The sequence below is a fragment of the Podarcis melisellensis genome (genome assembly GCF_964234715.1).
Source record: "Podarcis melisellensis genome assembly, chromosome: 9".
Taxonomy (NCBI): Eukaryota; Metazoa; Chordata; class Lepidosauria; order Squamata; family Lacertidae; genus Podarcis; species Podarcis melisellensis.
The window spans coordinates 53,693,272-53,765,360 of record NC_138541.1 but is presented as its reverse complement, the minus strand read 5'-3'; the positions used below and the strand labels follow the sequence as shown (position 1 = coordinate 53,765,360).

The 72,089-nt window shown below is 43.3% G+C and overlaps 1 protein-coding gene across 1 annotated transcript; it reads left to right on the top strand.

The window, feature by feature from the left end:
* The first annotated feature begins 18,381 nt into the window (after nt 1–18,381).
* KDR (kinase insert domain receptor) lies at nt 18,382–68,024 on the top strand. The gene is made up of 30 exons (XM_081926503.1): nt 18,382–18,723; nt 25,906–25,996; nt 26,533–26,729; nt 27,997–28,139; nt 28,571–28,739; nt 30,419–30,573; nt 31,603–31,777; nt 32,958–33,069; nt 33,745–33,908; nt 36,629–36,785; nt 40,584–40,707; nt 42,364–42,472; nt 44,097–44,441; nt 44,787–44,933; nt 46,273–46,404; nt 49,150–49,256; nt 49,694–49,829; nt 52,017–52,121; nt 54,057–54,170; nt 55,299–55,387; nt 56,726–56,870; nt 57,283–57,383; nt 58,653–58,775; nt 58,894–59,005; nt 60,277–60,376; nt 61,238–61,343; nt 61,466–61,617; nt 65,450–65,549; nt 65,631–65,719; nt 66,517–68,024. Exons 1-30 carry the CDS (start codon nt 18,651–18,653, stop codon nt 66,728–66,730), a joined length of 4,086 nt encoding a protein of 1,361 aa, XP_081782629.1. The 5' UTR covers nt 18,382–18,650; the 3' UTR covers nt 66,731–68,024.
* Nucleotides 68,025–72,089: the final 4,065 nt, after the last annotated feature.

Here is a 72,089-nt window from a genome sequence, read left to right as displayed (position 1 = left end):
CAGTACTAGGCATGATTGGGTGGAATAATACCAGTTTTTCATTTCCTTTAAAAGTGTTCTTTTCATATCATTATTTCAGGCTTCATATTTCTGCCAGACCTTGTAGTGTTGGTAAATGGTTTCCATGTATCATGTTACTATAAATTAGACATGCCACACTAAAAATTAACTTATAAAATGAAATTGTGATACTTATAATATTTATAGCTTTCTCTGAGGATAGCATACATGATTACCCCCCATTTGATCCTTATAGCAACCCTGTGAGGTACATTAGGCTGAGAAACTGGCTAGGTCACTCATGAACTTCATGGCTAAATGGAAATTCTAACCCTGGTCTCCCAGGTCCCCCATCCAACCCAAAATCCATCAGGCCACACTGACTTTCATACTCTTGCCAGAGTGGTGCATGTTCTGGTTATCTTAGACTACTGCAATGCACTCTACGTGGGGCTACCTTTGAAGGTGACCCGGAAACTACAATTAATCCAGAATGCGGCAGCAAGACTGGTGATTGGGAGCGGCCGCCAGGACCATATAACACCGATTATGAAAGACGTACATGGGTTCCCGGTACATTTCCGAGCACAATTCAATTCAAAGTGTTGGTGCTGACCTTTAAAGCCCTAAATGGCCTTGGCCCAGTATACCTGAAGGAGTGCCTCCACCCGTATTATTCAGCTTTGACACTGAGGTCCAGCTCCAAGGGCCTTCTGGCGGTTCCCTCACTGCGAGAAGTGAGGTTACAGGGAACCAGGCAGAGGGCCTTCTTGGTAGTGGCGCCCGCCCTGTGGAACACCCTCCCAGCAGATGTGAAGGAAATAACTACCTGACTTTTAGAAGACATCTGAAGGCAGCCCTGTTTAGGGAAGTTTTTAATGTTTGATGTTTTATCGTGCTTTTCATAATCTGCTGGAAGCTGTCCAGAGTGGTTTGGGAAACCCAGCCAGATGGGCAGGGTATAAATAAAAAAAATATTACTGTTTCAATCCCTGGCATCTCCAGGCAGGGCTGGTAGAGATCCCAGCATGAAACCCGGGAGAGCCAATGCCACGGAGGCTGCATCTACACAGCTATTTAAAAAATGCTATAAAAATGCTTTGGAAAAAACCGTTGTAAAGCTCACAATGGAAAATTTCAGAGTTCTGATTTCAGCTCTACACCGCCTTCTGGTGTCACAGTGTTATATCGCATTTATAACATTTTATTTTTAATAATGTAGCTGAGTCCTGAGTGTAGATTGAGCTAGACAGTCAATGGCCAATAAGGCAAGATCCTATGTTCCTATGATACAAACCATCTTGTACCAACCTGCTGGTTTTGAACTTTTACCACGGACACAGCCTTCTTGTAACATCAAAGAAGGATCTGTCAACTAGAGGCAAGTCTGCATGTGATCTGTGGCCATTTGAATCCACTATTAAAGGCTTCAAAACTCCGAGTAGAATCGTACGGTTATTGATGCTGAAAGCAAAACTCCCTCTGACCTCATTAAATCATGGCTTTGCCCTTTTTGGTGTAAATCACACTCCCACTTTTTAGTCTTGGATCTGAAAAAGATCCTCCTTTTTTCCAAGATAGAAACAAAAATATCTTATTAGACCTTCAGTGCTGAACCTTTTTTCCCCTGGTCCCATTATAAAAGAAGGAGGTCAAAGGTCAGTTGTAAGCAACAGCTTCTTTAAAGTATGTTTTCTTTTTGGAAAGTGGAGTTTTGACTTGATCTCTAAGTTTCGTTTTGTTCATTGGCCCCTGAAGTGGCTTTAGTTTCAGGGTCAAAGGAGGTCTCCCTTGGAGAGGGCCATCAAAATAAGATAGGAAAATGATCAACAGTGCAGCATGTTTTGAAAGCCAGATGACAAAAGGAAACCAGATGACAATGGCCATTACAGGATCCACCCTCAATTCATGTAAAAGTGTGACTGAGGTAAAATATTTTAACTACAACAACAACAACAGCAAGGACAGAAACTACTTTCATTGGAAAGATTGAAGGACTTCACCTGTAATACTATCTTCTTCTCCCTCTGTTTGTGTAACTAACCATGTCCATATGAGCAAACATCCTGAGTGGTTCTCCCCTTTTAGGGTATCCCTCATTAAGATTTTTCTCTTCTGTTGAATTACACAGGTTTAATGCTAATTGATTCCACCTTAGTTTTCACCAGGGCTTTTTTTTTCAGCTGCAACTCGCTGGAACTGAGTTCTCCGGTGTGCGCCATTGCCTTTGCAAGAGAATAAGAGAGGCGTTCGTGGTGAGTTCTGGCATCGTTTTTTCTAGAAAAATAGCACTGGCTTCTGTCGTCTTTTCTGAATCGTGTCCTTTCTGCTGGAAAAAGGCAGATAAATATTTTGGTACTGTCTGTCCTTGGGCCTACCATTTAATGTTCTGTTCTGTCTGGATGTTCAAAATCCTTGCGCATGCATAGAGGCACTGTTGTTCATGAATACTTCACATATTCCAGGGCCCAGCCTGGTATTGAAAACAGATCCAAGGGCTAAATTCTGGGGAAACCCGGCACAGATCACACCCTCAGTCTTCCTTGCAATGTCCTTTCCCCTGCATGCGCTCTCTCTCTCTCTCTCTCTCTCTCTCTCTCTCTCTCTCTCTCTCTCTCTCTCTCTCTCAATGTTTCTACAATAAACTACCTTAAAATTAGTACTTTCCCTCTAGGCAGGTCACAGTATCTTCAAATGGTGTGGGCTGCTGGGCTGCACAGCTGGATGAAATTCTGCCCCAAGCATTGCACATTATTCTTGGGGATGTCTTAAAAATAGCATCCCAAAATGCTGCCATCTGGTGGCTCAGGAAAGCTGGGGGAAGTTTAGCTAGCCTGAGTCTCAATGCACAGGAAGACACACTTGTTCATTGGGGACAAACATCTAAACAAGAACCATTCATTCTTTGCATGAACAGAACTTCCATATAACTGATTTGATTGTTCAGTCCTACAGAAGAAGTTTCTGCAGAGTTTCTTGGCTGTTTAATCCAGGTGAGAAATACGGTATATCAGGGTCTGCTTTCTTTGCTTTTAAAAATAGTTATAAAAGCCAATCACAAACAAACAACCACACCCTAGGCCAACCCCAACCTCTCTCGCCACCAAAGGAACACAAGCAAAAACTAAAGAGAACCTGCACAAGCGACGCTGACACAACCCCCCCATCAAGTAGAATAGAAACATCGCCACCCGACCCCACCCCCACTCACCATGGCCCCCTCCACCTCTTTCCCCCTTTTCTTCGTAATGTAACACTAATGTCTCAACAAATGAAACTGATCTGTAGAAAATGTAACTTGAAAAAAGACATTGCACATACTTTTGTATACCGAGAAATCTTTAATAAAAAATATGATTTTTAAAAACAAACAAACTCATTAAAGCTTCAAATGCGAAAGAAGTAATAAATAAATGAAACAATTATAAACAACAAATCTGCAATGGGAAAAAAATGTGTCGGTCCATTTTGGGAAACTCAGGGAAGCGTCGTCATGAGCAGGAAGACATTTCGGAAGCAACATTCATATCTTTTGGCTCAGCTAGCATCCAGCTTTGTTTCTGACACGCAACACATAATCTCTCAAACAGAGCACTGTGTCTCTTGTCAATAAGCAGTGTCTTATCCTAAACTTATCCTAAACTGTTTACCTAAGAAATAGACATCACCATATACCAGCCAAAGTTAAAAGCTACCTTATACTCAGTCAGAATATGGGTCCAGTTAACCCAGCCTTGTGTACTCTGTGGTAGTCAACACGGTGCCCTCCATATGTTGCTCCTGAACCGCCAACAGCTCCAGCCATCATGGCCAGGGATGATTAGAGTTGGAGTCCAACGACAACATCACATTTGCTTTCCCTGATCTCCACTGACTGGTAGTGGCCTTGGGTGTGTGGATGTGTGTTTTATTGATTTATTGTGCTCAGGGCAAGAGTGTTTTATAACCTACTTTAATCACACAAAACCTAAATTCTCCACTATGCAGTTCACTCCCTCCTACAAAATTTTGACAGCCCGGAGGCAACTTAAAACTGACAACTTTTGCTATCTTACAAACCTGATCGAAATCTTGGTCTCCTTCCCCCCCATCTTGAAGAATGTGGCAATACAGTCAAATTAAATGATTAAATGAGGGGTGGGGGTGGGGAGAATCATGTGTGCCACCACCTTGAGCTCTTTGGAGAAAAATGTAGCATATGCCAAGTTTCGAATATATTGTGCCCTTACACCCGCTTACATCCTTTACTTGAATATTCTGTAAAACAAAAATAGGCCAATCGTGTGTGGGAGGGCTGCTGATGTAGAATCATAGCTGTCAACTTTTCCCTTTTCTTGCGAGGAATCCTATTCAGAATAAGGGAATTTCCCTTAAAAAAAGGGAAACGTTGACAGCTATGTGTAGAATGGCAGCCTGGGATCCCCACATGGTAAACAGCATGTGCAGGAAGGGAAACATGGTGGGAAATGAATCGTGACCTTTGTTTTTCATTTACTTTCTATTTTGAGATATGTAGATGCAGCCAAGATAACTGATCCAAAATAGCAGCTGCTTTTAATTTGGATTACATTTTTTTTTTTTTTACACCTAGCAATTCTTAAAGCGTTGAATAAATTGTGCCTGGAATGTATTAGAAAAGTTTGGGCTCATGACATCCTCAGGTGTTTAACTGGGAACAATAATTTTGAAAGGCCACTGAAGAGAGTTTATGGGAAAAGATCTATAAATATTTTGCCATTTGCCTCTATATATTATTTTCTCATACATATATAGTACATGTATAGTGCAATCCTATACTTGCCTACTCAAAAGTAAGCCCCACCAATGGGACTTACTCCCAGGTAAGTGTTCATAGGATTGCTGACCTTTTTAAACTGTTGAGTATCCTTAATTCTACCTGATGCCACTGAAAATTATAGGCACATTTTACTCTTGGTCATGAAACATTTGCATTTTACACCCAGATATACCTTGATACCACAAATTCAACAAATGTTGTGACTGGAGAGTTGGAGTTGAAAGCCTGTCCTTGACTCTGTTTCTTCCCTTTAATGTTCTGACTTTTGGTGGTGGTTTACTACAGGAAGTAATAGCCTAATCAGACTATAAAAGCAGCCAGAAGGAGACGGTGATTTCAGCCACAGACTGTAGCCGATAAAGTCCTTTGCCTCACTCGGCGTGAGAGATAAAAAAGGCGGCATTTTCTTCCTCATTATTCAACCACTCCTGAAAAGCGTTTGCCTCCACTTTCTTCTTCTCCTTTGCTCTCCTGAAGTTACATAAACAGTGTAAAGTGTCGTGACAAGATGGGGGGTGCTGTCAGGGACAACCTATAACTAGAACATTTCCACACCTCAGTCCTAAAAAGGGGAGGGTGGGTGTCTTTATGCAACTGATCTGTCTTTATAAATCAGAAGATCAAGTCAGTTTCACCTGTCATGAGGGCAGGACTGCAGGCACTAAAACAACCGAGGATGTGTTGATGTTTTCCATTGCTACAAAGATGCTCTGCTTCATGTCTAATGTTGTCTCTGGGGCAGCTCCACTAGGGCAAAGGAGGCACTGCCCCAGTTCCCCACCAATACCAGTCTGCACTTAACCAGCCACACCTCCTTACCTTTGAAGCAGTCCAGGTGGTGGCAGTGGCAGTCAGCTTCCTCTTCCGCAAGGTTGCCCCATTGTAGAACTTAGCAGGGAGGAAGATGGGGTCCAAACCAGAATGACATTGGCTCTGTGTGTGATTGGCTTTTGGATCAACCTGTTGCAGATTATTATTATTGCACAGTTTGAAGCAACTGGAAGCATATGAATGGACTCCTTTGGGAAGAAATCGTTGCCCAGGCCCATAAAAGTATTATTCAAACTTTTACAGGCCGAGCTCTTCAAAATGAAACAGAACACAGTAAACGATGCATACAATGTCTTGTACTGTTCAGCACAGGCTCGGCATCTTAGAAAAGATGTAATAACCCAAACAGACCTAGAAACCTAGACCTAGAAACAGAGACCTAGAAACAGAGATCTGTCTCTCCCCACAACCTGCTTTCCAGCCTCCGTTGTCCTTCGGTTGTTTACTCTCCCTTCTGGAGAGCTTCCTTTGCATCCTTACTCCATGGAGTTTGGGAGACAAAGACTCAAAGGCAACTCTTTTCAAAATGGAATTTTGCAACTCAATACCTTCATCACATGATCAAAGGTTCGCTCTCAGCACAGAGTAGAAAACAATTGACAGTTATTCATTAACCCATCAAGCAGCTTTGGATCCCTTAGAAAACTGGTTGGGGGTGGAGAAATCCACAATGTTAGCAATACACATTGAGCCATTTCTCCCCCTTTTAAACCTTCATTAATACACAGATTGATATATTGACTGTGCCAGTTAGATAAGAATGTGGACATTTACAAACTGCAGTAAACCCTAGTGTGGACAAGCCCCCAGTTTATTTGGATTTATCCCATCCATTGATTCATGACATCCACAGTCTCACCCACATCTGATGGAAAAGAGAGAGAGGAGGAGTAAAGGTAAAGGTAAAGGTAAAGGGTCCCCTGACCATTAGATCCAGTTGTGGACGACTCTGGGGTTGCAGCGCTCATCTCACTTTATTGGCTGAAGGAGCTGGCGTACGGCTTCTGGGTCATGTGGCCAGAATGACTAAGCCACTTCTGGCGAACCAGAGCAATGCACAAAAATGCTGTTTACCTTCCCGCTGGAGCAGTACCTATTTATCTACTTGCACTGCGTTGCTTTCGAACTGCTAGGAGGAGTACTAGGTGACAAAGGGAGAAGAGAAGCTGGCAAGAAGCAGCTGAAAAGAGACCTGAATAAGAAAATTAATTATTATAGCTGTTAATTAACTGATTGCATCAAGTGCCTTTATGGGTAATAAATCCTCCTACATATAACACAAAAGGGACTTGAGGCTTAAGGTCTTGTGAACTGCTGAAGAAATTGTTACAAATAGTTTACCATTGCTGCCATAATTTCCAATGGAAGACATTCCATTTTAGCCTTTGACATTTTCCGGTCCCCTGATCCAATGCTTCTGCATATAGAAATATGTCACCCAAATCTTACAGGATATGAAGTAAGAGCTTTGGATGTTTCTCACACAAGCTCTAACTTCCTATATTGTATCTCTAGGGCGGAAACTCACAAAGCAATAGTTGGTTCCTTCTCTAGTGCATTCATGTGACCAGGACAAGCAAATTTCTCAGCAAAAAAGAATCCACTATTTCATATTCCTCTTAAAAGTGGGAATAGCTTGTGCTGAAGTATGAATCTGGTCAAAAAACTGTGATTATAAAAAGAGTACCAGCCCTAATTTACTTTGAATGGGAAGTCTAAATCCACTTTCTGTAGGTGCATTTCAGAAAGACCAGATTTCAAATCGTATTTGTCTGTGCAACTCTGCCTTGAGAGGCACATTTTAGACATTTTTTAAAAAAAGAGATTGTCCTGAATTTTAACTGATTTTATATCTACTACTTTTTGATTTTTTTTAGGTTGCTATGATAATTGCTTTTGTTTCTGATGTTTCTGATCTGTTTTATATTTGGTTTTTTTTGGTTCTCTTTTGTAGACTGCCTTGAAAATCTAGATTAATAAAATTATGTTCCAAAAAACAAACAAAAAAACCCATTTCTCTAAATAGCCTCTGGCCAATCCACAGTTTGTCTCAAGACAAAAATGTCTCAAAATGATTGCTGTTCAATCTAACCTAACATAGGGGTTGAGCTACCTTAACTCACCTCCTTTCTGTTTTCCTTAACACACTGCTCTTTGCTGCAAGGCGGTAGGAAAAAGCTACTCTTGGTTGGATTTTAAAAATCCACAGTTTATGATCTTCTGAAAGTTTTCATTGATACTGAGGTCCACGCACACAGAAAGATACAGATATTTGGAAGCATTCCATGTTATAGCAAACATCCCCGAGTCAACAAAAATTAACCATGCTGCTTTTGAACAACTGATATTCCAACCTTCAAGCGTTCATTTGACGACAAAAGTTCTCTATGGGTTCTGAACATGCTAAAGTGGTTCTTTGATGTATTTTCATCCCTTAGTTCAGTGTTTCCCAACCTTGGGCCTCCAGCTGTTTTTGGACTGCAACTCCCATCATCCCTAGCTAGCAAGACCAGTGGTCAGGGATGATGGGAATTGTAGTTCAAAAACAGCTGGAGGCCCAAGGTTGGGAAACACTGCCTTAGTTCATCACTTCACCCATTGAAATCTATTTTTCTTCTCCTGGAAGTAAACATAAACTTGTTTCCCTGCACTTGGAAAGTCAAGTCTTGTTTTTCTGTGAAGGAATCCTTTTAGAATACTAAAAGAATCAGAGTCACTAAATTCAAATGATATAGGACCTCATTTATAAGTTTCTTTCAGATGAACAAACGTTTGCAATTTGGCAAATGATTTGTTGGTTGCAAACAGCTTTGGTGACCTTTCATTCACACAAAGCAAATACTTGTAGGCTACAGAGAACTACAAACAGAACATATATTATAAGTGGAAGAATGTGTTCTACCTTGTCACTTCAGGTTTGTTGTTGTTGTTGTTTAGCTGTAAAATTTTAGGCAGCTTTTTCCCCCTTTCTGTTTGCTGGCCTCTGCTCCGCTCCCGAAACGTGTGCCCCATTCCCACCTCCACCCTTTGATCTACTCCGGATCCCAGAATTTCTGGTTTCATGATCTGGCAGCCGTAGGATCCACCTGGAAACAACAGTTCCACATCGTTAGCACGACACCATGTTGTATTTGGGGTGGCGGGGGAGTTTCATAGCAAAGTTTCCAGATTTTGTTGTGTCTGCAGGGACCTTTCGAAGTTCTACTGCTATGTTCTACTCGCTGTTTTCAGCAACCTACCTGTTAAAGTTACCCTGACTCAGTCTGCTGGAGTTCAAAATGATTGTGGTCAAAGAGCACCACACAGCACAGGATGACACCTTTAGAGCCAGCTCTCCAGCTGCTGCCCTTGGAAAAAAAGGCCTCCATCAGCTCTTATAAACTTGCTGAGGTTACCGAATTTTCACTCAACAGGACAGGAAACACCCATACCATCCCCTCCTCTTCCTGTGTTCAAATATCTATTCAAAGGCTTTGCTGTGGTTTGGGCAGCACTGGCTATTCTCAGTTTCTCAGGTTTCTCAGCTCTCCACATCTCCACATCGGTTTGCTTTTTTTAAAAAAAAGTCCTCATGAATATTCCTCAATATTTTAGTGTGTTCTGATTTGGTGTGTAATTTGCTCTAATATACATGTTTGTCTAAACCAACATATCCTAATACAGTACAGTGGATTTTTGTATGCTGCTTCCTCTTATATATGCATTTCTACACAGAATTTACATGTATGCATTCTTGGAGAACTGCACTGCAAAATTCAGATAAGTGTGAATTTTGAAGGATGCTTGTGCTTCAGTTCTGATACTGTTTTGCAAAATGTAAAACAGGTGGATTTGCCTTTAAATGAGAACTAAATTCTGTCCCCTGCCCCGGTTTTGTATATTGTATTTCAAATTTCACAGGCAATTCAAGTACAAAAGTCATTCTGATTTTGTGAGTGTGAGAGAATGAGAGTAGCTTGCCAGGTTAAATCCTCATGTAACTTGTATTTGAGCTTTGTTGGGAAACAGAAATGTTCATTTGGGGGGGGGTTATTCTTAAATATTGATCTACATTTTCTGCTCGGATTTTTGGAACATACAGATATACTTGCTCTAGCCACAATGATACTGTAGATTGCTTCATAGAGGTGCCTTTTAATGCAGCAGCTTTTATCACATTTGAGGTGGTCCCAGGTAAATTTGGGATGCAGGTGGCACTGTAGGTTAAACCACAGACTTGCCGATCAGATGTTCGGTGGTTCGAATCCCCACGACAGGGTGAGCTCCCATTGCTCGGTCCCTGCTCCTGCCAACCTAGCAGTTAGAAATCACGTCAAAGTGCAAGTAGATAAATAGGTACTGCTCTGGCGGGAAGGTAAACGGCGTTTCTGTGTGATGCTCTGGTTCGCCAGAAGCAGCTTAGTCATGCTGGCCACATGACCCGGAAGCTGTACACTGGCTCCCTTGGTCAATAAAGCGAGATGAGTGCCGCAACCCCAGAGTTGGTCACAACTGGACCTAATGGTCAGGGGTCCCTTTACCTTTACCTTACAGGTAAATTTATCTTAACCTGGTGATACTCTAGAGCTGTTAATCTCTTTAGTAACAGAGCTGGATAGATTTCTACCTTTATCTCAGTATGGAGAAGTTAAATCAAATATTGTTTCTTTAAAAGATTGAAGACAGAATGCAGTACAAAGTCTGCAGTCAATATGTTTGCAATACTTCTCCCTGGGGTGAACAGTTAATAATGGTGTCCAGGAGAATGGGACTGGTTTTCTAATCAATGTTTTTGGTTTTGAAAAAGTACCCTTCCAACATTTCTTTCAATATTAGTTGTTTTCAGTAGCTTCTCGTTAAAGAGGAGGAGGAGAAGGGGAATCCAGGAAACAAAAGTGAAAGAGAAATATTTTCAGATAAGCAGAAGGGTTTAAGACTCCTTTGTCACAGGGTTTCTTTTATGCGTTGTGATATATTTATTAGACCTTGCCTGCTCACTGTGTGAAGGAGCCATTTGAATTGGCGCTCCCTTTAGGGAAATGAGAAGGAGGAGGGAAAGTCGTGTTTACAGAGAAAATGGTGCTTAATCTCTAGGAGTGACAGGGAAAGATTATGCAAGCTATAGATAACTCACCTTATCATAAAAAGTAAACATGCTGTACGTAATGTAAAATAAATACACATTTGTCATTTAAACACTTTCTGCATCAAAGTCCCTTGGAATCCCCAAAGACAGGCATACAATTTTAAATTGCATCCTAATTATTCTTGTCAAGGTGTGTGTGTGTGTGTGTCACTTACTCAATCAGATGAATTTGTGTTTTCCTGGATGTTTTCCTGGTATTTTCAGTGTGGTTAAAGCAGAACCTTAAAGATCTCAATCTTCAAAATACTTTTGTGGGTGTTTCTACAATGGAGTTGCGCACATGGGGCTGCCATGTGTAGTAAACTCTCATGCATTGGACAATGTTTGGATATGTTCTCCATATCCAGAGTTCAGCACATATAAGCTCGATCGTGGAACTGTTGACTATAGTACAGACCCATACTACCATATCTACGTGCATATATATATATGTGTGTGTGTGTGTGTGTGTGTTTTTAAACAAATACAAGAACCATGAAACACCTATTCACCAGCACATCTAACTGAGTTTGTCCTATTCATTGACATTAGACATAAATTTGCACATTCAACGTTCAAACATATTACTTAATGTAACCTCTCCACTGAGAATATTGAGTGGTTGGTGTAGCAAGGTCTTGATTTGTGTCCTTAACATGGTTCAAGTGCGCTGGCTTGCCCCTATGATTCAGGGGCTGGGAGGGGCTGGCACTGTGTGAAGTGTGTAGCCGTGCATGCACGATGTGCTGATGTCGCGTGATGAGAGCACAATGCATGGCGTGTGCAAATGATGCAAGCATGCTACGTAGTGCGCACAGCGGGTGCACATGGTCACCACAATTTTTTGGGGGGGCAGACCCCTCCTTGAATTTTTTGGGGGAGGCATGGCCCCCATCCCCCTAAATAGCGCCCCTGACGTAGTTCAAGTAAGAGGTCTATGTTTCTTGGGAATTGTCTCTATTTGTTACGGCTTTATTTGCCCTTCTGTGTCTGGTGAGAAGCTCAGACACCACTGTATCCCAGATACAATTTTCCCATATGTTCATTTCCACACAACCACCCACTTCTTATAAAGCGCCTACTGGTATTCCTTCCTGCAGACATTAGCACATGAGGAAAGAACACTAATGGTTGTTCCACCATTATGCAACTCTTCTCCTGGAGATTCATGGGTTCATAAAGGTAAAGGGACCCCTGACCATTAGGTCCAGTCATGACTGACTCTGGGTTCGTGGCGCTCATCTCACTTTATTGGCTGAGGAAGCCAGCGTACAGCTTCTGGGTCATGTGGCCAGCATGACTAAGCAACTTTTGGCAAACCAGAGCAGCGCATGGAGATGCCGTTTACCTTCCCGCCGGAGCGGAACCTATTTATCTACTTGCACTTTGACGTGCTTTTGAACTGCTAGGTTGGCAGGAGCTGGGACTGAGCAACGGGAGCTCACCCCATCGTGGGGATTTGAACCACCCACCTTCTGATTGGCAAGTCCTAGGCTTTGTGGTTTAACCCACAGCGCCACCCGCATCCCTCATGGGTTCATACATGACCATATATGCAGTAGCTGTCAGTGGGGCAGGGCAGGTGATACCTATATAAAATGGGAAGCTTTGAGCACTATGCACCTTGTGTTTAGGAGTTGTTGTTGTTGTTTTGAAGGAGGGGATTTGTAGTTCAACATAAGGCAAAAGAAAAAAGGGATGATTCTAAACATGTGCTAGATTTGCTGAGAGAAGATCATTTTATTTCCAGGCCACTGAAAACCCTAATTCAACTACTTTCAGTTTCTGGACCTCCCCCCCCCCCCGGCTGCTGACCTTCCTATTTTAATGTGTTTTTCCCCATTTCAACTATGAAGGCTAAATGTCTGCTGTTTCTGGGGGGGGGGGGGAGGGAAACTAAAACAAGGCACAAGATGCTGAAAAAGTCTACCAGATGCTGTGCTATAAAGTGCAAGCGTATGATTTGTGACGTGCCCATAGACCTAGACCTGCAGATTACAGCTAATCCACTATCTGGCTGTCTTATCTTAAACCTCTACTTTCTGCTACTGCTCTCCCTCTATGTAAACACAATTAGGGTTTTGCAGATTATATAGTTTAAAATAAATAAATAAATAAATAAATGGTTTTTTGGGTGTTTTTTTACTGCAGAGCTGGTGCGCGCTTGACGTAGAGGACATCCTTGGACCATGTCTGGCCAACCTAATGGGCTTCCACCTATCGAGCTGTGCACATTGTACTTGGAAAGCAATAAATCACTGTCAGTCTTCAAACAGTGGGTTTATTACAATTTCAGGGGATTTGTCATTTGCAGGCTAAGGAGTCGTGAGCATTAGGGTCTGCTGGGTGGCGGGAGACAGGCTTCTTCCACCAGATATGCATCCTCGCCACAGCTAGCAGGCTGTGTCCGAGCTTTGTCTGGGATCCAGTTCTCATATACAATTGCTTGCATGATAACAGGTTTCCTTCTGCGATACAGTGGACGCTGGCCCGCACATGCAAAAGTGTTTGTGTGCAAGAAAGCGCACAATTATAGCTCAGCCGTTGTGTGCCCAGATTGTACACTCATTGTAGGTTATGAGTATGAGCTTGCAGCTCAATTACGTGTGTGCACAGGCACAAAGATCCCGCACTCACAGAATGTAATGTTGAACGACCCGAGTGGCGCTTGGGAAAATAAGGCAATGGCTGGAGGAAGTTTCACACAGAGGCATAGCATGGAGTGGGGGCTGCTGGGGCAATGGCCCCGGGAGCATTTTTGGGGAGGGGAGGCGCTGCTCGTACTGCCAGCCCTGTGCAGCCCTGTGAAGCTGGCATCTGACTAGATCCCTCACAAAGTAGTTTGAGGAGGGTAGTGTAAGAAGGATGCCATGCGCCCTTTGACCCCAACCTTGTCCTCGATGGGCTGGGGTCAAAGGGCACATGGCTGTTGCGTGCTTCTCACGCCACCCTCCACAAGCTGCTTTGCAAGGCAGGGATCTGATCAGATCCCCGCCTTGCAAAGGGGCTCAGGGCTGGCGTCTCTCCGGTGGCAATGGCAGCACCGAAGTATGGGTTGTGTTTGCCCTCTGCACCCGGCACCTTGCGCCCCCTCTGGTGCCTCAGGCACTATGAAAACTCATTCCACTGCTGGTTTCACATCTTACACCGGGGTGGAGAACCTCAATCTGGGGTAGGGGGCTAATTCATCTCTATCTGGCTTTCAGAAGTCTTCCCCTCTCGGTCCCTGCTTCACAGCTCAAGTGTTTTTACCTAGCTGGAATGTGTCCTTGAACTCTGACCCTGACCCTTGCTTCCCTGGATGGAAGACAGAGAGGGGTGTGCAATTGTGTATAGATACTAAAATAGGGGCGTGGGTGGCACTGTGGTATGAACCACTCAGGCTCTTGGGCTTGCCGATCGGAGGGTTAGTGTTTCGAAACCCCACAATGGAGTGAGCTCCTGTTGCTCTGTCCTAGCTCCTGCCAGCCTAGCAGTTTGAAAGCACACCAGTGCAAGTAGATAAATAGGTACCGCTGCGGCGGGAAGGGAAACGGAATTTCCGTGGGCTCTGGTTTCCATCACAGTGTTGACTTGGAAAGCTGTCTGCAGAGCAACGCCGGCTCCCTCGGCCTGAAAGCGAGATGAGTGCTTAACCCTCCTTCACCTTTTTACCTAGAAATTATCCTACTGCAGAAAGGTAAAATGCCCATTTTTTTTGCTCCCCCCCCTCCTTTTTTCCTCTGGTCTCACCCACCACTTGGAAGGCTGTCAAGAAGGGAATGTGGTCTTCTGGGTGGAAAAGGTCTCCCACCTCTGTGCTAATCCATTTCCATGAGAAGTCGCTTCGCAGGAAAAGTCTGCCATGTGAGACTGCCTTCTTTACAGTTCAGGTGGCTGCCGCATCATTATTCACTTACGTGAACTTTATTGTCACTTGACCTGCCCAGCTTTCCCTAGCTATGGCACAGACTTCACCTTTTGCCTGAGCCATGTCCTATTGGTGCCAATGTTACTAGTCCATGTGCCAAAAATTATTATGCAAATCGAGCTCCAGAGCTCAATTTCACAGGGGCAATGAAAATTTGCACATATGAATGGAGACTGAAATAAAAATGTCCCTGGGTTGAAAAACAAGACCAGTCTGAAACTGCTGGATTCATTTTTTTATTCCTAAAATATGAAAGCAAACTCATTTTTTTGGCCTGGATATTTAGTTCGTTTGCATGGGAAAGGCACCACGAGCATCAAGCCCAAGGTGAAGGAACCAGAAATCCAATAAATGCCCGCCTGCTGAATAACTAGAGTGGTCCTGCGTGGTCATTTTTGTTGAAATAACAATTTCTGGACATGTGACAGGTACAGGACGTTGTCGTGTTGACAGATCTGAAGCGCAGGTGGCAAGCTTCCCTGCTGAAAAAGCCAACAGGTCAGGAAACATGTGGATCTAATGGGGAGGAAGTGAAAGGAGTGATTCCCAGCTCATTTTCCTGATGACAGGCCTGTTTAAAAAGAAGGCAAGGGGCACTGGAAAATGACTTTCACTGGTTCTGGACATTACACAGTCATGATGAAACTTTAGTGGTGGTCTAATCTCAATTTTCTTCTGTGGTTTATTTCTTTCCTCTCCTTTCCTCTAGAAATCCCGCAAGCCACTAATACATGTTAAATTTATAAAGCAAGGGAGTATACTCATGATCATTTAATTGTTAAAGCATAAGTAATCACTATTAAGTGATCCTATATAATCTTAAGAGTACATAAGTGGCAAGGCGCTTGGGGAAATGACTAAATTTACCTCATACAGTGTAATCCTATACATGTTTACTCAGATGTAAGTCTTACTGTATTGAAAGGGGCTTACATTCAGGTCTGTGCATATAGAATTGTAGCCCCAGTTGCCCCATAGCAAACAAACTGCTATCACATCCACAGGTTACTTGCTATTATGTGAAACTCACCAGCTATATTTCCATTTAATAAACCTGTTTATCCATAGCAGTGCAGAAATAACATTCCCGAAACCTTTTTTAGGGCCCATTCCCTTGGGTTCCATAGATTTGTTTTTATTTTTTGCACAGTCCTCCCAAGTCAAAATATTTTTGCTGGTTGGAACAGGGGAAAAATAATTACATTATCTCCCTTGAATATTATCGCTGCAGGTTGCAAATCAGCAGTGAAAATATGCATATCTATACTTTAACCTAAGAGCAGCACAGATGTAAATCCAAGTGGAAGATATGTCAGCAGCTGGATAGCGTATGAATCAAACATGTTTCATGTTCTTTTGCAACACCACTTCTCCCTATACAGTGGTACCTCGGGTTACATACGCTTCAGGTTACATACGCTTCAGGTTACAGACACTGCTAACCCAGAAATAGTACCTTGGGTTAAGAACAGGATGAGAACAGAAATCGTGCTCCAGCAGCGCGGCAGCAGCAGGAGGCCCCATTAGCTAAAGTGGTGCTTCAGGTTAAGAACAGTTTCAGGTTAAGAATGGACCTCTGGAACGAATTAAGTACTTGACCTGAGGTACCACTATATGTAGTTATATGGAAGTCCTCTGGAAGCTGAAGCAAGCAAGCCAAAGTCTTCAAGGCAAAGGGTGGGGGGAGGAATCCTATTTTCTGGGGTGAGGGGATGACTAGTATGGCCAAAAGCAAATCTCAAAGTCCAAGCAAAACTAAAGCCCTATTGAGTTCCATGGGTTTTACTCCCAAGGAAATGTAAGATGCCAGCTTCAGTGGCTTTCACATTCCTCATGCCTCAACAGTTCTGTAACTTTATTAAGTAGGACAGTTATAAGCACAGTACAGAGGAAAGGGAATGGCTCTACCATCTTTTCTGAGTTCAGAGGGCTAAACAGGAAGCTGTTCGTGTTGCCCACAGATGCCAGGAATGATAACGCAGACGGCAAGGTAGGATCTTCTCCTCCTGGATCTCACTTCTGAACTTGTTGTTTTCAACAATCAAGGAAACAAAAGGCAGCTTCTTGTCCTGGGCTCCTGCTGCCTCCTGTCCTGTCCAGACTCCTTCAACCAGACCCTCCTGCCTGTCTGCACGAGGTGTTTGTGGCAGGTCTGAGGAAGAGAAATCGTGACTGATGCAGAGGAACAGCAGGAGCGGAAGAAGGGGACTGGGAATGACTGGGAGGGGTCCGCTTTCCCCTCATTCCCTGCAGAGTCTTCAGAGCAGAGCTTTTGCAAGTTGCGTCTAATGAGATTTGGGCCACCAGAGTAGCAAAGATTGAGTTTCCAGTGTTAATGGGAGAGGTGCAGGTCTTTCAATTCTTTTTTTAAACAGACTTAAGTCAAGCTAGAGATCTTGGAAATGAGTCTTAAGTAACAAATCTTAACACGCAGGAAGTCACTCCTGATTCCGAAAGCAGGATTAAGATGGTCTCCTCATGCTCAACCAGAGTACAACGCTTCATGCATTTGATGAGCTGGGCTGTAGTCCACAGAACATTATTTATTATTTTTATTTACAGTGATACCTCAGGTTACATACGCTTCAGGTTACAGACTCTGCTAACCCAGAAATAGTGCTTCAGGTTAAGAACTTTGCTTCAGGATGAGAACAGAAATGGTGCTCTGGCGGCATGGTAGCAGCGGGAGGCCCCATTAGCTAAAGTGATGCTTCAGGTTAAGAACAGTTTCAGGTTAAGTACGGACCTCTGGAACACATTAAGTACTTAACCCGAGGTACCACTGTATTCATTAAAATATTTGTATGCCACAATTTCATTTAAAATATCAAAGCAGGTTACAAGAACCCATACATATATGCAATAAAAAGCAGGCAAAACATTTAAACCAGATATCACCCACTGACTAATGTGCCACAATAATTATGTTGGGCTCCTCTAGATGAGGAATACTTATTTAGCATTCATCCTAATTCCCTTGCATAAAATGCGCTGGTTAGACTATGTCTGGTCTATATGGAACATTTGTTTTGATTTGCTTGTGGGGTGTTTATACATCTTCCCATGAATTCATCCCATACTTTTCAGAATGATACCCCATTACTTTCTTAACTGCAAAGAGTCCATTTTCTTTTTTTCTTTTTTTTAAAGTGCGCTTTGTAGGGTTACCATATTTCAAAAGTGAATATCTGGACACACAAAAGTTGTTGCAGGTTCTACTTGTAGTCATTCATATATAGAAATATGCTTTTACTGAAACTAGTTTCAATCTTACTCAGGAAGGTATCAAAACTGCCAGGGTGCAACCTATAAACTGGACTTTGGCCACATAGTTGCTTGAAAACTTTAAAAATAGGTGAGCTTCACATCTCTCTAGCCATCACAACGGGGAAGAGGTTTGCAGAAACATGTGGTTGAACTGCAAGCCAATAACTTTCGATTTAGTTAGAAAGCAGAACTTTGACACACGTATAGTCCCAGTGAGAGCTAGAAAAGCGTGGAAATGAATCTCAGAAGTACACCTCCCAAAAAGGATTTTTATTTTATTTTATTTTTGCCTCTGGGTCTTGTGGCTGAAGCTCAAAGAAATTCACCCCAGAAGAAGAGGGGCGGCACTGGGGAGAAACATCAGGGTCGGAGGCGGGGCTAGCGTGTCAAGCCCCTCCTCCGAAGGAGCGCTGGGCCCGGGGATTGGTCGGCACTGATTTGCAAAACCCCGCCTGGCGGGGAAGACTCTGGCCAGGCTGCTGGGGCATCGGAGCGCCTCGAGGAGAATCCGCAGAAATATTGTTTCTCTGCCCCGCCTAAGGAAGTGCGCTTGTCGCGCCTGCTCCGCGGATCTTCTGGCTGGCTGAAGCGGTCGGATCGAAGGCAAAGCAGCTGAGGCTTTGGCCCCGCAGCTGATGTCTGGGCTATAATAGAGATCACCCGGGGTTGGGTAGCTTCCCCTGGACTTGACCTGCTCTGTCACCCGCGTTTTGTTGTGGTTCTTGTTGCTCCGAGGAGACATGGAGCTGGCGGCGGGACTGGCACTGATCCTGGCGCTGTGGGCTGCCGCGGAGCCCGGGCTGGTTGAGGCGGGTAAGAGGAGCGCACGAGTGTGTGTGTGTGTGTGTTGTTGTTGTTGTTTATTGCTGGGTTGTTTGGTGGATAACTTAGCCGATCTCCTAGGGGCTCCCCTTCCCCAGGATCCAGGGAATCAGCTCAGCCAAGCTAGATTGGCACAGATCACACTCACACACACCCAACCCGCCGCCTCCCCAGGTGCCGAGGAATTCCCTGGGTTGGGGGAAGAAATAGTCTGCCGTAGGATAGATGAATTTGGCGCCGGCGGGGGGTGGGTGGGGGGCTTTTCGCACAAAGAAAGGTGGAAAGAACCAGCTGCAAGCGTAGCCCCTTTCACTGGAACGAAGCCCCACCGAATTCAGCTGCACTTACTTCCGAGTAGCCGTGGCTGGGATTGCTCTGCTGAGCACCGATGTTCCGCGTTGTCTTGCGCAGCGCCTGGCGCACGGATCACCAAAATGCGCAGGTGATCTTGGCGACGCGGCACGCGACCCTTCCGCAACATGTTGGCTTCTGGTCATAGAATTGGAAGGGGTCCGGAGGATCGTATAGTCCAACCCCCGGCAATGCAGGAATATGCCGCTGTCCCTGACGCGGGGATCGAACCTGCAACCTTGGTGTTGTCAGCACTGCGCTCTAGCCAACGACGACCAAGGCGGCGACGCCCCGTACCTGGGAATAAGCCCCATTGAATTCAGGACGAGTGATTTCCGAGCAGGCAAGGCTTAGCCTTGTACCGTATGCACCGGGCTGATACAGCTGACCTGAAGCTACTTTGGTTATCTGGATGAGCTGGAGTGGCCCAGCCTTGGGGGCTTTCTCTGTCTCGGTCTCTCCCCCCTCCCCTCCCCTCCGTATTTCAGCTGAGCAAAGATGTGGCTGGCTAAAGGGCTCAAACTTCTTGTTGGGTCTTTTTTAGCAGTAGGGAGAGAGGGCGAGGTTGGAGAGTAAGGAAGAAAGGATTTAGGGCCCTGGCTCCAAATCTCCTCCTGTCCCTCCACAAGCTTCTCCAAAAAACCCACTTTCAGGTCCATTTCACACAAGTGCCCCCCCATCCTTTTTTTGTGTAAGGGTTAAAAAAAAATTGTAATCAGTGTTTAGATTCTGTGAACCGCCCTGAGACCTGCAGGTATAGGCCAGTATATAAATTCAACAGATAAATATATCTATTTTAATATTTTAAATAGATTTTAACTTTTCTGGGACAGGAGCCCGCCCTCTTTGTCCTCCCTAAAGTACCACTCACACTGATGGTGCAATATTGACCATGGCACTGCGCCATCATTTGCAAATAATGTGCATGTCCGCACATGTTCGTGTTGGTATGTTAAAAAAAAAAACGGACCACAGGGAACCACTGACAATTACAGGGGCAGGGATGGAGAGGCATGCAGTCTTCACATCATCCTTAATAATATTAATATTGGTTCTGTTATCACAGGGTTGCCATATTTCAAAAAGTGAAAATCCAGACACAAAAGTTGTTGGCCGTTTCTTGGCTAAGTTGTTGAGCTTTTTTGGGGGAGGAGCGGGGCAAAGTTGGTGAGCTTTATCGTTGTTATTATTATTATCATCAGTGTGTGTGATGTGCTGCTTTTTATACATCTTTCCCCTGGCTCAGAGGTGACATTCATTTTGTGAAATACCTCCCAAAATCCTTGCCAGTCTTGCTTTACCTAACCCTTTGGGATTATTAACCCATTGACACTGCAACCAGTGATACCACTGGGAGCGGGGGCAGGGAGCGTGCAAAAGGCAGGTAGCCCATCTGTAGTAGAGTGAATGATGCAATGATAAATGGAGCCGGAACCAACGAAAGGCTGAGACAATAAATTCTAGATTCACCACCATCCATCTCCCATCTTTAGTTCCACAAAGGGGATCACTGAGACTAAGGATGACAGCAACTAAAACTGATGGAATATGCAGAGATGGCGAAACTTACCAGAAGAATAAGTGATTTTTAAAAAAACAGAAAATGTGTTGAATACATGAAGACAATTAAAAGAATTAGCAGGATTGACATAAACCCAAGCAGTAAGAAATAACTTAAAGGAAGTATAAAGGATACATTTGTGAACAGGTTTGAATTGGTGATCCGGTAAAAAATATGATATAAAATAAGAAACTGCAGAGAGGGAGGGAGGGAAACCGCAGAAAAGGTAAGGGAATAATTTCTATTGCTGAAACATTGTAAAATGCGAAAACGCAAAATAAAATTTAAGAAGAGTCTTAAGGATGAGGATGCTGACAGGTTGTGCCAGTCTCTGGGCTGGTAAGAAGGCAGGCAGGTGGGGCAGGCTCAGGGCAGTGGCACAACACCCCATTTGCCCTAATGGGCCAGACTCCATGAGCGCTACATCCTATGGCAGCAAAGTCCATGACAAAGGGCATGCACTTGCACGTTCTAAACCATTAGCGCCATCACATGCAAAGGTGACAATGGTGTGAGTTAAAAAACAGAAGAGAATGCAACAAGGGAAAAATCCAGCCAAATAGCAGTATGCTACCTGGGATAGCTCAGTCGGCAGAGCATGAGACTCATAATTTGAAGATCGTGGGCTCGAGCCCCATGTTGGGTGAAAGATTCCTGCACTGCAAGGGGGGTTGACTATAGAAGACCCTTGTGGTCAGGGCTGAATTTAGGTTTGATGAGGCCCTAAGCTACGGAAAGTAATGGGGCCCTTTATATAGCAGGTGGGGCCCATTACTAACATCATAGGAGCCTACACAATACAAAACACTGTTGCTGCATGTAGGTTTTATTTTATTTGTTTTTTATATTTTTTTGGGGGGGGAAATGTACATCCAGTCCCCCCCCTTTAAATTTGTTGGGGGTCCCCAAGAGAGTGGGGCCCTAGGATATAGCTTGCTTAGCTTATATGTAAATCGGGCACTGCTTTTGATCCCTTCCAACTCTATGATACCACTGACCAAATGCTAACCCAGCAAGTTGAGTTGGCGGAAGGAGATTCTTGGGAGATTCGAACTAATCATTCAAACTGCAATGAGGTTTGTACAACGACAAAGGAAAGCAGCAGCAAAACAGAAGGACCGTGATTATTTGAAGGAGGTCCCCAGGACACAGCTTCTGTGGCCATAAGTAGATTGAGGTCTACCAAGTGGCATCTAGTTTTATGTTGTTGGTGCTAATGATGAGGTGGTGAGCATCGCAGGTAAGGAGCAAACCACTCGTGCTGCTAATGGTCTGAAGGGCTAAAGGCAGTGGCAGACCTCGGCTCCTCAAATTTCAGTGACACCTTGTGCAACACCAAAATCTAGCACCCCTGCCTCTCAGCTTCCTTAGGGTGTCATAGTTGTGTCTGCTGCAAAGCCCCAAGAGTTCAGCACTCGGTGCGAACCGACTAATCACGCTCCCCTTGATCTGCCTTTGCTAAAGGACTCTTTTGGCTTGCTTATGGTGCTTTCTTATTGAAAGCTGGATAACTGGAGTGTTATTGTTGCAGTGCTGTTCTATGTGCTGCATAAAGTATGGTATGTGCTGTGCATTAAATAGGTGCTTTCTCATATTGGCGAGCAGAGTATCACAGCTCTGGGAATATCAGCCTCCCGATTTTCCCATTAAGCCTGCTTTAAGAAGTTAAGAAAAGACCTGCAGAATCATACCAAAGGTCTATCTAGTCCAGGCTTCTGTTTCACACAGGAACCGATCAGATGCCTTTCAGAAGGCCACAAGCAAAACCATTGGGTCTCTCCTCATGGTTATTCACCAGTGACTGGTATTCAGAGCAAGATCAGAAAGGAAGAGCTAGACTTCTTGACTATTTTGAACAATGTTAGGTTTCATATAATTTACTTTTTCTTTTCAAAATCCCCCTCCTCCCACACCCATTATTGCTTGTTTGGCTTTCATTGGTGATATCCAACTGGGAAGATAAATCTATGCTTGGCACCATTTCTATCTTCTCTGAGCTTCTGTGATCCACATAAATATATGAATTTGGCAGGTTTGCTCCAAGGATACCTGAGATGAGGGATACACTTTGTGCACAATCTTAGCAAATGTTTTGTGGAAATCGATGCCAGGTAGCAGTGCAGAGTCCTATGCCTGTTTACTCAGAAGTAAATCACAATAGGGACGCAGGTGGCGCTGTGGGTTAAAGCCTCAGCGCCTAGGACTTGCTGATCGAAAGGTCGGCGGTTCGAATCCCTGCGGCGGGGTGCGCTCCCGCTGCTCGGTCCCAGCGCCTGCCAACCTAGCAGTTCGAAAGCACCCTCGGGTGCAAGTAGATAAATAGGGACCGCTTACCAGCGGGAAGGTAAACGGCGTTTCCGTGTGCGGCTCTGGCTCGCCAGAGCAGCGATGTCACACTGGCCATGTGACCCGGAAGTGTCTCCGGACAGCGCTGGCCCCTGGCCTCTTAAGTGAGATGGGCGCACAACCCCAGAGTCTGTCAAGACTGGCCCGTACGGGCAGGGGTACCTTTACCTTTACCTTTAAATCACAATAAGTGGGCATAGGGCTGCAGCTGTACAGTTCTTGCTGGATGGCTGCTGAGTTTTAGGGATCAGTGAAACAACAATTAAATAGTTAAGAAGATAGATGTAGTGCCAGCAGTCGCAATAAAATGGCTTGGAGAAGAGAAATCCAAGCAGATTTCACCACATGATTTAGAATTACTGTTTATTAATATATTTACTTTAATGCTAGCAAAAAATAAGCAAATATGAGAGAAGTAATTTCATATTAATAATAAATTTAGGATGAAAGGACAATGTGAAGTTGCAATTCTAGCTGTACACTTACCTGGGAGTAAGTCTTTTTGAACTTAGTGCTACCTTTTTCTGTGTAGACATGCGAACAATCCTATAGATGTTTTCTAGCGTTCATTTTCCCCTTTGAGCCAGTGGCTGCCAAAACAGAATGTAAAATCTGTCTGAGTGACATACATTCAGATAAAAAGCAACTCATGAATGAAATATTCTGCTGTAGCCTAATAATTATAGAATAATGGTTTGCCAATGGACCTTATGACATTCCATTTTGTCTTTGAATTACAGTCTTTCATAGCAGCATATTTACATTGCATTTTTTCCTTCCTGTCCTTGTATTTGAGTTTTTCTTTGGTATTGCTCATGGAACAGAGTTCCTGTTTCAAGTGACATATCAGATATGAATTACTAAAAGCATCGTTTTGGAATCTCAAGCGTATTTAGAAACCAGGGCTTCTGTTCTGGAAAGCTGTATTCTCGACTTCCATATGTATGAATGTGACTTCCATTATAGGAAGCTGTCTCATCCCTGAGTCAGAAAATTGGCCTGCCTAACTCAACATTGTCTACAATAACTGGCAGTGCTCACCAGAGACTGAGGCAGGAGTCTTTCCTGGACCTACTTGGAGATGTTGAGGATTGAACTGGAGCTAATGAGGTCCTTGACCACTGAGCTATGGCCATCATTGAACTATGGATGCACTTTCTTTCCTGTGGGGCACTAATCTGGCTTGCTGGACTTTGCCATTGCCATGAGAGCTGACTGTGTGCCCTAGAATGTGCCCAGTTATAGTCCACTTTCTTGAATATTGTGGGAGAAGGATCAATAGTCGCCTTTTTTAAAAAAAGCTTCCCTGCCATTCAATTGAGGGGGTATCATTTGAAAACCACTTGTTAACGTAACCCACACAATTAGTGCAACGAATGCTTGGAACATCTTACCTAAATGCTTAGAACATCTTCCCTGAAATGGATTTTATAGTAAGGTTGCCATATTTCCCGGACATAACCGAAATATCTGAAATATCTGAAATATCTTCACTATCTGAAGAAGTGTGCATGCACACGAAAGCTCATACCAAGAACTAACTTACTTGGTCTTTAAGGTGCTACTGGAAGGAATTTTTTTGTTATAACCGAAATATGGCATTCGGAACCAGTGTCTAGGTGAAAATTGCTTCAGTGTGTGGGAAAATCCAGACATATGGCAACACATGTCGGAAGTCTAGCTCAAAAAATGTCATTTGTTTTAGAGCTTTTTCAAGAAAAAGAAAAGAAAAAGAAAAAGAAAAAAAAGCTCAACTTTTGTGTATGGATTTTCACTTTTTGAAAGATGGCAACCCTATTTTATAGGAACAGATGAATGTTAAGCTCCGTGTAATTCTCAGCTCTTGGGTAGCAAAAGAAGCATCCTCTAAAAATCTGAGCAATAGGATTAAGTTAACTTCGAGAGGAGTTACTACAGCTTCCATCAACTTCTGTTCTGGACTGCAACCCCTACCAGCCCCCTGCCCATGCTAGCTGGGGCTGATAGGAGTTGCAATCCAAACCACATTCATATACAGTGGTACCTTGGGTTACATACGCTTCAGGTTACAGACTCCGCTAACCCAGAAAGGTTAAGAACTTTGCTTCAGGATGAGAACAGAAATCGTGCTCTGGCAGCGTGGCAGCAGCAGGAGGCCCCATTAGCTAAAGTGGTGCTTCAGGTTAAGAACAGTTTCAGGTTAAGTACGGACCTCCGGAATGAATTAAGTACTTAACCCGAGGTACCACTGTATGTTCATCTTCACATACACAAACTTTGCTGTTAATAGCTACAGTGGGATCAGCCAGCTATTTTGCACACCAGACTCTCCCAGTTTAAAGACCCCTTCTTTAAGTCAGTGGTCTAACGCTTATATTGATGTGTTCTTCAGAATAATGTCGAATGAGGCTAATTAATTGGAAGCACTGGCAAATGATGAATTTATAATTAATTGGTTGTTGTTGTTTTTTTAAAAAAGTAAGAAAAGAATTAAGTTGTTCCTGAGAGAATGAGATCATCATGTAGAGTCAAGTTCACTTCGTTTCAATGCCTCACATCCTTTAGTTAGACCTTGAAGTTAGCGGTGCAACAAAACAGGAACTCCACCCTTGCTGTATGAATTGCAGAGCTGAGTTGCTAGCCTCTGACCATCTGCCCATTCTTCCTGTTATGACAGACCTCATGAATTTCTGTATGATGTGTGAAATCCTTCCTAATTTAACTCTTCAAATGCACAACCTCTATCCCATTGACCTGTGTGGATCAGGCATGGGCGCAGAATTTTCATACAAGTGAGTTATGTATGACACATATAATCACATTTTTGTTGAGTGTGTGTAATTTGGCACGTTCTTTGGTCTGGGACTGGGGCAACCCACTCAGATGGGCAGGGTACAAATAATAAAATTGTTACTTTTATTGTTGTTATTTTGCAGGCTCATCTGTTTCATTAGATCCACCATCCCTTAGCATCCAAAAATCTGTTATTACTGTAACAGCCAATGATACGCTACAAATTAATTGCAGGTAAGGCTGGGGCATCACATTGATGGTTGTGTTTATAAAGTGTGTGTTCTTCTGAATCACTTTCCCCCCTTTTTACTGTGACTTTCTTTGCTATCTTTGCATAATAGATGATAACCGAAAGAGAAGGATGTAAACAAGGAACCAAGGAAAATCCAAGTGTGTCTAAGCATTCCTGGTTCACCTGTTTAAAGCTTTAGGGCAGAGGTGGGGAACCAGAGGCCTGGGGGCTACATGTAGCCCTCTAGGCATCTCCTTGCAGGCTCTCAAGATTCTCACTTAGCCACACCCTTCCTTGGCCCTGATCTACCCCTTCCTTGAGCACTTTTGCGTGGCTGGAATGTGTCTTTTAACTGATAATGTCTCTTGCTGATCCCCATATTGAGTAGGTCAACACAGCTCCCTGCAGTTTGGGACTCTTCTTTAGGGTGCATGACTATGGACTCCCTTGGGGGCATTGCTATGGGGTCTGCCATGATCAACTCCTGCATCATGTCAGAGTTTACCATTACTCATACCTCTCATTTTTTCCACCTTAGTGGTGAAAGAGCTTTGGAATGGCTTTGGCCTAACAACCAGACCAGTGCTGAAAATCGAGTGACGGTGACAGACTGTATAGACAATGTCTACTGTAAGATGCTCACTCTTACAAAAGTAACAGGCAACGACACGGGAGCCTACAAGTGCCTTTACCAAGACAACCATACAATGTCAAGTGTGTATGTTTATGTACAAGGTAGGTGCTGACCGGAGTGGTGTTTTCCCCCCTATTTAACTGTTTGGGAAATTGAAGATTAAAGCTGCAGTTCTATACCTTTGCTTGCCCTGTTGGAGAAATGGGACTTACATCTGAGTAAACATGCATAAAGTTTTAAGGGGCTTCATAGAGCCTCACATACCCACACTCTCTTGTGAGCAAAGAAACTTATTTGTTGACCCTGACATTTCCTATAGAGAGGACTACAGCTTCCATTCTCAAGGCAGATAATGGGTGCTTGGGGCTTTCTATATTTATGTTTATAATTGATGATCATAGAATTGTAGAGTTGGAAGGAGATCATCTTGTCCATTGCCCTGCAAGGCAGAAATAGGCAGCCATCCCATACAGGGACCAAACCTTGGTGGTCCCAGCACTATATGCTAACCAACTGAGCTATTGAGGCTCACTAAATTTATTAAAAGTTTCTATATATTAAAATAACACCAAGATGGTGTACAATAAAACCACTCAGTAGAAAGCAACGATTCAAAAACAATTCCATACCCAATAAAAACAATTCAATAAAAGCTACATATCCCAATTGCAGGAATTATTCGGTATCAAAATAAATTGTTTCCTTGGTGCTCGTAATCAGCAGTTAACACGGTAAGCTGGAAGAGCGGTAGCTGACCAAAATACTGTAGTTGGGTTTAGCAGCAGTGGGTAAACATTCTGGACCTGAAGGCTGCACCACCAGGTGGTAGATGTGACCAAACCCACAGCATATGTGCTGCTGCAAAGGCCACACACATCACATGCACACACCAGAGCAAGCAAACATGCTGGTGTTCGCATCAACCACACATGGACATAGGCCAGACACAAGGCTTACCTAGGAGTTGTGCAGGCCCAGTGGGGCACAAAAATCACGCCTCTCCATTCTGTCTCAGCTCCTCTGGCAAGAGAGCAAGGACGCCTCTGGCCAGACAGGATGTAGATCACTCTTTCTCCCATCCTCAGATCAATCATCCGGTTAGCAGGGGAGTGAGGTAATCTCAGTCCTAATCACTGTGCTCATCTGGGCAGAGAGTTTGAAACATTCCCATCTGCCCCTGTGCTATGATCAGGATACAGATCTGTTGGGGGTTCCACCTGCCATTAGTTCCACTGTATTAGGACTCCAGCTTCCTAACATGGAACCACTCATTTACACTGTTGTATATCATTTTGCTTTTCAAATTAAGAAGTATTTGCAAACTGGTTGTACTCTATTTATTTGATCCCCACCCCTGCTTCCCTGCAGATGTTACAGACCTTCCCGATGGCCGGTCTCCGTTTGTGACTTCCGTTAGTGATCAGATTGGTGTGGTATATTTAACTGGAAACAAAACTGTGGTGGTACCCTGCCTTGGCTCCACGTCAAATCTGAACGTATCTCTGTATGCGGTAAGACAAAGGAATTGCTGCCGTTTGTCCATTGTTAGTAGTTCTCACTCGTGGCATCATGAAGGGTACCAGAGCCATTACCATCCCCCCAGTGAAGCTGAGCTCATTGGAGTGGGGCTGGAGTAGGGCAAGGTGGCAGCAGCCCCACATGTTCACATGCACTGTCACCCTAGAGCTTTCCTGACCTAACCCCTTCCTCCTTGACCTGTCCCATTGTTGTTCCAACAAATGCAGTGCTGCCACCAGAAAAGCATCTGCTGTCCCCATGACTAATTGCTGCTGACACCTTCACACTTTCTTTACATTTGGAGGAAGGGTTGATGGCAAGAGACTATGTTGGTGGGTGGGATGAGAATGTGGTGGACAACTTGGACATCCTTTCAGTTCTCTGAGACAGTTTAACCAATTGATATATCCTGGTGTCCATGCAGAAGTACCCGGAGAAAATATTTGTTCCTGATGGCAAATCGATTACATGGGATAGTCAGAAAGGCTTCACTATTCCCACCAACTTGATCAACGACGTGAGCATGGTCTACTGCAAAGCGAAGATAGATGGCAAAAGTTACCAATCTGTGATGTACATTGTGGTAGTTGTAGGTAAGCCGTTCTGTGGCCATCTTATTTGTTACTTACATTTGGTTTAGCTTAATGGAAGGGGGTTCAGCAGAACAGCATGAAGTTGTGTTGCTTAACGTAACCACCATCTTTCTAAAACTAAAATGGTATGGATTTCAACTAACGTGGCTGTCCGATACTGTCTGGGTGAGAGTCAGAGGAAGAAACATGTCAGGGTACTGCCATCGGAACAGGCTAGGGAAGCAGAGGGGCAGTTGGGTTACAGGGAACCTCTGAAAATCTTGCGAAGCACTTCCTCTTCCTGTGGTGAGGAAAGCCACACCTCCAGTGGGGAAGAGAGGAAAGGACCAGAGGATGCTGCTGGGAGCCTCAGCACCTCTCCTGGTCAAGCCGGCCAGAAGGGAAGCACGTCTCTTCCGTCGCCCACCCTGCACAGAGGTGTAAAATGCAAAGAAGGAAGGAAAAGCTGGGGGTGACGAAGCTCTTATGTTGGGGGAGGTCCTGGAAACAACCACTCCCGGATTCTGCTGGCGATTGAGGCAGACATGAACTTGTGGCTCTGCACTGAAAATAGTGCTGCACCAAAATAAAACATGTAAAAGACTAATTACTCATGAGCAACCACCACTGCCATCTGACAAAACCCAACCAGTGGTGTGCAGTCAGTGGACTAGGCTAGTCCCCTAAGTGTTCCTCTGGCACCTCATTCCCAAAGCTTGGGAAACTTCTGCAATGCTCACACGTGAAACATTCCCCGCCCCATCACCCTCTCAAGCTGGTGCCTCTAGCCCTAACTATTCCCCTACGAAAATTTCACCGCATGTCACTGAATCCAACCACATTCCTTAAATTAATGTGAAAGCCAGCAGAGGACAATCTCTGGTCTGCCAGGCCTTCCGATTTGGCTGAGGCCGTTTTTTTCCAAGTGATGACCACCTGCTGTACGCCTGAGGATCAGCTGGTTGTCAGGGCTTGCAAAGGCCTAGGCACTGTTTGAGTGCCTCACTTGTAGTTCTATAAATCATTTAATGTGTTGACATGAATAGAAGTTATTAATGTTGCAGTTGTTGTATAAGGGATTATGTATTATGTTGTATAAGGGAATGTAATTGAAATTAATGAGATATTGGAACGCAGAAATAAAGAAAATCATCAAACCATCAATTCGGTATTTGAATGATTGGTATTAGTAATTGCATTATAATTTGGTACTGTTATAATGAGGCTATTATTGGATGGCAATTGAAAATTAATAAAAATTATTATGAAAGCAAAGGCCTATGCACTCTGCTTTGCAAGTGCTCTGTCAGGGCACATGGTTTTAAACCATGGAGGCAAAAATGAGTTCCTGGTGTAATTATGACAGCAGGTGTGTGGCAGGTGGGCAGAGTGGTAGCTTTGGGAAGTGAGCCATTTTATAGCCGATTATTTTCATTGGATTTGTTGGGTTATATCAAACTTACCATACTCAAAGAAGACCCACTGAAATCCACAACTTTAGTCAAGTGCATTTATTTCAGTGTGTCCTCTCTGAGTGTAACTGAAAATAATCAGCAGTAAGATCAATCCAGGCCCCACTTCCCAAACCCCCTCATTTGTCTGAAATTTCACTGTTTTGGTTGCCTCCAAGAATGGAGACAATTTTACTATGTGGCTTTCGTTCAACTTGTTATTCCTTCATTTTTCCCTTTTCTACTCAGGATATAAAATTCATGACCTTATTATGAGCCCTCCTCACCAGGTAGAGCTAGCTGCAGGGGAGAAGTTAACACTAAACTGCACCGCAAGGACCGAGCTGAACGTGGCAATCGTGTTTGAATGGGCCTACCCATCAAGCAAGTCGACAGCAAGCAAGGTAGCTTTCCTTTAAATATAAAACTCGTGGATTGAAGCCCAAAGGGTTGCCGGTCCTCTGTGTTGTTGCTGTCTAGCTCTCAGAAATGCATGGATAACAATGATATGTTTGGGATCATTAGGGCTCCCAACTTGGGGATGATTTGTGTGTAACTTAGCGGCAGTCACTGAAGCATTTTCTAGTAGGAATTGCCTTAGGATTGTGGTGGGAGGAATGACTGCCCTCCTCAATGGAAGCTGCGGAGCACTTCAGCTAGCCCCATGCAAGTGTGCAGTTGGTAAAAGGCTAGCTGCTCTGTTGACATCATCAGCTGCTCTGTTGACATCATCAGCTGCTCTGTTGACATCATCATTCTGCACCCATGCCAGAGACAACTAGTCAGTCGGCAACCACCACACACTCATACACGGATGACTGATTCACGTCCTTCCTCCATTGCTGCCTTCTCAGTGGCACCAGTAATGCTTGGAATTCCTTTCCTTCCTGAGGGTAGCCAATAATCCCTACTAACATAGTGCTCCATCATAGTGCCGGAGAAGATATATTCAGAAAAGCACATGGTGCTAAGAATAAGGGCAACCAGATGCAAAAGAGGACCTGTTTCATAGTTGTTTAATAGCTGTTGAGGCCATTTCCCCCCCACAAGTGCAGATGTTCAAACATAGTACCTTCTACAGAAATCTGATCTTCCTGCACAGTTGTCAAATGGTGGTTGCAGTAAGTTCACAAAAGTTACTGGTGTTGCCAGTCCACCTGGATATGCATTTCCAATATAAATCATTAGTGGCATGCCAACAGGAAACCCGTTTTTATCCAGATTGCAAAAGCTTCCGTACCTACTCCCCTGGGAACAATCTTTGTTCACCCGGGTGAGTAGCTGTTTACAGATCTGTCTATAAAGGCACAGGAGCCCTGTCGTCCACCCCATCTGTTCAACCTAGGAAAAAAGTCCCCTACGTTTTTTGTTACATGGGTGAGAGGAGGCTAAAGAGGTGATGTTGAAATCAATCTCTTTGAACTCCGTTACAGAAAAGCCATGCTGTAATCAGGGATGCAAAGACTTCAACTGGTAGCGAAGGGAAGAAGACGTTTGTGAGCACTCTCACCATAGACCACGTGACCGTAAATGATGGCGGTCAATACAGCTGCACTGCCTCCAGCAGCAGTATGACTAAGGAAAACAGTATTTATGTCATTGTCCACGGTAAGGCATCCCCCTGGATTTGATACTTGTGCAAAGAAGATTCTGAGGGAGAAGAGACTCTGATTTAAATAAACCACTAGTAAAATCAAGACTAGTAAAAAACGACATGTTGGGGTGGCAACACTCGCCTGATCTCTAGCTGGTTGAGTCGCTGCTGCAGGTAGAAGAGGAGGTGATGAGTTGACAGCAAGGTTGATGCAGTGCAAACACGTTGGCGGGAGCACCAGATTGGCTCTGCTGGCGTGTTTGCGCTGTGCTGAACTTGCTAGCCTCCCCTTCTGCCTCTTGGTAAACAGTAGGTGACACAGCTGACCTGAGGTGAGCAGGACCACTATGCTGACTGAGACAGCTATTAAACCAAAATCCAAGGATTTCCTCAATTTTTTATAACTACGCTGCTTTGTTTTTGGAGGAGAATGAGCTGGAAACAATGGAGATGTAAAGTACAATCCTATAGGCTCAGCATGGAGAACCCCTGTCCACTGGGTCAAGTTAGTCCACCAGACCATCCCCACAGCCATGCACACCTAATGTTTGGCAGGCAAGGCCATAGTTACAAAGGAACAATCGGGGGTCGTTTTCCAATTGAAGCCAGTCCCTGTTTATTCACCTTTACTCAGCCAACTATTGTTTTCACCGCTGTCATGCATGGTTGAAATGAACAGGAGAAGCGGACCCAAATTTCTGGACGATACTGAGGGTTGTATTTAATAAAGATCAGAATAGCTCCATTAAAATTAATGGACTTTAGTTAGCTCTGCCGTTGAATTTAAGTGGACTTTCTTTGAGTAAGATTCTACTCTAAATGTTTAAATATCTTCAAAAAAGCACAGTGGGATGATATGGAACCTTGCAAGATACACCTGGACAAATTCCTTAGTTCCTCCTTCTCTCCCCTGTGTAATGTAATAAGGAAATGCATGCTGTGATGTCATGGCACTCCCCTGTGGCTGCCAATGATGCAGAGCAGGTGTTGAGAAAGGCATAGTAGGACAACACAGGGACATTGTCTTGGGCTGCCAGAGCACAGAAGGTTCCGCTTGTTCAATAGATGTTACCATTAGTCTCAATATTTTTTTATTTAAAAAATCTACCATACATACAATAAGAAAACCTCTACTTCTGGAAAAGAAGAAATCTGCTATCTCAAAACTCTTGCTGCCTTCTTAAATTCCGACAGAAAAACCTTTCATCATTACGGGCAGAATGCCATCTTTGGTGGAGACAAGACTGAATGAGCCGGCTAAGATTCCTGTGATATTCAAAGGGTACCCACCTCCAGATGCAAAATGGTAAGAACTGGAGCAGGTTTTTCTATAACAAGAGAACCAAAATTGGATAATGCCTCTGGATATACATTGTCCAAAAGAAGACACTGCTTTGCAGAATGCTACTTATACAACTGCTTTGAAGGTTTTTTGTTTGTTTTTACAATCAAGCAGTAAGTAAGTAAGTAAGTAGTAAGTAAGTAAATAAATAAATAAATATGTAAAGTTCTCCAAATAGAGGACTGTCTTCTATAAAGTAGGGCACATGGATGTGAGAATCCCCATTGAGCCTTGATGAATAATCCTACCTTGCAGGACTACTATAAGAATAAAGAGTTTCTTTGATACTTTATCCCTGAGATCTCCAGAAAAAAATGTAGGATATTAACAGAGGTTTTTAACCTGACCTTTGATAGTTAAGATATTTAGCTTTCTGGGATCCACCTCCTTTTGATGACTCTATGCTGTTCGCTCATTATAATGGTTTTATGCAGCTTACTGGTTTTTATAATTGTAATTGTTTCATATGTTTTTATAACTCTATTTAATATTGCTGTAACTCACGCCTGGGACCTTATGAAGGGTGGGCAAGAATTCTTACGATGAATAATTCAGTAAATTTATTCTGCCTAATTACATTCTATTTTTTAAAGCCCGCCGAGCAAACACTTATGTCTTTGTTTGCTTATTTCTTTGCAGGTATAAAAACGGAAAACCCATAGCTGCAAATCGAACGCTTAAACTCGGTTACTCCTTGACAATCACCGAAGTGAGCGAGAGAGATGCTGGGAATTATACCATCATTCTGACCAATCCCATTAACAAAGAGCAAGAGAAGCACACCTTTCATCTGGTTGTGAATGGTAAATTCATCTCTCCTAAATCTTTGTTTTCTTCAGAGGGAAATTCTGTGTCCACTGAAGTCCTGGTGATCATCTAATGTTTATTGAATGGATTTCCCCCCCTAAATTGATTTTTGAATTCTGAATTTATTGTTATCCACGTTTTATCCTGTATTTTATGCTGTTTTTTGTTGCATCAATTAAGTGTTTTAAATTTGTTGTTAGCCGCCCTGAGCCTTGTTTTCTGAACCGGGAAGGGTGGGGTATAAATAAAAATTTATTTATTTAAGTCGATGACAAGCTGCCAATGTGTGGGCATGCTCTGTTTACATCAGGTGCTGTGGGGAGTGGCTTTTATGTGCATGTTTTGATAGGTCAAAAAGTTGGACTGCTGCCCCTCAGAATACAGAGCTATGGCTACCAGTCATTATTACCCTAAGGCAGAGATGGATGCAGCTCTTAATTTTGATTTCTTTCTGTTTCTCCACCGCCCGCCAATCAATTGTTTGGCATGCATTTCCCTTAATATACAATTTTTGCGTGCAATTTTGCCTAGTTCATTTTTTTCCTAAGCAATTTCCTCTAATGCAAAGAATTTTTGTATGCTATTTTCCCAAATATATGCATTTTTTGTGCATTAGTAATCCTAATAGGATTTTCCTACCTTTTTTGGGGGTGGAGAAGTGTGAGTTTCAAAGAATAGTGGTGCTTTGGTTTATACAAGTGTATCTGAAGAAGTGTGCATGCACACGAAAGCTCATACCAAGAACTAACTTAGTTGGTCTTTAAGGTGCTACTGGAAGGAATTTTTTTTGTTTTGACTATGGCAGACCAACACGGCTACCTATCTGTAACTGGTTTATACATTGTTTGGGAAAGCATGAATTAGGTAGATTTGCATTAAACTGCAGAGCAAACCAATTTTCCCCCTCTTCTCCACATGGGGGAGGAGGAACAGCAACATACATATATATTAAAATAACCATCCCGTTAACACATTTTCTAGAGTGGTTCTAAACACAGCAATCCAGTTTCATTTGCAGTGGTACCTCGCAAGACGAATGCCTCGTAAGACGAAAAACTCGCAAGACGAAAGAGTTTTTCGTTTTTTGAGTTGCTTCGCAAGATGAATTTCCCTATGGGCTTGCTTCGCAAGACGAAAATGTCTTGCAAGTTTCAATGCATTGCTATGGGAATTTGGTTTCAATGCATTCCTATGCGAATCCGTGCTTCGCAAGATGAAAAATTCGCAAGACGAAAAAACTCGCAGAACGAATTAATTTCGTCTTGCGAGGTACCACTGTATTTATTAAACACATTTATAGCCGCACTTCGCAGGCTAAAGCTACCAAAGCAGTGTACGTGGTGTACAGAACAGAATAAAAACACAGAAACTGAAACTCTAATCTGTTAATCAAACTCTGAAAGCAGCAAAACAATTTTGTCAAATATAAAATTGATCTTCTGTAAACTACACGGTTTGCACCTCAGAGTAAGCTCTCCTGAACAACAACAAAAACGTCATGCTAGGCACCTGTCTAATTTTGACTGGTAACTGATTTGTGAGAGCTGGAACTGCTACACAAAACCCCAGTTTCTAGTACAAGCTAAAGCACACTTCTGGGGCATCTGGTACTCTCAGCAGTGCCCCATCTGATGAGCACAGTTGCCAGAAATACAGTGGGCAAGGTGGGTTCCAAGTTGCTAAAAGCAGAACCTTGAACTGTGCCCAGTAGCACATTGGCAGTAGTGTTGGGTGCCAAATCATTGACTTAGTAAGCCTTCTGTTATTCTATTTTTTCACCACACCTCCCTTTGTGTTGCCTCAGACAGGCAACAAAAGCTGTTGGTCTCTCAAACCCCAGGTGGGCTGCCATCCATTGCGCTTATTTTGCTTGACTCCAACATCCACCTCAGTTTATTTATTTGGAAGACTTTTGATTATCCAGTTGTTTCACAAAAGATTATTTTTTCCATCGCACTCTGTGTGTGTATGTAGGAGTTGCCTTTGTGTCCTGCTCTTTTCCTGTCTTCGTTGCTCTCCATGACTTCCGCATATCGCGTGTCCTTCCCCTGCTGTCCTCCTGCGTCTCGCCCATCCTTCCTGACACCCCTGAACTGCCCCATTCAGCCTCACCTCCTCAAATTCCCCCTTCATTTGGCTGCTCAGGAAATATTTCTGCCTGCTGCATCAAAAGTATCCATTTTTTTTAGCACAATAGTATCCCTTGGGTTAGAGGGACGCAGGTGGCGCTGTGGTCTAAACCACAGAGCCTAGGACTTGCCAATCAGAAGGTCGTGGTTCGAATCCCCACGGCGGGGTGAGCTCCCGTTTTTCGGTCCCTGCTCCTGCCAGCCTAGCAGTTCGAAAACACGTCAAAGTGCAAGTAGATAAATAGGTACCGCTCCGGTGGGAAGGTAAACGGCGTTTCCATGCACTGCTATGGTTCGCTAGAAGTGGCTTAGTCATACTGGCCACATGACCTGGAAGCTGTACACCGGCTCCCTCGGCCAATAAAGCGAGATGAGTGCCGCAACCCCAGAGTCGGCCACGACTGGACCTAATGGTCAGGTGTCCCTTTACCTTTTCCTTTGTCCCTTGGGTTATTGTCAAACAGTGATGGTAGTTTTGTGTCCTGTGTTTTGAAGAACACCCTTCCCTTCTTTTGTAACTGCTCACTGCGAATCATTGGTGATTGCTGGAACCCACAAATGTAATTGCCTATCTTTTCCTCCTGCAGTTCCACCTCAAATTGGAGAGAATGCCCTTCTAGCTCCTGTGGATTCATATAAGTATGGTTCCACCCAAGCCATAACATGTACAGTATACGCTGTTCCAGCCGTGGCCAGGATTCAGTGGTACTGGCAGTTTGAGGAAGAATGTACTTTCAACCCACAGTAAGTACAACACAATTTGCCATGGATTCAACCATAAGTTGGTATTGCTTGGAGACTCTCTAAAAAGGGTCCAACTACTTTAGTATCTAAGGGACGCAGGTGGCGCTGTGGGTTAAACCACAGAGCCTAGGACTTGCCAATGAGAAGGTTGGCACTTCAAATCCCCGCGACGGGGTGAGCTCCCGTTGCTCGGTCCCAGCTCCTGCAGTTTGAAAGCACGAAGTGCAAGTAGATAAATAGGTACCGCTCCGGCGAGAAGGTAAACGGCGTTTCCATGCGCTGCTCTGGTTCGCCAGAAGCGGCTTAGTCATGCTGGCCACATGACCCGGAAGCTGTACACCGGCTCCCTCAGCCAATAAACCAAGATGAGTGCCGCAACCCCAGAGTTGGCCACGACTGGACCTAATGGTCAGGGGTCCCTTTACCTTTACTTTAGTATCTATTTTTCCTGGTTTGGATCCAGTGTGCCAAAGAGGCTGCCTTATCCCTTTATAACAATCCATAAGATCAGCTGGGAGTGCTCTCTCTTGTAATGCTCTCTGTATGCCAAATCAGAAATCTCTGAGAAGCACTGGCAGTGTTATCAGACCCACCTCTGGCTTCCCAAATTTCATTGGGCATTATTACCTGCATCAGCTGCTTAATTCAGACATGAGAGGATATCATGGTTTCTAGCTAGGTAAGCAAGTCACAGTGAGTGTTGGATTGGTGCATTCTTCATTCCCCTTCTTTAGTGAGCCTCTTCTTTCATCTACTTCAGGTTTCATTCTAACCACAGTGTCTGGTGAAATCCAAACTCTCACCTCCTATTTATCCTCATCCCTAGAATGCACACAGCCCTGACTTCTGGCCAAAGATGTTTCTTTCAATTTATTTTGCTGTACCTTATTCACTGAAATAGCTCTTTGGTGCAGTGAAGCGGGAAAGTAAAACCTAACTTTGGGCTAGACTGGAGGAAGAACAGAGGCTGTATAAAAATATTCATTTCCACCCCTTCCTGGCAGTCGACACAACTTCCTCCAGCTCTGTTATGACTCTGTGAATGTGAAGCACTTGGGAATTGGTTCCAGCAACACAGGCAGCTAAACACCCAAATATTTTCACTCTCAAGGGCAAAACATGCATCACAGGAGTCTCTAAATGAGTATCTATGTATCACATGCTTCTCTGTTAAGTTTGGGAAGTATTATTTTTAACTGATGGCTTAGTGCACTGTTAGGATTATTTGTTTGCTTGTTTTAAGCTGAGCTATATATATATCCCAGCCTTCTGCACAAAGTTGCTCAAGATGGCTGACAGTATAAAACCCACAAAACAATTGTTTTAAAAAGATAAAAAGCTACTAAATATTTAGGAAAGTTGTTTGTTCCCTGTGTGTTTGGACACTTCTTATGATATCATAACCAAATTTTGCATGATGGTTCCTGAGATCAAGGAGTGGATTGTTGTCTGTTTGGATACAATGGGAAACCATTTTGAATCAAGATGGCAGGCTGAACCTTTCATAACTCTACTATTGTTAAGCATTTATTTCTACACCGATTTTTGTGTGTGGCTTCTTAGAGTTCCTGAGCAATGCTGTTAGCATTTAATAAGCAGAACTCTTACACTTTTACCCACAGTCCTCCTGGGCTATGGCAAACCCTCCAACATTTCTCCAATGAAAATAGGGATGTCCCATTCCATAATTAAAATTTTACTATTTATACCCCACACCCTGGGCAGTTTCCAACATATATATAAACATTTTTAAAAACCTTCCCTATACAGGATTGCCTTCAGATGGCTCAGAGGTTGGATAACTCCATATCCTCCAACATTTCTCCATTGAAAATAGGGACTTCTTAAGGAAAAGTGGAACATTCTGGGATCAAATCATAAACCGGGACGGCTTCTGTAAATCTGGGACATCCCTGGAAAATAGGGACACTTGGAGGGTCTGGCTACAATAATGCATTCTAGTTAATAGTGTAATCATATATATATGTGTGTACTCTGAAGTAATTAAGCTCCCTGGGACTTAGTCCCAGGTAAGTGTCTATAGGATTACTGTCAATTGTATTTATGCAGTACAGGGTTTTAACTCTGGACAACAGCTAACTCGCAATTTTGTTGTTGTTGTTCGTACTCATGACAAATCTGTCTGTTTTCTTTCTCTGATTTCCCTTATGGCGACCCTCTGCTGAATTTGACACTGTGCCTTATCTCTGTGAAAGGGCATCTCAGAGGAAGTGCCTTGATTGATGTTGGGGATGATAGAAAGAGCTTCTGACCAAGGGCCACTCCACTTCCCTTATCTGAGCTTCACACAAGGCCAGACTTCCTTTCGGATTATTATTATTTTTTTCAAGAAAGAAAGAAAAAGGAGTCAGCTTTCCTGTTGTTGTTTTAAAAACGACTTCCACTATCTTCTTCCTTTGGTGCTAGTTATTTCCTGCACAAGGCCCAGAATCCTAAAGAAATACTTTAAGGAATCCAGTAATTTCTCTGCTGCTCTCTGTCTGCCTTTAGAACGGGATCAACTCAAATTGTCAAAGTTATGAATCAACGTTTGTTTCCAGAATCGCTTCTTGCCCTCCCATCAGTATCCTGATTGAGTTGACCTAGTTAGTGGTCTCATGTGGGACTTTACCTCTAGTCTAGGCGCTGGGAATTTCTATTCTTATGCCAGCAGCAACATCTTGGGAGGTTGAGTATAGAGTTTGAGATCTTCTTTATTACAAATAGGATCTGCAACAAAAAGTTGCGGTGTATCCTCTCCTCCTGAGTAGAAGAAACCTCTGTTCAGGAGGTCGGCCAGCCAGTCTAGGCCCTCCTTCAAGAAATTGTAAGCCAGGTATCTTCAACCTTTTAAGACCCAGGATGCATTTTTAACCTAAACATGCATTTGGGGACCCATTTCTTAATATTCTTCCATAGTAAACTAATGTTCCTGTAAACTAATGTTCCATAGTAAACTAATGTTCCTGCATCAGGCTGTGACTGACTAATGGGTCCCGATCCACCACTTGAAGCTAGATGGGAATCACCCTTCCTCCAGTTGGGGGGTTTTCTTGTCAAACAGACACTCAACAGTCCATGGTCCTAGGAAGCCACTGGTATAGCTAAGGCCTCAGTTGCCTGTTCTTTTTGGGTATGGTACTCCCTTTGTTGGGTGGGATGCGGGTGACGTTGTGGGTTAAACCACGGAGCCTAGGACTTGCCGATTAGAAGGTTGGTGGTTCGAATCCCCGTGACGGGGTGAGCTCCCGTTGCGCGGTCCCTGCTCCTGCCAACCTAGCAGTCTGAAAGCACGTCAAAGTGCAAGTAGATAAATAGGTACCGCTCCGGAAGGTGAACGGCATTTCCGCGTGCTGCTCTGGAAGCTTTACGCCGGCTCCCTCAGCCAATAAAACGAGATGAGCGCCGCAACCCCAGAGTCGGTCATGACTGGACCCAATTGGTCAGGGGTCCCTTTACCTTTACCTTTTACCCCCTTTCTTGCTTACTCCAGAGTTCACCTGTCCATGCTGATCCAAGCCTCTTATTTCTTATAAGCTCCATTATGGCTCCTGTCTTGTTGACGCTCAGCCACCTGAGTTCAGTATAAGAGGGACTGATGTTCATTTCTCACACCTCCTTCACAGCTTTCATTGGGAGTCTAGTGGACTGTCATCCAAGTTTGCAGTATAAAAAGGTTCTGTCACAGTGCCCGATGTACCTGTCTCAACCTTATGGGCATACATCTTGGGCATTTGTTGATACGAACAAAAGGAAACTTGAAGGGTCATGTTTGTTTATGTGTTCTTTTCCACTCAGCCAAGCTGGACTGGGGAACAATCCTTATGCCTGTAAGAAGTGGAAAGACATAAACGACAGAAGAGGTGGAAATCGAATTGAAACAGAAAAAACACAGTTTGTCGCTATTGCTGGGAAAATGAAGGTGAGGCAGTCATTATCTAGCTCCTGTTTGAAACACAAAATATGAAGGAGTGTGGTCATGAAACTGAGAGCCGTGTGGTTCAGTGAGGGAGACTTGGACAATGCAGACTTGGTGTAAATCCCAGCCCTGTTATATGTCAAGGTGGCCTGAGGTTCTCTCTTTCAACCTCAATTTTTCACCTGTAAAATGGGACTGATAGTGGCATACCTCGTAATCTTGTGTGTGTTTACGCCAAAGTACATCCCATTAAGTTCAGTGGAACTTGTTCGCAAGTAAGCATGCAAAGGATTGCACCTGTAATATTTTTATATAAATCCCTAAAATGTGTCAACACAGACACATGCTTTGAAATGCACGATAAAAATGCGCAAACAAATTGGGGGGAGACAAGGTAAATACAATTATGAATTAGAATTAGAATTGCAAATTATAAAAGCCTTTGAAAGTGGAAATGTTTAAATCATGGCAGGAGCGATTTCAAAATGATTTAACTGCAGCTTACTGCATGTGGACGGGACACGGGTGGCACTGTGGGTTAAACCACAGAGCCTAGGATTGCCGATCAGAAGGTTGGTGGTTCGAATCCCGTGACTGGGTGAGCTCCCGTTGCTCGGTCCCTGCTCCTGCCAACCTAGCAGTTCGAAAGCACGTCAAAGTGCAAGTAGAAGGTAAGGTGGGAAGGTAAACGGCATTTTTGTGAGCTGCTCTGGTTCGCCAGAAGCGGCTTAGTCATGCTGGCCACATGACCCGGCACTCATCTCGGCCAATAAAGCGAGATGAGTGCTGCAACCCCAGAGTTGGCCACGACTGGACCTAATGGTCAGGGGTCCCTTTACCTTTACCTGCTGCATGTGGAACTATGATAAATGGCATTTGACCCTTCCTTGGAAGACTTAACAGCACAATCCTAGGCCTCTTCCCATTGACCAGGCTCACACATGTAATGCTAAGACGTAGTGTGAGAGTGGTGGTTCCTGAATAGGAGATTGCAGCTGCTTTGCTCCTTTTCTTTTCCTGCTCTGTCCGTGCTCCTGTGAGTGAATTAAGAACCCTCAAGGAACATAGGAAGCTGCCATATACTGAGTTAGACCATTGGTCTATCTAGCTCAGTATTGTCTACATTGATTGGCACAGGCTCTCCAGGATTTCCCTGTCCTATCTGAAGATGCTTGGGATTGACCCTGGAACCTTTTCATGCAAAGCAGATCCTCTACCAGTGAGCTTACAGACCTCCCCCTAAGTGTGTTTAGGGTTGACGTTTATGGCTGAAATCCTAAGCAGGCAGTACATCCTGTTGAAGACTTTGGTATAAATAATCTTAGTGATGACCATCATATTACAGAAAGAATGTTGGAGAAAGTTGTCTATTTTCAGTTTTTCCTGATTCAATATCTGTACTGACAACAAGATCTGTGTTGGCCATTGTAGGAAGATGGCTTAGGAAGGTTAAACAGTTTCACTTTTGTTTGCCAAAATGGGTAACCAGCTGGGCAAGGAAGCTTCAGAGACCTAAAACAATGGTTTGGCTGTGTTGCCTTGGGATTTACGATAGCCTATAGCTCCATGGTGATATATTCGGCTGACTTACTGTGTGAGATTTAACCAAATCCTTTAGTGCCTGTGAGGTATGTAATGGCTCGACTTGTTCTCTTGTAGACTGTAAGCACCCTCACAATTCAAGCAGCAAATGTATCTGCTTTGTACAGATGTGTGGCTAGTAACAAAGTTGGAGAAGGCGAGAGGGTCATTTCCTTTCATGTTACCAGTAAGTATAGCTCAATGATTGTGTAGCCATTGGCAAAATGGATATGTGTTTCATTAATGCTGCCCCTATATAAAATTGTCTCCTAAATATATGTAAGACTGCTAGGATATGTGCAGGGAAGTTCAACATTCGCACTAGATTTTCTTTTGAAACTTGAGCTATTTACCATTTCCTTTATATCCTAGAATTGTTCTGTGGAAGTGCTGTTTGTCTTTAGGATCATTTTTACTCTTTTAAGATGGAAACCGAACTTTGAGCACTCACTTCCTATTCTGATTGTGAAATGTGAAACGTCAACTAAAATTATGATTTTGATGTAGCAAAACAGAAAACAGCACTTCTATATGAGCCATCATGTTAAAGCTGGCGTAACTTCAGTGAGAGTAATCTAGGATTGGAAACAGATTTTTACTCCTAAATTATCCATGGTACAGATGCAGAGGTAGAGCAGGATTGGATCTAACCCAAGCAGTATCTCTGATATACTGCCAAGTCCAGGAATGCTATAGTCAGTGCTGACCATGGATCCAGTTGCCCCTTTCTCCCCAAAGAGGAATCCAGTCACTGCCCACTTTGGACAGAATGATAAGCCATAGTTTATTGTTATGGAAACGATCAGTAGCAAAACTCATGCTCATGCAATCCCCTTCTTCCCTTTACTCCTCTGGTGTGGCCAGGAAGAGGAGTTTGGAAGCTTTCACATCTGTTTTAAAACAGCCACAGTTAGGTATCATATCCTAACTCAGACAAACTACAGTTAGTCTTAACTAACCATGGTTAAGGTTTAACACAGTTTAGAGTTCAGAGGTAGAGTGCTATTAACTGTGGTTCATTGAAATGGGAACCAAAAGCTTCCCATCTCCTCATGGGTTAAAGGATGAGAGGAGGATGGACAATGCTTATTGTTGCATTCATACCAGGCCTTTGTGTGAGGTAGGAAAGATCTGGTGATTGGAGTTACCAAGGGGTGGAGCCTGATTAGAAGTATGTGGTTGTCTGTCTTTACATGTAGTCTTCTCACAAACACTGTGGTGGAAGGGCAAATCCATTTCAACTGTTTTGGGTGCTACACTATTCATTAATGAGTACAGAGGAGAATGTTAGATTTCCTAAGCATTTGATTCAATCAATCAGTCTTTTCCGAATGACAATCAGTGGGCATTCTCTTAGCAGGTATTTTTTGTTTTGAGTTTGGATTGCTTTGTGTCAGCACCAATACAAACCAATCATATTAGGCAATTAATATTGGGAAGATGCATTCACTGTTTTCATTGATTGCCATTTGTTTTCATCGATTGCCATTGTTTTCATTGATTGCCATTTTATTTTATTATGCATATCCTTTAAAAACGGTTGATTTTACTTATATTTAGATTATTATTTTTTAGCTCAGCTTCTTTTTAGCATCAGATTTTATTGGTAGTTTAATGTCTATTTTATATTGCTTCAAGAAAACCGCTTAGAGGTTTTGATGATTAAGCAGTATAGACACAACTAAAATAAATATAGTAATGAGCTGGAAATTGAAGTCTAGCCACTTCCAGAATGAAAGTGTTAGCTGCACATCTCAATACAAAATGTTTCTCAGCATGACTGATCCCAGTTCCTCCATTTGTGTTTGCAGGAGGACTTGAAATTAACCTTCAGCCTAAGAGTCAGCCAACTGAGAAGCACAATGTCTCCTTGCAGTGTATGGCAGACAAGTTCACTTTTGAAAACCTGACTTGGTTTAAGCTGAGTCCTCGCGCTTCCATGGTGCGGCTTGGCAGGCTGCCTTTGCCCGTTTGCAAGAACTTGGACGCTCTTCAGAAGCTGAATGCCACAGTTGCGAGAGCCAATGGAGAGAACATCACCATGGAACTCATGCTCCGTAATGTTTCTCTCCAGGACAGCGGGGATTACGTGTGCATAGCCCAGGACAAAAAGACCAAAACACGGCACTGCCTTGTCAAACACCTCGCTATTCAAGGTAACCCATGGAAACTCTCTTGTGTCGTGATTATGACTAAACTCATAAAAAACTCATTTTTATGAGTTTAGTCCTAATAGCTCAATTCCAGATTAATCTATAGGTTTTGAAATCCACGTAAAAATGTTAGTTTAAACATTCAAATGTATTTCCTCCCCCTCAAAATAATTCATTTTAAAATGTATTTTGATAATAGTTGGGAAGTGCAAAAGTCCAATCTGCTATAGATGTTTGGTTTGTACCTCATGCTCCAACAGCACCATGATTTACCAGCTGATTCAGAATTGTAATTCATAAGCTGCATTTTTAAATCCTGAATTTTTTACCCCCCCACCACCGCAACAGAACCAGTGGCACCTGCAATCACCCGAAGCCCTGAGAATCAGACAACAAATATTGGTGAAACTATAGAAGTATCTTGTGTAGCAAATGGAATTCCTTCTCCACTCATCACATGGTTTAAAAACAACGTAACCCTTGTCGAAGATTCAGGTGAGGCTGAGAGTTTTGTCCTGTGGCTAACCCTTGTTGCTTACTTTTACATTTCCCTATTGATTTTGTAATTCCTAATTTATTCCTTGACCAAGAAGTACATTTTGCATAATGTGCTTTCTGTGCTCCTCATATTCAGTGGGACACACTATTAGTTTTATCAGCCTTTCTTTTTACCATTACCTGTTGCTTTGGTGAATGAGCATTGGCGTTGTGGCTTTAGGCTCTGCCCCCAATCTACACATATGCGCTGAACCCCTGGACAAAGATCTCCATGCATACAGTTATGTGCACAGAGGCCTCTGTCTGTGTGCTCAGAGCCTTCAGTGTGTACAGTGGAGGACCCTGTACATGCATTCAACTAACCTGCTTAGATTGGTTTTGAAACATCCTGCTTCAATCTGTGCACATTCATTTCAATATTAGTCGCCATGGCCCTGTATTGTTTTGAGGATCAGATGCATCATGCCTCTGCATCCCAGAATAACAGTGGGAGAGGACCAATGCCCTACTATTCTGCTTTTGGGTTTCCCATGGGCATTTGGTTGGCCATCATAAGAAACAGAGCTGGGCTTGGTAGGTCCAGCAAAGCTTTTCTTTGGTTCTTAGAGAGCTTTAAAAGTGCGCTGGATATGGAGAATTCTGCAGGTAGATCAGGGCTGCCTGAGGCAAAGGACAACATGCTCCCCACCCCATTTCAGCTTCCTGGACTGTCAGTGGGATAATGCAATGGCATAATGTCCTCCAGTGCACTTGAGGACAGCAGGCTACTTTAGGGGCTGAATGCCCCTGATCAGGGGAATTCGGGAAAGCGGGGAGCTGCCACTGCTGGCCCCCAGCATCTGTCACCTGATGCAGTTGTCTCACTGTCTAATGGTAGGGCCGGCCTTGATAATCAAATTCCATCCAGCCACTGTAAAATTAACCAAAGGGAATATATAGAGAGAGAGCTCTTGCCTGTGCTGAAGACATGCCCTTTGATCTGAAAGCCCTTTCCTAATGCCAAATGTGTGGTTAGGCTTTCCTTGCTCGCATTGTCAGAGGAACTCCCCTCTTTATCATTGGGGTGTTTGGCTAATCCTTATCACTGAAAGCAGGTTCTGGGGCTTAATCCTGGTGAGCTCTGGTTGAGATTAAACGAGGCTCATGGCTGGATGGAAGAGTCAAAGTGGGGGTTTGGAGTGTACAAAATGCAGAGCTTCTGTACAAGCCTCGTGAAAGATAAGAAAACTCTTACAAAATTCCACGTTTATCGGCGTCTTTGTCTGAAGAACAAAGACCAAGTCAAATTAACAAAGGCAATGAAAGAAACATTTGTATCTGTGTCTTTTTTTATAAGGTATTGTTTTGAAAGATGGGAACAGAACTCTCACCATACGGAGGGTGAGGAAGGAAGATGAAGGTCTCTACACTTGCCATGCTTGCAATATCCTGGGCTGTTCAAAAGCAGCTGCGTTTTTTGAAGTAGAAGGTTGGTATGGACCACGGGTCTCTGGGATTTGCAAAGTGTTACTTTCTGCTGCATTTATATTTTAATCTCATAGAAGCATAAAATCTGACAGTACCTCAGAGATCATCTCGTCAGCGCAGAAAATCAATTACTGCAGGGTCTCGATAGTCCTCTCCTTCCTGGTTTAAATGTAAATGCGTGTTGCAAGCTCTTCTTGCAGAAAACCGTTGAGCTCACTGAGACATATGTGGTTTGTTGAGTGGAATCAGGGCTAAAGGGAAATAAGTTTGTAAGAACTGTAGACCAGTCAGGGAGACTAGAAACTGTGTGGTAGCCAAGAAACAAATACAGTGGTACCTCGGGTTACATACGCTTCAGGTTACAGACACCGTTAACCCAGAAATAGTGTTTCAGGTTAAGAACTTTGCTTCAGGATGAGAACAGAAATCAAGCTCCAGTGGCGCAGCAGCAGCAGGAGGCCCCATTAGCTAAAGTGGTGCTTCAGGTTAAGAAGAGTTTCAGGTTAAGAACGGACCTCCAGAACGAATTAAGTACTTAACCCACTGTAAGCCGAAGTGTAAAAATCCAAATAGAAAAGACTAGGAGGATGCTAGGTAGACCACTACAAGATATCTGAGCTGCTCCTTTGACTTCATTGAAGTAAATTGAGGGAACTGTCATTTCTGTAAGTGGTCCCCCTAAAATAAATATTTCCACTGAATCACATTCACTCATCAAAGATCTCAACCTTCTGTTAAAATCTCTGATCGAATTTCTTGTTTTGCATATTAACAAACCACCTCTAGACACATTTCTTTAAAAAAAGAGTTGTCCGCTAGTGAAAGAAACCTTGCCCCAGCGTGATGACCTGCTGAGGGTTTTGTTTTTATTTTTATTTTAACCAAGCAATCCAAAGCTATATCCTGTTATTCTTACAGTCTGCAGCAGGATATTGAAGTGATATGCCATGTGACATATATATATATATATTTTGTGGGATGGAAAGTGCCTGTAAATAGACCTCCATGTAAATATGTGCTTTCGGTTATCCAACAAACGTGACTTGCTGGAGCGTAGCCTACTTTGGCTTGTAGAAATTGAAATGTGATTGTGAGAGAGTGATTTGAATGAAGGAATTTATCACCCGCCTCATCGCAGGCTGTCGATTGATGTTAAAACAATAAACCAATGTGAGTCACAGATTGCGTGATGGAAGAGCTGAAATATACAGCCATGGGGTGAAGAGTGAACTTCATGGTAGAAATGAGTTCTTTTGATGTTGATTGCAGAACCGTTTTTGGTGCTGATAAGCTTAATCAGTGTTTTCCAGGGTAAACTGCCCCATAAGAAGCAGACTTAAATAAGACTGCTGGGCCATCTATCTTAGTTTTGTGTACATTGATAGACACCAGTTTTTAAGTGTTGCAGGCAGGAATCTTCTCAGCTCTACCTGAAGATGGTGGGAATTGGACCTACATCACCTTCCCTGAGCTATAGCACCTTGTCTATAACAAAATCAAGTTTAGGCACTTTGACATCCTAAGAAAATATTAAGATGGAGTCTCACACTATATCAGATACTGAAACTCTTGGGCATTCTAATCTTTACACCTGGTCAAGTTCCTTTGTATAGATCCTCCTACATCTGTTTCCTATGCTGGTGAGGTCAGCCATCAACCTTCTGGGATCTTGATTCATTTACTCCCAAGGAGCGCTGTCTTCCTCTAGCAATTGAGTCCTCATTTAACAAAATCTCATGCCCAGCCGGGATTACGTTTCCCATTTGCTTCCACTGATCGCTTACTAATAGGGATGGGAGATAAATTCACTACAGTTTGCATTTAAAAAAGGAAACTTAGCCAATTTACACTTTTCAAAACACAGCGGTCCTTCAATATTTGCATGTTTCTGAATTTTGCCATGCAGTTCTCTAGCCAAGTAATGCTGACAAAAACCACATGTATAAAGTATACACTTAAATGCATATGTTGGCGAAAGCAAATGCATTTTATTGCAAGAGATTCCTTGCAGAAATGTGTGTATAATTGTCAAAAATGTGTTAGGAGAATTCAAACTGAAATGTTGAGAAATTCATGGAGAATTTTTCAAAAAAAGAAAATCAAATTGATGTAGAAGTGTGGAAAACTAAATTTTAAGATAAAAAAATGAGAAACTGAGAGACCTGAAATAAACAGATTTGTTCCTCCCACCTTATTAGTTACCCAGCCTTTCTTGATATAATACTGCTTGTTGGCTTCTATCCATTTAGAGCAGTATAAATAAGTAATATTTTGGAAAAATTTATCTGGAGACAAAAGGCACAATCCAACAAAATTAAAGCACTTTCTAAATCCCAGGGCTTTCTGTGGGAACATATGATTACGTCTAAAAGTGCTTAACTTTGACTGGATCTGCTCAGTTCTTTACTCCCTGCTGGGAGACCAATATTACCACATACCAGTGTGCACAACTTGGTTTATTTCATAGAGTGAGGAGATGAATCAGAGAATGCCTTGACTGACCAGTATTATGGACTGCTCTTGGGTCAATTCACCTCGAGTTCCAGTGGAGGGATTTGTGCTGTGTACTGAAGTGTCCTACATACACTTTCCCTTTAACACATTTTTGTCTTCGTTGACTTGCTACGTATTGGACTCCTAACATTTTTGTTCTCAGACAAGGAACCTCTTTCAGTACTTCAGCTGATGACCTGCCCCAATAAGCTCTGGGCTACTATCAATGAACTGTTCGATTGTCTCTTCCCAGGCACTGATGAGAAAACGAACCTCGAGCTCATTATTCTGGTTGGAACAGCGGTAATTGCCATGTTCTTCTGGTTGCTCCTCGTAATCATTCTCCGGACCGTTAAGCGGGTAATGAAACCATTCTCCCACTGTCCCATCGGCATCAATCTTGCATGGCAAATGAAAACTGATGGGGACTCTTTTGTGTTGTTTCTTGCATTGTCTTTAAATCAACAGCCGCATTTTTTCCTCTTGGTACCATCACATTCTTTCCTGGAATTTGAGGGCACATAAATTGTGCTTTTTAATTGACCAGGCATTTGGTGGAGGGAAAAAAGAAGAAGAAGACCTTTTCCAGAAATTAATAAAGCAAGTAATTAACAATGATTTGTGGGCACATGTCCTGCAATGTTTCTGGGGCAAAACTGCATACTTGCATTCCTGTGGACAAAAAAAAAAAAAAGTTCCAGACTTCCATAATGCCAGTAAATGTGACCCACCGTTCATTGCCCAAGCATAAGGATAATTGTATTTAATTTGCACTACTACTGCTTTTATTTTTTCAGGCCAATGGAGGAGAACTAAAGACTGGCTACCTATCTATCATCATGGATCCTGATGAAGTCCCTATGGATGAACAATGTGAACGTCTTCCTTATGATGCCAACACATGGGAATTCCCCAGAGATAGGCTAAAGCTAGGTGGGTCTCCTTATGAATGAACAAGTGAAATGTCCCTTCAAACTTGAAATCATAGACTGCTTTAATTACTGTATTTTTCGCTCTATCTATAGGACGCACTTTTCCCCCTCCAAAAATGAAGGGGAAATGTTTGTGCGTCCTATGGAGCGAATGGAGGCTCCTTGGCTTCAGCGAAAGCAACGCAAAGCCTCCAAAGCGGAGAGGGAGCGCTCCCTCCGTGCTCCGGAGGCTACACGTTGTTTTCGCTGAAGCCTGGAGAGCGAGAGGGGTCGGTGCGCACCGACCCCACTCGCTCTGCAGGCTTCAGCGAAAGCAACGTGTAGCCTCCGGAGCGCAGCGGGACCTCGCGCTGCACTCCAAAGGCTTTGGGGTTAGCTGCACAAAGCCTCTGCAGGGCAGTGGGGTGAAGGCACCCCACTGCCCTGCGGAGGCTTGAAAGGCTGTCCCTGAAGCCAGAACAGAGAGACGGAGTGCTGTGCAGTGTCTCGCTGTTCTAGCTTGGGGATGCCAGGGCTTTATAGGGAAACCCCGGGCTTCCCCCTTCAGCCCTGACACTGATTTGACTCAGAATATTTTTTACTTGTTTTCCTCCTCTAAAAACTAGGTGCGTCCTTTGCTCGGGTGCGTCCTATAGATGCTGGTTTTGGAAATGTGTGATAGAATCATAGAATTGTATAGGAAGAGACCCTGAGGATCATTTAGTCCAACCTCCTGCAATGCAGAAATACAGAACTTGTCCTATACAGGGATCAAACCTGCAACATTGGCACCACACTCTAACCCATCTGAGCTATCCTAATATCTAATATGGAGGTCATTGTGTGCTCTGATTGGAGCTTGGAACTCCTGGTTCACTATCCACTGGAGAGCACCATGTATGCGCTGAAACTTTCAGGTTTGCAAGAAATACCTAGAGTGGAGTTGGAAATTCCCAGGAGATTCCTTAGGCTTTAATTTCATAACCAGACCTCAGCACTGGATTCCAACCAGGTCTTTGTAAATTTTTTTTAAAGTTGAGTAATCATAAGTGTTTGCAAAGTAAAATTCCATTGTCTCAGAGCGTCTACATCATAGTGGCACACTTCTGGGGCGATGAAGCAGTGCTTACAAATTGGAGGGCCTAGTTTGCCTGATTCTGTTGAACTGTGCTGCCTACTGTTCCCCAGTTCAATAGCCTAGAGACAAAATCACTTGAGCCCAGTGGTGCCCAAACTTTTTTTTTTAAGAAAAACATAGTCTTGGCAGACCATATAATGATTTTTCTGCCTTTTGTAGCAGTTGCAATGCAATGCTGTTTGATTTTTTAAAAAATTGCATTTACATAGCTGCTTTTATGTACTGGATGTTTTGTATTATAATTTGAATTCCATGGATTTCAAGTTGTGTGCGTTAAAATTCAAGAAATAAAAGAAGCAATAAAAAGACAATTAAAAATCAATAGGAGCAGTACTCCCCCCCCAGGGGTAGTCAAGGGTACGCAGTCTCTCTTTTCGATTAAAAAGTATGACATTTACTGTAACAACTTCACAGTGAGTACCGGCACCTCCTTTTCTAGGAAGCAAAGAACTGAATATGAGCATTTAATTTACTAGGTGTGCCATCGTCTCTCTATAACTGCAAAACCCTAGACAGGTCAAGGGCCTAAATGAAGCTTGCAGACCATTGGTGGTGTAGTGGCTAAGAGCGGTAGACTCGTAATCTGGGGAACCGGGTTCGTGTCTCCTCTCCTCCACATGCAGCTGCTGGGTGACCTTGGGCCAGTCACACTTCTCTGAAGTCTCTCAGCCCCACTCACCTCACAGAGTGTTTGTTGTGGGGGAGGAAGGGAAAGGAGAATGTTAACCGCTTTGAGACTCCTTCGGGTAGTGATAAAGCGGGATATCAAATCCAAACTCTTCTTGGTGGACCACAGACCACAAATAGGAACCCCGTGCTCTAGACTTCTTGTTTTGATGCCATTTCCAGAAACGTTGGTTGACACTGAGGTGTAAGTTTTGCTGTAACACAACATGTGAGGAGGCAGGATTCTGCTTTTATGATTGCTCCCTTTATAGCTGTGGTGCTCTCTGCCTTCATTGCAGCGCGGTCCACCAGCCTTGTTTGCTAAATACGTAGCCAGCTCCCTTCAATTGCTTGGACAGTAGAAATATTCAAAAAGTTTATCTTTTTGTTTAATTTTGTCTCCAGGTAAGCCGCTTGGTCGGGGAGCCTTTGGCCAAGTGATTGAAGCAGATGCATTTGGAATCGATAAAATGACTACCTGCCGGACTGTTGCAGTCAAAATGCTTAAAGGTGAGGCTCGAGAAATGAAAATTCACCTGTGAAGGATATTCTGGGCAATCAGCATTTGTTGATGACATTGTAAGACCTCAAATGGTTGTAGCTATTGGATATAGCTACAAGATATAAACTTGCCAATCTTTTCTCACTTAGTTCAACCGAAGGGGTGAGAAACTTTCATAACAGTAATAGAATAGAGTACAGTGGTACCTCGGGTTAAGAACTTAACTCGTTCTGGAGGTCCGTTCTTAAACTGAAACTCTTCTTAACCTGAGGTACCACTTTAGCTAATGGGGCCTCCTGCTGCTGCTGTGCCACCGCCGTGCAATTTCTGTTCTCATCCTGAAGCAAAGTTCTTAACCCGAGGTACTATTTCTGGGTTAGCAGAGTCTGTGACCTGAAGTGTCTGTAACCTGAAGCATGTGTAACCCGAGGTACCACTGTATATTCATTTTATTGCATCAATTAAGCAATGAGTTTCTTTTCCCAGTTCATTAGATTGTTTTGAACTTGGTTAGATATTCTGAACTCCACACATGCTTTCTGCCCACTGTTTATGCCTGGCTTCCTCAGCCTCGGCCCTCCAGATGTTTTTGGCCTACAACCTCCATGATCCCTAGCTAGCAGGACCAGTGGTCAGGGATGATAGGAATTGTAGTCTCCAAACATCTGGAGGGCCGAGGTTGAGGAAGCCTGGTTTATGCCTATTCTCTGTTAAATTTCCATTAAGCACATTAAATTCACTATGCTTTCTTTGTTAAACTAAGATAAAATACCATCTTGCTCCCTCTTGTGGCTTCCTTCAAGCAAGGAGCTGACACTCACAGTAGCTCTGTGGAAGGGTTTTGCATTCAGCAACAGTGGCATAGCACGAGGGAGGGGTGGGGAGGGTCATGGGCCCAGGTGCAAATTTCCAAGGGGGTTCAACCAGGTGCCCCAATGACAGGGTCCTTCACTGAGACTGGAACTGCCTGGAGGAGAAGGTGTCTCCTCCTCCTTCTTCTTGTGGCCAGAAAAGGGATGCCTGCATGTGACCTGCCCCTAGGCTGGCTGAGAGGGAGGGAGGGAGGGAGGGAGGGAGGAAGAGGAAGGTGGGAAAGCACTGCCAGAGCCACATGCATTGCCCAGAGCACCTTGTGGCAAGGACAGGAGGGTGAGGTGACACAGTGGCGCTCTTGGCTTCGCATTTCTTTGCCTTATCTCTGCTCCCAGGTTGGGGCTAGTTTGCAAGGAGAAGCACACTTGTTTAGATTCTGGCTGGCGAAGGGACTGGCCACTGCCTAGTCCAGCAGGGGTGCAACACATTCCCTGCCCTGAGGCACCGGTAACCCACGCTATGCCCCTGTTCAGAAAGTCCCAGGTTCGATCCCCTACATCTCCAGGTTGGGCTCTGAAAGACTTCTCTCTAAAATTATAGAGCCATTGTTATTGTTGTTGTTTAGTTGTTTAGTCGTGTCCGACTCTTCCTGACCCCATGGACCAGAGCATGCCAGGCACTCCTGTCTTCCACTGCCTCCTGCAGTTTGGTCAAACTCATGCTGGTAGCTTTGAGAACAATGTCCAGCCATCTCTTCCTCTGTCGTCCCCTTCTCCTCGTGCCCTCCATCTTTCCCAACATCAGGGTCTTTTCCAGGGAAAAGAGGGAATAGAGCCACTATTTTCCAGGGAAATAGAGCCACTAGCAGTCAATATATAAACAACACTGAGCTACATGGACCAGTGGTCTGATTTGATATAAAGCACCTTCTTAGGTTCATAAAAACGCTTTAATGAACATAGGCTTTAAGTTCGATCACGCAAGATTTTGCTCTTTAGTTAATAAAGAAGCCACATGGACCTGTTGGATTGTGTGGTCCCTTCCCATCCTACTTGGAAGGAAGATGGCAAGCGGACCTTTATTGCTACTCTATAGATAGGACAATATCTATCTTTCTTTTTCATTTATAGAGGGTGCAACACACAGTGAACATAGGGCATTGATGTCGGAGCTCAAAATCCTCATTCATATTGGTCATCATCTCAATGTGGTCAATTTACTTGGGGCCTGTACAAAACCGGGAGGTAAGTGTTGCTTTTTGCTACTTTGTGGAGAGGGCATAGTTCAGTGGTGCTCACTGCTTTACCCCCCAGAGTCTGCCATTAACGGGTTTCAAGCAGCTAGGCCTGCAGAGACTTCTGTCAACAACCTGGAGGTCAGCAATCAAGAAGAAAAAAAAGCCACAAAAATTGGTGTAACAACAATAGACACAACGATTCGTAAAACAGCAATGCAAATAACAACAAATCAGAGCTTTCCTTCCTTGGTTGCAATGTGTATGTGGAGTAGTGTTATTTGTTCCTTTCTGTGCATCCTTAGAAAGCCACTTCCGGCTTGGGGGGGGGGATGTATTCACCCTGCCCATTCCTGGCCTGTTTTATGGCAAAGCTAGGCCTTACTGCAGCAAATGCATGAACCCAGTTTCTCATTGGCTGAAATAATGGTGAAAGGTGGAAGCCAAGGTTCAGGTTCAGGAGGGGAAGTTTCACTAGGTAAAGAACCTATTGATTCTTTGTGCCTTTGAGGTATTTAACTTTAAAAAGAAGCTCTAGGTTGAGAAAGATACAATGAATCCCGCAGAATTATGCTGGGTCTATTGATTTGCCCTCCCATTTTAATGCTGAATATTTTGCCACTGGGTCCCCCCCCCTTTTATACATTTTCTCACTGTTTTATTATTATGATTAATTTCTGGTAAGCTAATCAGTGTCTTTCCGGTGGGGATCAAATATTTAAAATACTTACAAAAATGTTGCATGGGAAAGTGAGAGCAACTATATAATAAAACTATATAATAAAACATGTAGAGAGGAGGCCCGCACAATTTGACACCTACCAAACAAAACGAAAGGCAAGAACAGATATTTTCATTCATTCCTGGTGCGTTTTCAGTGATGGTAAGGAGGGCTTCATTCTGCTTGCTGGACCACACATTTTCCAGGCGTGATATGGAGCAGGGGGGAGGAACTCCAGATGTTGCAGGACTCCAGCTCCCGTCTCTCTGAACATTGACCATCCTGCTTGGAGCCAATGGGATTTAGAGTTCAGCAACATCTGGAGGGCTACAGGTTAGCCACACCTGATATAGGCAGTTGCTAGAGGAAAGGCTGTGAGAAAGTCCTCTAAATCTTGTTCCCATTTTGTTCCTTTAGGGCCACTCATGGTGATTGTTGAGTACTGCAAGTTTGGAAATCTGTCGGTGTACTTGAGAAGCAAGCGGAGTGATTTTGTTCCATACAAGGTGAGGCCTGCATGAAATGTAGGGGAAAGGATGCTCTGCTTTTCAGTTTTAAGATCCTTTTGACTTCTCTACTGTGAGATCTTTTGGGTGTGAATAGGAGTTAAAATAACTGGATAAATACAATGATATTTGGAATGCAGCTATCAAAAGGCAGTTATAAAAATTATAATGTCTCATTAGTAATTTTTCATTAGTTGGAAAAACTATTACTTATATACCTATATTTTGTATTGTGTCACAGTTTGGTATTCTTTTTGTTTGGTTTTGGTTTTTTGCTTCATTTTTGTCTGTTGCTTTATTTTCTCACTGAAAATTTTCAATGAAATATAAATATTTAAAAAATAGGAGTTAAAATAACGATTTGACATTTCTAAGTGAAACCTACACTTCTGTAGGCTGTATCATGGCCGACATGGGTTTATACCTTCCTTAACACTTTACATTTGCAATTACTGTGTGGACATTTCCATTATTCTCATGGTAGATTACTAAATTATACTCTATCATTAGGAACCCCTAATGTATACAGTGTTCTAGGAGGCTTAGTTTGGTCAGAATCGAGTATACAGTTCCAGAGTTAACACTCAATATACTACTTCTGGTAAATGAGCTGCCATAGCTGCTAGAGGGCCTTGAAAATTTGTGCCTTGGGTTTTTAAGACTCATCTACCCATGTACTATCTGAAACCAAAAGGGCACGTTGGTTGCCAGATGTGAAATATATTGGTATTATTTTCAGCTCTCCTACCCCACTGCTCATCCATAAAAGGTAAAGGGACCCCTGACCATTAGGTCCAGTCATGGCCAACTCTGGGGTTGCGGCTCTCATCTCGCTTTATTGGCCAAGGGAGCCAGTGTACAGCTTCCGGGTCACGTAGCCAGCATGACTAAGCCACTTCCGGGTCATGTGGCCAGCATGACTAAGCCGCTTCTGGCGAACCAGGGCAGCGCACGGAAACGCCGTTTACCTTTCCCCCTGGTGGTACCTATTTATCTACTTGCACTTTGACATGCTTTCAAACTGCTAGGTTGGCAGGAGCAGGGACCGAGCAACGGGAGCCCACCCCGTCGCGGGGATTTGAACCTCCAACCTTCTGATTGGCAAGTCCTAGGCTCTGTGGTTTAACCCACAGCGCCACCCGCGTCCCTTCTGCTCATCCATATTCCCTTTCTAATAAGGTGTGAGTTTTCACCCCTTTATTTTCTGTCATGATAGAATAATGCAAGTTCTGTTATCTCCCTTCCTTCCTTCCTTCCTTCCTTCCTTCCTTCCTTCCTTCCTTCCTTCCTTCCTTCTTTCTTTCTTTCTTTCTTTCTTTCTTTGTTAAAACTTTGTAGGCCAATCATGCTCGGTACAGGCAGGGAAATTGTGAAGTCTCTGCAGACCCGAAGAAACGCCTGGACAGCATTGCAAGCAGCCAGAGCTCAGCCAGTTCCGGCTTTGGAGAGGAGCGATCTCTCTGCGATTTAGAAGAAGGGGATGGTGGGTTTTTGTCTTACATCATTATCCATGGCTTTAGAATATTGAGATCAAAGTGTGTTTCCTTGGCTTCCCCATTCTTATAGGATTAGGTGTTCCTGTACCATTCGCTGATAAAATACACAATTTATGAATGTATTTTAAAATAAAATAGGTATTTTGTATTTAAAATACACATGTTATATCCTTCATTGTGCAGCTATTGGGGCAGTATGGAAGTTTCCTCTAACAATATGACAAGCTGAATCACTAAGGGTAACTCCCGCTGCACAACTCCAAGCCTCCCTATATCTGGAAGCCAGAAATGAAGGGAGGAATCTGAAGGATGGGGATTCTGTATACTAAGTGTTAGCTGGTGCTAATCAGGATGTGCAGTGTATTACGCATTTATATACATTGACCTTTCTCTTTGCAGCAACATCTGAAGATCCTTGCAAGAGCCCACTAAGCCTGGAGGACCTCATCTGCTATAGCTTCCAGGTGGCCCGGGGGATGGAATTCCTGGCCTCGCGGAAAGTAAGGCATTTCTCTTGGGAGGGGAAATGACATTTGCCGGATGACTGCATGGCACTGGAAACGATTGTGATAAGGATAGTGCCAGAGTTCACTCAGTGTTGCTGTACACTCTGATTTAAAGCAGTTGCTATTGCAAAGTTCTTTGGTAAAGATGTCAGCACTTGTAAATTCACCTGTCACCAGGCATACACTGGCCTTTAATTCAGAGTTTTTTAAGTGCCTTACTTACAACAGGGGTTTCCAAACTGTTGTCTGAGGACGTGGTCCATGAGCTTCATTCGTCAGCTCTGCAGCATAATAATAATAATAATAATAATAATAATAATAATAATAATAATATATTATTTATACCCCGCCCATCTGGCTGGGCCTCCCCAGCCACTCTGGGCAGCTTCCATAGAAACAAAAAATACAGTAAAATATCACACGTTAAAAACTTCCCTGAACAGGGCTGCCTTAAGATGTCTTCTGAATGTCAGGTAGTTGTTTATCACTTTGTCTGTGGATTTATGGTTAAAGATGGGGAGATGGCAAATCCCTCGCTTCAAATACTCATATTGATTTTTGTTGTTGCTGCTGCTTTTATTTATTTATATTTTATTGTATTGTGGTTTGAATCCTATGGAATTCAAATTGTAATACAATAAAATACAGTATATAAGAAATAAAAGAAGCTATAAAATTCAATTTTTAAAAAATCGTACAGCATCTAATGCAGAACATTAGAATTGCTAAAAGAGTCAGAAAAATCATTAAGTTGGACCACCAAGACTCTCAACAATTTTCAAGTGGTCGGTGGGGTGATGTAAGCAATGGTTCTCAAACTCACATCATCTGTAAAATACAGTGGTACCTTGGTTTAAGAACAGCTTAGTTTATGAACAACTTGGATGAAGAATGCTGCAAACCCGGAAGTAGGTGTTTTGGTTTGTGAACTTTGCCTTGGAAGCAGAACATGTTCCACTTGCTGTTGAGTGCAAATTGAATCCCCTGCTGCTATGGGAAAGCATGCCTTGGTTTAAGAACACTTTTGGTTTAACGGACCTCTGGATGTGTTTTCAAATATTTATCTTCTCTCATTTATCTTCTAAGACAGTGCAAAAGACTGTGTCTCGCATGAACTCTGAGTTTCATTTAAGCCTTATTGGGACATTCATTTTAATAACCCACAAAGTGCTGAGCCTTGCAAGGAAGATACCAATTAAGACAAGGTTAACAAAGCTCTTTGGAACAACCCAAATAACAGGCCCATTGTTCCTCTCCTTGCAGTGTATCCACAGAGATCTGGCAGCTCGCAATATCCTCTTATCGGAGAACAACGTGGTCAAAATTTGTGATTTTGGATTGGCCCGAGATATCTACAAAGATCCAGATTATGTCAGGAAGGGAGATGTAAGTTTCCAAAGTCTCTGAAATAGTGGGACGTTTACTTGGAAAAGATATTAACAATGACATTGTGGCATATATTTAATGCTTCCTTTTGTCTATTGCTTTGCTAATAAACATTTAGGCTAGACTACCCCTAAAGTGGATGGCACCGGAAACCATTTTTGACAGAGTATACACCATTCAAAGTGATGTTTGGTCCTTTGGTGTACTGCTGTGGGAGATATTTTCCTTAGGTAAGTCACATTACTTTGGGTACCCACAGTGAAATCCCATTGGCCTTGGGAGGGTATCTCATGGGCCATAGGATGTCCCCAACATCAGAGGCAGAACTCTGACTTCTGAGAGGGAGATCCTGCAAACCAGGTGTCAGAACTCCATTGTTGGAAGTGTCAAAAATGTGTGTTGAGGTGGTTCAGGTTCATTCAAAGGAGAGCACATGAAAATGCTTGGATTCAGAGCCATTTCAGTTCCCCAATAGGCCAGGGAGACATTTAAACCAGCTTAGCAGTCCTTTCTGGTAATTTTTCTACCATTGTTCCCAGTGGGAGAGAAACTGCCTAAAGAAGAATAAAGCAAAAACAGAGCGAGATGGGAAAGGCTTTAGATGGCTGGTTAAACTACCTTTGAATCCCCTCCCTCCTTGCCATAGTATTTCATGGTATACTTCTCACATTTTGATAACAGAGTTAATGAATGCAATCTCCTTTAGATGCCTACCCATGTCTCCATAACTTGCAAGCAAACTAGTTCATGTTTTTCAGTTACAGAATAAAAAATGTATTTGTAGTCTGCAGTCTGTTAGTCCTCAGTGAGAAAGCAAGATGGGGATATAGAGTGGGCTTTAAATGAGCTTTACCAATATTCCATATTCTTTTTAATCAAGATAAATAATTGCTTATAATCTTGCTCTAATAAAACATACTGATATTCTCTATGGATAAGCAGTTGTATAATTTTCTTGATGTGCCCAATCTAACTCAAGGAGACTTTGCCACTGCAGTTCTCAACAGTTCTCACTTCTGGCAATAAGCATCCTTTTCCTGGTTGGAAATTGGATAGTTTTCATTGATGGTGATTTACTGTTGTTATTAGTAATATGATGATGATTGTTTGAATTTATATACCACTCTATACCCGGAGGTCTCGGGACGGTTCTCTGTTTGATGATGATAAGGATGGTCACACTCCTCAAATTTTACTTAATCTCACCCCCCTTCTTTTCCTTGCAAATTAAAATTTACAAATTAATAACAATAATAATGAAAAATGAGAGCTTGGCAATATGAAACTCAGATCAAATATCTGCACATCTCAGGAACATTCTATGTATCATGCAAACAGTCATTTTATTTCCCTGTCCAATGTAAGTGAGTCTCTCTAGATCCAGTCGAATTGAGCTTCTATCATTTTAGTTAGCTCTTATTTCAGTGAATTGACATATATTCAGCTGAAAATCAACACCAGCATCTTAAGCACCTTACTAAAAGGAAATCTGTCATTTCAGGAGCCTCGCCATACCCTGGTGTCAAGATTGATGAGGAGTTCTGCAGAAGACTGAAAGAGGGAACGAGGATGAGGGCGCCAGACTATACAACACCTGAAATGTAAGAATTTTTACTGGTGCAAACATGCCTTGATTCAGAAATGGATAATTTTACTTAGGAGTGGGTCAGAAAAAAATTTCACTCTAATTCAGCCACTGGTGGCCTGTGGACTCTTTTACTAATGGCAGGAAGCGCAATAAGTCAAATATTTGGTCGCAGTCAGCTCATACATTTAAAGAACATTCAGGGCATATTTATAGCACATGACTTTACCCAAAGCATCCTGGGAACTGCAGTTTACTCCTCACAGACCTACAATTCCTAGCACCCTCAACAAACTACAGTTCCCAGGATTCTTTGCGGGAGGTCATGTCCTTTAAATGTGCTTTAATGGTGAAAATGTGACTTTTCTCTTGTTCTGGCAGTACAGTATTGACCAGCTTGTTGCTCTTAGCTATTACCTACCACAATGGGACACAGATGGCGCTGTGGGTTAAACCACAGAGCCTAGGACTTGCCAATCAGAAGGTTGGCGGTTCGAATCTCTGCAACGGGGTGAGCTCCCGTTGCTTGGTCCCTGCTCCTGCCAACCTAGCAGTTCGAAAGCATCTCAAAGTGCAAGTAGATAAATAGGTACCGCTCCAGTGGGAAGGTAAACGGTGTTTCCATGCTCTGCTCTGGTTCGCCAGAAGTGGCTTAGTCATGCTGGCCATATGACCCAGAAGCTGTACACCTGCTCCCTCGGCCAATAAAGCGTGATGAGCGCAGCAACCCCAGAGTTGGTCATGACTGGACTTAATGGTCAGGGGTCCCTTTACCTTTACCTTTACCTTTACCTTTACCACTAAGAAGCAGAATATGATCTTGTCCTGGGGCATATTTTGCTTTGTACCACTGCTACCGTTCTCTTATATCTCCCAGGTATCAGACAATGTTGGACTGCTGGCATGGGGAACCCAAACAAAGGCCCACCTTTTCAGATTTGGTGGAACATCTGGGAAACGTATTGCAAGCAAATGTCCGCCAGGTAAAGTCATGCTCTAAAAACTACTGTAAACTCCCTGGGGTGGGGATGGGGAAGTGCCTCCAGCCACAAATCCTATATGTATTTTTTTTTAACCCTATTTTTTATCTGTCTTTCTACATCAGGATGGTAAGGACTATATTGTCCTCCCCCAAACTCCGCTGCTGAACATAGAAGAGGATTCTGGGTTGTCCCTGCCAACCTCACCTGTTTCCTGCAGGGAAGAAGAGGAAGTGTGCGATTCTCAATTCCATTATGACAGCACGTTAGAACTGAGGTTTGTAGCCTAATGAGAATCCCATAGGGACTGCTAGGCATTTCCCTCTCTGCCAGATTTTTCTTTGAAAGTGGGGATCGTGGTGAGAAAGAGGAAGGAGTTTGTGCTGCTGTGTCTTTATATTTAGCCATGTTCACTAGGCTGCAATATTTGTAGAGCAATTCCATACTCTGATTTCACTGGGACCAGAGGGGTGTGTTGCCGCTACGCCAACGGGGGTTGGTCACTGCATCCGACTCAGGAGGTGAGGAAGGAAGCACCCAAATTGAAAATGTAAAAATGACAGGCATCCACAGAAATGCTGCCCACGGCTCACCAATGATCCCAGGCAGAGGTTCAGATCCCTTAATGCCTCTCGCAAGGAAAGCTTTTGGAGCAAAACTCGGAAGGAAGAAGGGACACAACAAGGCAGCCATATAGCTCCCCGAGTCTTGCAGCCTCCACAGGCAGCCGTCATCCTCAGCGCGGTAGGTGGATGGAAGAGTATATGTTCTACAAAATGGACGCCCCTGGCTCAAACCCCTTACTAGAAAAAAGGGGGAGTTCTGCACATTTGTACCCATGCACAGCCTGAGCGATTCAGGAGTGCCACATGGACCGGGTGCTTGTATTAAGCAATCAGATCTTTGGGTCCATCTTCTTGACCTCATGTGGAATCTAGGGTGGGCCAGCCCCCTGATTATTATTATTAACAATTATCCAAAAATATCCTGAATATTTATTATTACGGCTAAACAACCAGCATACAAAAACCAGAATTTCAGCATCATTTTCACATAAACATTAAAATGGCCAATGTGGAATTTAACAATCAACATACTAATTCAATAGACTTAAAATATGTATCCAAGGAAATGTAAACTCCATTAAAAGTTTTCCGAAATGAAAGAATTTGACCTTGCTGCATAAGATCCCAGCAAGCCAAAATAGTCCCCTTAAGCAAACAAACAAATAAGGAACTTCAGGATGCTTTTTTATTCAGGTGAGAGAAATAATCAGTAAGCATTTGCAAGACTTACTTTTCGTCTGTAAAGCACCAAAAATTGGCCACATGCTGTACCAACTATTGCCTTAAGTGATGTCCGGTAGAGTATATGAACCTTCCTTGCTTTTGAAGGAATTTATTCCCCCCACCCCGCCATCAAGGCCCCAAGATAATATTTTAGCAATGTAAATATACCATTTGTTCAAATGTTCTGCCTTCTAGAAAGAGCTTTTCCGGTTTATCTGTCAGAGGTGCCATTCTCAGATCACCACCAAATCTGCCGTGGGCAACTTCCATTTTAGGCTACCTATCAGCGTTCAATTTCAGTGCCTTACTTTGGCGATGGAGGTAGCTGTTGGGGCCCTCTGCAAGGAGAATATGGAGCGCTGATTGTCAGAGCATTGGGAATGCTTCCAGCTCAGATGGTTTTCTTTGGCGAAGGGGAGTTGTGGAATGTTCGGTGCCAACTTCAACAATTCGCTTGGAGGGCGGAGGGTATGTGTGCGTGAGTTTGCTGAGTCAGCTGCTGCTGCCGTCTCCAGCGGAGTCAGTCCAAATGAAAAGAATTATGAGCGTGACCCAGACTTCTTTGTTAGTTTGCATCTTAAAAAAGAGAAAAGATGCTGAAAAACAGTAAGCCACTGAAGTTTATTTTTTTATTTTTTAGAAAAGATTGTCTCTTGGGTTTTCTTCAGAAGAACTGCTTTCAGAATCAAAAGTAAAAAAAAGAGGCTGTTTCATATACAGTGGTACCTCAGGTTACATACGCTTCAGGTTACAGACTCCGCTAACCCAGAAATAGTGCTTCAGGTTAAGAACTTTGCTTCAGGATGAGAACAAAAATTGTGCTCCGGTGGCACGGCAGCAGTGAGAGGCCCCATTAGCAAAAGTGGTGCTTCAGGTTAAGAACATTTTCAGGTTAAGAACGGACCTCCGGAACGAATTAAGTACTTAACACGAGGTACCACTGTAGACACTTTGTCCTGTAATCAGCCATGGTTCCCCCGCCCCCGTCTGGATTTGCACATGATTGTGGCAGATGGATCACCTGAAATTATTACAGTGGTACCACTGGTTACGAACACTTATGGTTACGAACTCCACTAACCCGGAATTAGCTGCTCCTGGCCCCAGGATGCGAATGGAAATCGGGCGCCAGAGGCTTGCACGCAGCGGGAGGTCCCATTAGTGAAAGCACGCCTCAGGATAAGAACGGTTTCAGCTTATGAACAGACTTCCGGAATGAATTAAGTTCGTAACCAGTGGTACCACTGTATGATTATGAAGAAGTGTCTGCCATAAACACAAGCCAGAAGCCTGTCAGCCTCTGTTCAAACCTTACTTACAGACTTGAAGTGGGATGAAAAAAGTTTGAGTTTCTATTTGATACAAATGACTCAAGATCAGTTCAGGTTACCAAAAGCATGGTCAAAGCCATGGGTTGGAGAGAAATACCTCATCAGAACCAAATGCATTTTGCTTTCCCTGAACTCATGGATACAGTGTGTGTGGGGGGAGTATTTGATCCCCTGCTAAATTTGCCCGTTTGCCCTCTGACGAAGAAATGACCAGTCCATAATTTTAATGGTAGGTTTATTGTAGCTGTGAGACAGAATAACAACAGGAAAACCCCCCAGAAACCCAGAAGACAAAAGTCAGAGATTGATGTGCATTATAACGAGTGAAATAAGTATTTGATCCCTATGCAAAAGATGACTTAGTACTTGGTGGCAAAACCCTTGCTGGCAATTACAGAGGTCAGACGTTTCTTGTAGGTGGTCACCAGATTTGCACACATCTCAGGAGGTATTTTGTCCCACTCCTCTTTGCAGAACCTCTCCAAGTCAGATTTCGAGGCTGATGTGTAGCTACTCGAACCTTCAGCTCCCTCCACAGATTTTCGATGGGATTAAGGTCTGGAGACTGGTTAGGCCACTCCAGGACCTTAATGTGCTTCTTCTTGAGCCACTCCTTTGTTGCCTTGGCCATCTGTTTTGGGTCATTGTCATGTTGGAATACCCATCCTTGACCCATTTTCAATGCCCTGGCTGAGGGAAGGAGGTTCTCACCCAAGATTTGACGATACATGGTCCCGTCCATTGTTCTTGCTGTTATCACTGTGTCTTGCCTCATGGGAACCCACCTACACTTCAGTGCCTGCAAGGGTCTCAGTAAATAACCCCTTAGAATCCACAATGTGTGAGATATTGTTTGCTCTTCCTCCTCAGTTCCTGTTTGCATTGGCTGGGCCTCTGCTCCACGGAACACCCCTTCTTAAACATGCCCACATTTCATTAGATTGCAGGAATGGGACCCTCCCTTCTATTTTGAACGAACAGAGGTGCCAAGAGTTGCTTCCTGGGAATGAATGTGGTGGTGGCTGATGCCAGTGCCTTTTTCCTGTTGATGGGCAAGTGGGGAGGGATGTCTCCCTCATTTTGTGGTTGGTGGAGGTTGGTTGGTCTACTCAGGTGAATGGGGTACTGCCCCACCAACTTCAGTCTGCCCTCAGTTGGCCTCCAACTTACCGCCATCTTTTTTACAGCAACTCAGGGGATGACTCTGCCTATTATTCACTCTGACTCCACCTGGTACTAATCTCCCTGCCTTCCACTCTACCAGGGCCTTTGGCCACCAGCCAACACTGTTTGTGATACTCTTAGGCATGGCAGCCATTTTGTGTTACTTCATGCCCCATGGCAGCTGTTCCGTTATGCCACTCCACCATGGCAGCCATTTTGTAATATGTAATCATAATTACAAAAAGTGCCCATTGGTGCCCCCCTAAACATTAGCAACCCCTGAACTTACAGGAACACTGACAAAGGCAATATATTTGTTTTCCAGTCAGCACCGCAAAGGAAGTAAAAGAAAAAGCCGTCCTGTGAGTGTTAAGACCTTTGAAGACGTGCCTGTAGAACCAACAGTAATAACAGTGGTTCATGACGTAAGTCTTTGATTTTGCTTGTGCTCTTCAGTCCTCATTGCACTTTGCCATCGATTGATCAATTTGACACATGTCTTTCAGGATAACCAGACAGACAGTGGGATGATTCTTGCCTCAGAAGAGCTAAAGGCACTAGAAGATAAATCTAAACAGCTGATGTTGCCCTTTAGGTAAGAAGGGGCAAGTGAGCAATAATGTATGTGTTTGTTTCAGAATGATTTAGAACAGGAGGGGCCACTTGAATATTTTTTTTTAAAGACTGAGGACAGTACCTACCCACAGACTTACAATCCAAAAGACATAGCCCGGAAGGAAAGAGGGATGGGTAGGGAGGAGGTAAACAAGGGAACCCAGGCACCCATACTTAAAAGTTACATATAGTGACTTCATGTTGGGGAGAAGAGGAGCCAACTGGGAACAGGTATCTCAGCAGGGGCAATGGAGCCTCCCACCCCTCCCAGTGCCTGATGGAATGGTGGTGGGACGCGGGTGGCACTGTGGTCCAAACCACTGAGCCTCTTGGGTTTGCAGATCAGAAGGTTGGTGGTTTGAATCCCCACAGCAGGGTGAGCGCCTGTTGCTCTGTCCCAGCTCCTGCCAACCTAGCAGTTTGAAAGCACACCAGTGCAAGTAGAGAAATAGGTACCAGTGTGGCGGGAAGGTAAACGGTGTTTCCGTGTGCTCTGGCTTCCGTCACGGTGTTCTGCTGTGCCAGAAGCGGTTTAGTCATGCTGGCCACATGACCCAGAAAGCTGTCTGTGGACAAATGCCAGCTACCTCGGCCTGAAAGCGAGATGAGCCCCGCAACCCCATAGTCGCCTTTGTCTGGATTTAACCGCCCAGGGGTCCTTTACCATTACCATTGGCGGTATATGCTTATCTGCAAAACAAAACAAAAATTGAACTGGGGGGGGGGAAATTGCAGAGCGTGTTGTGGAATTGCTAATTCTGTATTTTTATTTTGCAGTGGCCTGGTCTCCAGTAAAAGTAATGAGTCTGTTATGTCTGAAGCTTCAGATCCAACAAGTGGCTACCAGTCAGGATATCATTCAGACGATACAGACACCACGGCGTACTGTGGTGAAGAAACAGAACTTTTAACTCTCAGGAAAGATGCTTCTCAGACTTGCAGTGCACTGGCCTATGGCGCTGGGATGCCCCTTAGCTCACCTCCCGCTTAAGAAACCCTCCAAAAGAAGGAATAACTGGAACTTGCACCAAGCATGGCCTTTTTCTTGAGCCAGTGGCATGTGACACCCAAAACATCTACATTCACTGGACTGGAAAGTGTATGTGTTCTTTTACTGCATCTTATTTGATGAGAAGGACCCAAAGTGCTCTGTGGAATACTGAATCCAAACTTATTCTTCAAGAAGCCCATCAGTCACCACCAAGCACTGCCAGGGCTATGCCTGTTTTAGAGTGCCTGGTTACAGTGTTGTGAACTGTGAGGTGTACATGAAGTGGAATATTGATACACTACATTTCTATGCAATGATATGAACATGGAATAGTGTTTGGCCAGAACCATTTGGATTTTCCATTTCACCAGTGCCTTTCTTGTCTTTGGTCATCTGTCTTCAGGAAGGTGCTATTGCTACTTTGCTGGGCTTGCTGAACTATTTTCATTTATTTCTCTTCAATTAAAGGGGCCTTCAGTCTAAATCTTCCTGGTGGATGCTGGCAAAAAGCAGAGGGACTATCCCTCTTACTGAGAGAGGTCATGTTTTGTTGTGTGGTCCTTGATCAGCTGAGGTTCTATCAGTGAATGTTTCACACTGAAACAGACAATTCTGTCTTGGCTTGGTCAGTACCTATAGGCTCAGCTAAATGACCCTGGAGTTTTACCTTATATTTTTGTGATCCTTGTTTATTTGGTCGCTCTTGATTTACAGAACCGTGATTCTTGCTGGGGAGAGGGGAAATCCTGATGTAGTGCCAATGTAGCCCAGCAAATAGCATTATCAGTAAGCTCACATGTATCACAGACATGTTGCATAACTAGCTGCTCAGATTTTGACTGATGCTTTTCAATCTAGGAGTTGTTAGAAAGTTTTCTGTGTGTTTGTATGCCAGAGTTTTTAACACGTGCTGTAAATTACAATATTTCCTTTTTTAAAAAAAAGACATTGTGAAACTATTTTGACTGCTCTTACCTTTTGTATTTTTTTAATTCAATACTTGTATAAAATTTCAAAACTTGGGAAGCTCTGAGTTATCAGAAGTGGCACATAGAGTATTTATAGCCTGGTTGTGTAGAAAGAAATGTAATATATTGTTGAAATAAATATATGTTATATATAATGAAAAATGTGCTGTTGGCTTCAAGCATGTTCTGAAAACTTGTTGTGGATATATATGTGTTAGGGCTGATTCCCAGGTTTCTGTTTTTCCTGCCTCATCTTCTTGGTAAATGCTGTAAAATTTGAGAAGACCTGAATTAATATGTGTCAGAGGCTCACTTTTACATCAGAATCATGGCTGCCTCCTTGGAGGATAACCATAGAAATATAGAGTTGCATATATTTATACAGTTATATACCTTATACAGAGTTAGAATATTGGTCCATCTTGCTCTCTACAATGACTGGCATTAGCTCTTCAGGGTTTCAAGATGGAGATATCTACCTGGAAACGCCAGGAAATGAAACAAAGACCTTCTACATGCAAACAAGTGTTCTACCACTGAGTTATAGTCCTTCTGCAAGTTTGAGCATGTGCCAAGGCCTCCCAGAAAAAGAGAGGGCCCACTGCTGTAACGGTGCTGTCATTCCCATTTTGGGCAGAGTATTCAGTAAGATTAGATACAACCTGAGGAGTCTCAGTTTGATTGTCCATCTTCTTCCTCTGAAGGTGCTGTAGCTGAGAACCAGCACTGAAATAACCTAACACCTGCTTTTGAAAGGAAGTTGGTCTTACTTCCGGTCTGACATGTAATCCACATCAGAAACAAGTCAGAAAATGTGTTGATCTATTTAGCACTCATCTGCAGTTCTTTTCTTAGGCATTTTCATGGAAAGGCACCTGGCCTTTCAATAAAAGCATATATATTCTCAATGCAATATTTTTGGCAAAGCATCTGTTGGGTCACATCTGGCTCAGCAGATGTCAGATTATACAATATTTTATTATGAAATGTAAAGCAACTTCAACTCAGTCCAAAGAATTTTGACTCATGACAGACCAGCCCTCTGTCACATAATTTAAACATTTAACTATGGGGATTTAGGTCATATGATACACTCTTTTAGAGCTTTGGGAGGGGGGATTGTTGACTCTCACAGCACCAGTTTACATATGTTTACTTAGGTGTGTAATATGATATAATCAGTTTGAAATATACCTCGGCAACCATAGCTTGGGAAATGGAAGTGTGCATCGTGGTACTATAGTTATGCACACACATTTACATTTGTGTGGATTATAGACAAAATGCAGATACTCGCACCTAGTTAGAGATTTTACTTCTAGAGCAGGGGTAATGTGGTAGCCTCCAGATGTGTTGGGCCACAACTACTGTTATCCCTGACCATTGGTCATGGTTGTAGGAGCTGATAAGAGTTGTAAATTAATGTCAACAGGAGGGGACCATGGTATTTACTCCTGTTGTGGATCGGCACATAAGAACATAGGAAGGTGTCTCATATGGAGTCAGACCACTGGTCCATGTAGCCCAGTATTAATACAGGGGGAAATCGATTTATGCGCATCCAATTAACATGTAATCATGACCGTGTGTACAGTGCCAAATCTGGAAGTGACCCCAAAATGTCACCAAATCATCACTAGAAGAGTGAAATAGGGGCTGCCCTAGTTATTTGTTCTATTGTTACCTGATGTATTGCATTCATCAACCTGCTAATGACTTATTGACTAAAAAATGACAAATACCTCTACTGCTGAAGACATTTTTATTCTTCTGTAGCTAGATATTATTCTTGACAATAATTAAAAATATACAAAAAGCAAAAACACCTCCTCCAGCAGCTTAAAGTGCTGAACACGGACACTTTGCCCAGTTGGTTAAAGAAAACCTCTGACAGAACACCCTCATAATATTATTCTCAGTTTTAGACCTGGGTTTTTGCTGGGCTCGGAACTGTGATTTAAATCTCACAGCATCCAGCATCTTAGACTGATTGAGTCCTGGGAATACCTCCATGGGGTCATTTTGGAAACTAGCAGGAGCCCTTTAACAAATGGTTCTGATAAACATCTCAGCATCTCTGAGATAAGACGTTGTTTAATGGGATTATGGGAAGTTTGGCTTTTGTAACCACAAAGCTGTGCAATGTAAAGCATAATCCTCACACAGATGTAATGAGCTGTTAACCCTATCAGGATCACGATGAGATATATTCTGCTAACTCACAAGTTACAGGTCAGATGGGCCCCAAACTTAAATGATTACAACCTAGCATCTTATTTAGGCAGTCATGTGAAACACAATGCAAAGTGGAATACTTGAAAATGTTTTGCTTGCTTTTTAAAATATTCTTTTATTGAGTTTTACATTGCAAATTTGAATTCAAACATTAAACATCAACATAATCCTCTAGGATTCTCTGAACCCTTTGACTCCCCTCCACCCCTCCATGGTTACCATTTTTAATCTTTTTCAACTGCTTCACTTATTTTCTCTATTTTTCTTAAATTATCCATTTCCCCCCTTTATTTTTAGTACATTACAAGCGTTACTCAAATCCTGCCAAAGTTTTTAGTTGTTTACAGTGTTCTCTTAAATACATTGTAAATTTTCCCCATTCCTTGTTAAAGTTCTTCTCTTCCTGGTTTATGATTTTCCCAGTCAATTTTGCCATTTCAGCATAGTCCATCATCTTCATCAGCCATTTGTCTCTGGTCGGGACTTTATCTCTGGTTCAGTAGTATCCGCGTCACATACATAAATAATCGTTTCTGCTCCTTTGGTATCTCTGCACCTAAAATTCCCAATTAAAAAGCCTCTGGTTTTTCTACAAACGATATTTTAAACATTTTTTTCAACTCGTTATATAAAATTTCCCAGAATGCTTTTGTTATCTTGCACGTCCACCACATGTGGTAGAACGTGCCTTCCTTCTCCTTACATTTCCATTTGAAGCAGTTATATACATCTTTGCTAATTTTATAGGTATTAAATACCACTGATACATCACTGATACAATTTATTTCCAGTTTACATAATTCCACTGGCTGTTTTAAAACAACAGAAAAGCACATGTTTCTTAGTCTCACAGGGTAGCAATGGGTGGTCAGATCATGCCATTATGTAGTTTAGTCACTAGGTTAAGGTTACCAGATTTTTTTCCCAAAGAATCTGAGGACACTTTTTTTTTAAAAAAAAGAGAAAAATGTTAATTTTTGTTATTTTTTATAATTAAGAAGTAATATCTTCTCTTCTGTGGTCTCCTCTGTCGCATGGCCTTCCTCTGGGCCCTGGCCTGCTCTCTTGGAGTGCTAGCCGCTGTGGAGAAGGCTCAGGCTGGGCTTGGGCTCAGCCCCGTGACCTTGCACTCCTGGTGCTCTCCTACCTCTCCTTCTCAGCGGCAGTGGCAGTGGTGCGGCAAGGTTGGGGCTCCCCTTTTCCCCCTCCTTCCTCTTTCTCTCTCTTCCTTCTCCTTCTCCTCTCCTTCTTCTCTCTGCATCGGCTGCGGGGTTTTCCTGGCCCCAGAGCGCTGGTGGGCAGTTGGCTGGGTGGCCAGACACTCTCACTCCTGGCTCGATTTGGGTCGCAGGGGATGTGTGTCAGTGGTTTCCCCAGTTGATGTGCCAAGCATCCCCAGTTCCCCTTCAGCAGTGGCAGCGGCAGCGGCAGCCTCAGCAGCCTGGAGCCAGCCTGGTAGCACAGTTGGATCTGGCTGGCTTCGGGAGCTGCTCATTGCTGTGATGCCTGCCATTTTGCCTTGCCAGAAGTCCCCATATGATGTGTTCTGCGCCGTTGAACCAAACATGCAACATTCATTCCCTACTAATAAATCTACATCATTTAAAATATAAATCCAGGGACATTAAATGAAATCCGGGGACATTCCCGGAATGGATTTTGTCCAGGGACAAATTTGTAAATCCAGGGACTATCCCCGGGAAACGGGGACGTCTGGTAACCACACACTAGGTAGCACTGGACTTGTTGTGTCTGGGTGGAGCCAGGAGTCTTCTGTCACTCTTCAGTACTTGTTTCAAGAGAGACAATAAAAGTTTTTCTCTGGCTTCCTGATAATAGGATAAAGCACAAACCACCCGAATGCTAGCAGGCCTTGATAAATCCCCACCTTATGATGGACCAAAGTGGGAAGCACAAACCATTAGGATGGGGAAATGCAGCTATTAGTCTGCACTAAAGCTTGTTCAATGAGCTTTGCTTTGCGGCATAAAACTTAATGCACTGGCTACATGGGAGCCTTCAGGAGATAATTTTACAATAACAGCTCTTGGGGAGCACTTAAATGTTTAGTTTTAAATTACAGTCGCCAAGATTCCTATACATTTTCTGATAAAACTATTAAACTGCCAGTGACTGTTTAGTGTCACAGCTTGGTT

What these genes read in the sequence shown, in the direction of transcription:
- KDR (XM_081926503.1), top strand. Translation starts at nt 18,651, where the DNA reads ATGGAGCTGGCGGCGGGACTGGCACTGATCCTGGCGCTGTGGGCTGCC. An exon ending in CCACCTCCAGATGCAAAATG is followed by an intron (nt 33,070 to 33,744) that starts GTAAGAACTGGA and finishes ATTTCTTTGCAG; the next exon opens with GTATAAAAACGGAAAACCCA. An exon ending in TAATAACAGTGGTTCATGAC is followed by an intron (nt 65,550 to 65,630) that starts GTAAGTCTTTGA and finishes CATGTCTTTCAG; the next exon opens with GATAACCAGACAGACAGTGG.